A 72,089-nucleotide genomic window follows, 5' to 3' on the forward strand; every position below is an offset into this window, starting at 1 on the left:
TACATTTCTACCGCCGCCTTGCGCGGTACGAATTTGCCTATTTTCAACTTTTTTTAATGTGTGCAGTGCCTCTTAGCAGCTAAAATTTTGACAGTGCATTTCTTTCGTTGTCTTCTTCCTATGTAAAAAAATTCAGGGTAGATTTCGACATGTCTTATTGAACATGTGACCCACTCAGTCTACTGTAAACATAATTCTCCTCCCCCCTTATTATACTGGCGAGTCCACTTCTCGTGATATCCAATGGCCAGTTCTGCATTATACAGGGATGTCCGGATAGTTTTGATCATACAGTGTGAGACAGAAGTAGTTATTGCACCTTATTACCCTATTGTGAGGACATAATAGTTTTTCTGTCTCAATGACGTAAATTGTCATTGTATTTCATTGCATACCATTCCATGAACATCTAGTGAACGGCGAGACATCTATGTGTATCTTTATTATAAATCATATTATGCACTTCCAGTTTTTCTCCCTCTATGTTGCTATGTATTACTAAATGTTGAGTTGAAGTCTGTTAAAGATCGTCTGTCAGGTGATGGAGTACCAAAAATAGACTCCTGGAAAAAAGAACACATTGACACCGGTGTGTCAGACCCACCATACTTGCTCCGGACACTGCGAGAGGGCTGTACAAGCAATGATCACACGCACGGCACAGCGGACACACCAGGAACCGCGGTGTTGGCAGTCGAATGGCGCTAGCTGCGCAGCATTTGTGCACCGCCGCCGTTAGTGTAAGCCAGTTTGCCGTGGCATACGGAGCTCCATCGCAGTCTTTAACACTGGTAGCATGCCGCGACAGCGTGGACGTGAACCGTATGTGCAGTTGACGGACTTTGAGCGAGGGCGTATAGTGGGCATGCGGGAGGCCGGGTGGACGTACCGCCGAATTGCTCAACACGTGGGGCGTGAGGTCTCCACAGTACATCGATGTTGTCGCCAGTGGTCGGCGGAAGGTGCACGTGCCCGTCGACCTGGGACCAGACCGCAGCGACGCACGGATGCATGCCAAGACCGTAGGATCCTACGCAGTGCCATAGGGGACCGCACCGCCACTTCCCAGCAAATTAGGGACACTGTTGCTCCTGGGGTATCGGCGAGGACCATTCGCAACCGTCTCCATGAAGCTGGGCTACGGTCCCGCACACCGTTAGGCCGTCTTCCGCTCAAGCCCCAACATCGTGCAGCCCGCCTCCAGTGGTGTCGCGACAGGCGTGAATGGAGGGACGAATGGAGACGTGTCGTCTTCAGCGATGAGAGTCGCTTCTGCCTTGGTGCCAATGATGGTCGTATGCGTGTTTGGCGCCGTGCAGGTGAGCGCCACAATCAGGACTGCTTACGACCGAGGCACACAGGGCCAACACCCGGCATCATGGTGTGGGGAGCAATCTCCTACACTGGCCGTACACCTCTGGTGATCGTCGAAGGGATACTGAATAGTGCACGGTACATCCAAACCGTCATCGAACCCATCGTTCTACCATTCCTAGACCGGCAAGGGAACTTGCTGTTCCAACAGGACAATGCACGTCCGCATGTATCCCGTGCCACCCAACGTGCTCTACAAGGTGTAAGTCAACTACCCTGGCCAGCAAGATCTCCGGATCTGTCCCCCATTGAGCATGTTTGGGACTGGATGAAGCGTCGTCTCACGCGATCTGCACGTCCAGCACGAACGCTGGTCCAACTGAGGCGCCAGGTGGAAATGGCATGGCAAGCCGTTCCACAGGACTACATCCAGCATCTCTACGACCGTCTCCATGGGAGAATAGCAGCCTGCATTGCTGCGAAAGGTGGATATACACTGTACTAGTGCCGACATTGTGCATGCTCTGTTGCCTGTGTCTATGTGCCTGTGGTTCTGTCAGTGTGATCATGTGATGTATCCGACCCCAGGAATGTGTCAATAAAGTTTCCCCTTCCTGGGACAATGAATTTACGGTGTTCTTATTTCAATTTCCAGGAGTGTAGATTAGCTGCTGAGTTTCTGGTGGCAACCTAAATGCTTGTGTCACTTCAGTGAAAGATGCACCTGTAGCCGTCTAGCCTTCAGGGGCTGGTAGCAGTTCGCCCTCCCCATCAGGGAAAGCAAAGCGACTGTTGGAGGTGGTCGACATCTATTGATCACGTTTCTGGCGCTGCAGAAAGTCAGCATGGAGCCAGTAATGGTCTTCACCATACAAAGATTCGAAGACAATAGGGATGACGTGTTACATCATTTATGTGCCTAATCCATTCTCTTACAGCTGACTGATAGGTAAATTTTCGTTCTGACCACTGTGTAGTAATTCTCAATATTAAACTCAGCAGTCAGGGTATTAGGTTTCAGGTGCAAGCATGGAGGTTTGTGCCATCCATGAAGTCAGTCTTTTCGTACCTTAAGCACAACTGATCTCAGATAAGCTCTAAATTCAATTTATTTTCTTAATACACCAAGCATTTATAGTTTTAAAAATAACTAATAATAATTAATTACAATTAATAATAATTGAACTTTGGAATACTGTAGAGTTTATATAATGACTTCTTGCAGTATACCCATTGAAGTTTGTACAATACCTTATAAATAAAAAAAATTCCTTCTGAAAACAAGAACGATTTTGTTAGTTACAAAAAATCAGAAAAACGAAGCAGGCACTCACCTAACTGTAGATCTTGAAAACAAAAAAAGTGAAAAATCTTTATCTCATGATGATGATTTTCAGTCTTTAGCAGTGAATATGTTCTCCCCACACATGGATGAGTTCTACCAGTATGTGAGGCATGCTCTGATAAGACCATCAAGTTTGTCTTGGAATATGACGTACCACACCTCAATAACAACTGCGGTGATGTCGGGTGGATTTGGACGCTGTGTAATGGCCACCTTTAACAGGTCCCACGCCTGCTCAGTTGCATTCATGTCTGCGGACTGCGCTGGCCCCTGCATTCAGTTGATGTTGGATGTCTGAAGATACTGAGACACTGCTAGAGTGCGGTGCAGTCTTGCATTGTCATCGACGAGTATGAAGTTGTCACTGACTTAAAATGTATAGGGCCTTACAATCATTTGTAGGACCTCTTGGAGGTGTCGGCGACCAGTCAAACTGCCGCAGATGGGAGTTGGAGGGGTCCTCCATCCCATTATTATTGCCCCCAGAACATTACACTTCCACCTCCACATAGATGGACTTCCTGAGCGTATCGGCGTTCCTGTTGTCGTCTAGCACTTCTCCAAACCCTACAAGTCTATTGTCCAGTCGCAAACCAATCCTGGTCTCGACAGCCCAGGACAAGTCAGCGCCTGAGAGCCAACAGTTGGAGGAAACGATCCTGTGTTGGTGTTGTCACACAAAGACGACCACTGCGATTCCATCGTTCACATCAATCTTTACTTTCTGCTCAGCTTAGACACCTTTGACCACCAGCATTATAACTTTAGTAAGCATAGGTAAATTGTGTGAAATTTTGTATTTAATATAGCCCAAGAACGTTCGCTGAGGGTGAATAAAGTATGGAGCATGTGGATTGTTCTTGAGGAATTTCAGTTGAGGCATTTGCAAATGATTATTTTGCTATAGTTCAAGAGGGAGTAATTATACAGAGAGTAATGTTGATAAGAATAACTGCCCTCTACCACAGTGGAGATGGCCGCATAAAACTGCAAGATGTTACACACTGTTGCTGAAATTCAGACAAGCTATTAAAGTTTGCACATGTAAAGCAATCAATGGAAGTATTACTATATAATTTTTCTGTGTTACTGTTAATGTTCATGTCTGCTTGCCCCTTTTGATTTCCATCCCAATAAATTTCATTCTCAATAACGTTACATTGCCAGTCTCGTAGGTTAACGAGAGACTAGATATTGATGCTCGAATTGCACTTTGAAGATTATCTTTGATGAAGATTTCATTGTCTCCTAGTGCAGCAACATATATCACACCAATATCCACATGCATATCGTATCTAGAAGTCCAGTAGTTAGGAAGTAAGCGTCATCAGCGCAAGGATATTGTTAATGCATACATTTCCTTAGTTTCATCTGCATGAAAACTGTTATAAATAATTTTGCCAAAGTGAAAAACCTCCCACATTGCATGTGATGATTTGGACCATAATATCCACCATTTTAACTATCCCTGCATTGAATGTAAACATTATAATGAGCATAGCCCAGGCGACACAAAAGTGTAATGAGATAAAAAAATATGGATCGTGTCAGCCTCAGTTACCAGAGCCCTCCCTTGCGTTATCCACTGTACTAGTATGAAAACCATTAGCTGGAAAAGTATTTCTTCCCTTAATACATAACATCACAGATCGCATTGGGAAATTACTAGCCAAGTTTCAGGTGGAGACTATTTTCAGATCTACTAAGAAAATTAGTAAATGCCTAAGATCAACAAAAGATGCTCGTCACCCCATAGCCACCCCAGGGGCATATAAAATTCCGTGTAGTTGTGGCAGGGTTTACATAGGAACTACAAAAAGAAGCATCAATACACGTTTGACGCAGCACAAAAGAAACTGACGCTTGGGACATATCGACAAATCGGCAGTAGCGGAACATGTTTTAAGGATGGAGATCACGAAATAAAATTTGGTGAGACAAGCATGCTAGCGAGGGCGTCGCATTATTATACATGTATGTATAGAGAGGCAATTGAAATCCACAAACATCAATACAATTTTAATCATAAAGAAGAAGGATTAAAATTGGACAAAATATGGCGGTCGACGTTGCATCAATCACGTGACAATCGATTGCCTGCAATCGAGAGAACAGACGATAGCCTGAGATAGCTACACATCGACGCCACGTGACTTGCAGTGGCGCCCTCTACGATCTCCATATAAGCGGCGGCCCCAGCTCCTAGCAGCCAGTCGTCGACTCACCTCGGAAGATGTTCTCTGTAGTTGAGAACGAAACATCAGGGAGAAGAAGTTCTACAGATCGACCACGGCAATTTAGCCCAGAAGTGTTTACTGATGAAGACGCCGGCTGTGAAAGCCTACATGGGATGAATACAATACTAGTACTTGTTAGCAATTCAAACATATGACAAAGACAAACAATGGTATGTCTAGTGGTACACCAGGTGCACTCAGAGTGTATGCCTGGGGGACACATTCATTATCTTGAGGAGACTATTCCAGCACTGAAACAATGGGGTACAACTAACTGCTAACTGTAGATTGTGGCCCACATTGGAACAAATGATGCCTGGCATATGGGCTCTGTAGTCATACTTGAATCATTCCAGCGACTGGTAGAAATGGTTGAGAAGACGAGTTTTGCTCTTGGAGTTGCAATGCTCAATTTTCAGCATTATCCCCAGAACAGATGGTGGCCCCTGATTCTTAGTCAGCATGAACCACAGGCTTTGAAGGTTTTTTGACAAGGTAGTCTGCAACTTTCTAGACTTGGACCGAAGGTTTGACAGCTGCAAGGTCTCCCTATATTGGCCAGGTGTGCAACACATTAGAGAGTGCTACCCTGGCAGCTGACTGTGTGTGAGGGTGCTTACAAAGGTTTTTTCAATTAGGCGACTCTCCATCCAATTCAGATAACGTTAGCTATCAGAGAGTCAGAAGCGTTAGTATAAGATCGAAAGAAATTACCCATACATGCGAGAGTGCTAAAATCCTAGTGACCAATTGCCGAAGCACTCCCAAAACGCAGTGGAGCTCACACATTGACAGGTACAGAATGTTGTTAAAACCTGAAGCTGATGACAGAGAGTTTTCGGGAAAATGTTAGTGTATATCGAAAGGGCATGTTAACTGTAGCCTGAGATGGTGAATTTGTCTCGGTAAATAAGAAATTCAAATCCACTGAGATAGAAATTGAGCCTGTATGCGACATTGTTTGGCCAAGACTCAGTATCAAAGATCGGTGTACAACTATAGTCAAATCTTTTTATGGACCACCTGACTCACTTCCAGATGTAAACGAAGACTTCACAAAAAACCTAACTTAACTAGTATGTAAGTTCCCCAAGCATACCACCATCATCAGACAAGACTTTATTTGTTGAATAATCAATTGGGTAAATTTTGAATTTTGTGTATGTTTGGTACGACAAGATGGCATGTGAAACATTACTAAATGCCTTCTCTGCGAACTACGTGGGATAGATAGTACGAAAGCCCGCTCCAGATGGAAATATATTGGATTTAATGGCAACAAATTCAATTGATGTCCTTCAGAATGTGCACATTAAATCTGGCGTCAGTGACCTTAAGGCAGTTGTAATAATCTTCAAAGAACAACTAAAACAAGAAGAAGACTTTATATGTTCAGGACACGAGATAAAGAGGCAATAATGTCATAGCTCAACAAGGAATTCGAAACATTTAGCTCTGAAGAGGAGCATGTAGAAGATCTTTGTCTTAGATTTAAAAGAATGGCTAACCATGCACTTGATAGATATGTATCTGATAGAAAAGTTCATAATAGCCTGCGTGGTACACGGTACTGTAAGGAAACGCGTGAAGAAACAGATTACTGTGTAACAGATGTGAAACAAGGCATAGGGCTACAGACAGGAAGATGCTGAATGAAATGCATTTGGCTACCAAGATAGCGATCTATGGAACCTTCAACGTCTATCGTAGCAGAATATTATCGAAAGGTCCCTCACAAAACCGAAAGAAAGTGTGGTCATGAGTACAGGTTGTTAATGATGACAAAGTTAGTGTCCAGGCATTCATATTCGAGACAGCAACTGAAACAAAAGCAGATAATCTGAACTCAGTATTCCAATGCTCCTTTGGGAGAAAATTCCAGGTGTCTTGCCCTAGTTTAACTATCATCCACTCCAAAGATTAATGATTCAGTGTGCTGAGGAACAACTGAAAACAATAAAACGAGTGTTGCACACAATTACTGTCCAATATCTTTGACATCCATTTGTTGCACAATCTTAGAACAATTTCTGAGTTGAAACGTAATGAGATATCTCAGATAAAATTACCTCCTCCATGCCGTCCTGCATGGATTTTGAAAACATTGACAATGTGAAACCCATTGTGCTCTTTTCCTACATGATACCCTGAAAGCCATGGATCAAAGCAACGAAGTAGATGCACTGTTTCTTGACTTTTGAGAAGCTTTCGACTCAGTACCACACCTACCCTTATTATTTGTGACTGTATTGAGGGTTTCTTGGTAGAGTGATGCAGAATGTTATCTTAGAGGAGAGTCACTGTCACATGTGGAAACAACTTCAGCTGTGCCCCAGTGAAGTGATTTGGGACTCTCTCTGTTCTTGACGTGTATTAATGACCCTACAGACAGTATTAATAGTAACCTCAGATTTTTCACAAATGATGTTCTTATCTACACTAAAGTACTGTCTGAAAAGTTACACAAATTGTTATGTTTTCTTTATTTTTCAGCCTCTTTTTCTGCAGGTTGAAGTGTGGTTAGTTCTTTGGGCTTGTCTCTCTTTCACTTAAAATTGAAGATAATTATGGACCCTTATGCAGATTAAGCCACTAGCGTCATGTTAAAGAGGCACAGTCACCATTTCAATGAACAGTATAGAGAACTGACAGTGATTAGGCATGGTGTTGGTTTAATGTAATTTCGCATGTAATATTTTGAGGTACAGGAATTGTACCCATGTTAGAAGTGGGTTTCCTCAGGAACAGCTAAGGCTGCCATTGGAAATAGCAGCTGCCACCAGCATACGTGGCAGAACAGCCACTTCATTCGTGGCAGTTTAGAAAATGCAAAGGACTCAGCTTAGGTAACCAGGGCGATGCGTGAGGAGCCGTGGTCACCACTTCCCACTGCAGTAGGTATGGTAGTGGACACGGGCATGGGGTTTGCCTGTGTCCCACAGGGATGCGTGTTTATTGGAGCTGGGGGCTTTCCTGTGTAAAAGGTTAGCCCTGAGTCTTATGGGCTCCTTCGCTAGATCACATCCACATGGGGTGCTCATTATTGATCCCTGCAGAGGACAGAGTGCACCTCAGCTTTCACAGATAGCCCTAACATTGCTCTTTTTTTCATAGGCTTTCCTGAGAACGCTGTATCGACTTGTGAAAGCAAACATTTCGCCATGGTCACAGTAATGGGTTGGTGTAGGTTGATGTCTACCATATTGGTGTCCCAAGAGGTGCTTCACTTTTTTTAGGGATTTATAGCCTCACACACCAGTGTTCCTGTGTCATTGGTTAGCTGACTGTGCATCAAGGCATGTACCGGCCTGTTTGATGCCGCAGTAGAGAGAGAACTGGTGAGCAAAGATGAATCTGTCTGTTGGAGAGAGGCAGTACTGGGTATTAGAAAATTTTGCATTGGTGGAAAAGTAAGGCTTAGGAGAGTACAAAGGCGTAGACCCAAGAGACGGTAGAAGGTTGTTTGGAGGCAGAGATAGAAGACATCATGTTCAGAGTGCAGGATGGACAATGGTGTAAGTGTCGTGTTGTAGCCATAAGGCCCCGTTGTACATTTGGTGAAAAGTGTAAGATAACTTTGGACAAATTTTGGTCTGTTGCCACGAGGCAGCTCTAAGCGAATTTTCGGACCAAGAGCCGTGGTTTGCGTGGGGCATCATAATTTCGTGTCTATTTTGGAGGCACACTTCCAGGTCTTGTATCCAGCTGTGATGGCTATGGTACTTCAGTCGAGTCGCCGCTGTGGCGTGCAGGTCACCATTTTGCAGACTTCTGAAGGTACATGGTGAGGTATGCATTGCACTGACTTGATAGGAATATTGGAGGTGAATGTCTCATAGAGTACAGTGTTCGCCTCTGCAAACAGCAGTAGTCGTCACTCCACATATACATGGTGCATAAGCATGTAGTTTGCCATTTATAAGCTCTGACAATCAGCGAATTATTATCAGATAGTGTTACATTCTAAGTGGGAACTGTAGTAGGTACTCCACCCATTCACAAATTCGTCAGTACACTACAGCACTTTTTGTACATCTTGCAATTAGAGTTATTTGTGTTTGCTCATCGAATTTCACCCTTGACTTTTTCGACAGTAAATCTGCGTTATCACACTGGGCTCCTTTAACTTCAGTAGAAATCATACCCGACAACCCTTTTAAAATTAATTTTTGTGGGAGAGGCTTAGAGTAGTTAAGAAACTATTACTTACGTCGAGTTTAGTCTCATCATTAGGACCAAAAACATTTATTGGATAGGGTCAGACTCGTTATGCATGGGTTTATAGAGGTATAGCTGCAGGGTGGTTCTGTCACCTGTCAAACAGAAGTAAAGAGTTATATCCCACATTATCAAAACAAACTCGCACCTCAAATGTGTAGAAAAGTTAATTCCATCTTTTCGACTACAATAAAAGTCTTATTTAGACCATAAGCATTTTGATTTATTTCAAGCTATCTTCAGTGTCACTGTAACAGTGCTCTTGATAAAATTTCAAAGTGTTGCAGAAATTGGATCTAGCCATATACACTCCTGGAAATTGAAGTAAGAACACCGTGAATTCATTGTCCCAGGAAGGGGAAACTTTATTGACACATTCCTGGGGACAGATACATCACATGATCACACTGACAGAACCACAGGCACATAGACACAGGCAACAGAGCATGCACAATGTCAGCACTAGTACAGTGTATATCCACCTTTCGCAGCAATGCAGGCTGCTATTCTCCCATGGAGACGATCGTAGAGATGCTGGATGTAGTCCTGTGGAACGGCTTGCCATGCCATTTCCACCTGGCGCCTCAGTTGGACCAGCGTTCGTGCTGGACGTGCAGATCGCGTGAGACGACGCTTCATCCAGTCCCAAACATGCTCAATGGGGGACAGATCCGGAGATCTTGCTGGCCAGGGTAGTTGACTTACACCTTCTAGAGCACGTAGGATGGTACGGGATACATGCGGACGTGCATTGTCCTGTTGGAACAGCAAGTTCCCTTGCCGGTCTGGGAATGGTAGAACGATGGGTTCGATGACGGTTTGGATGTTCCTTGCACTATTCAGTGTCCCCTCGACGATCACCAGAGGTGTACGGCCAGTGTAGGAGATCTCTCCCCACACCATGATGCCGGGTGTTGGCCCTGTGTGCCTCGGTCGTATGCAGTCCTGATTGTGGCGCTCACCTGCACGGCGCCAAACACGCATACGACCATCATTGGCACCAAGGCAGAAGCGACTCTCATCGCTGAAGACGACACGTCTCCATTCGTCCCTCCATTCACTCCTGTCGCGACACCACTGGAGGCGGGCTGCACGATGTTGGGGCGTGAGCGGAAGATGGCCTAACGGTGTGTGGGACCGTAGCCCAGCTTCATGGAGACGGTTGCGAATGGTCCTCGCCGATACCCCAGGAGCAACAGTGTCCCTAATTTGCTGGGAAGTGGCGGTGCGGTCCCCTACGGCACTGCGTAGGATGCTACGGTCTTGGCGTGCATCCGTGCGTCGCTGCGGTCCGGTCCCAGGTCGACGGGCACGTGCACCTTCCGCCGACCACTGGCGACAACATCGATGTACTGTGGAGACCTCACGCCCCACGTGTTGAGCAATTCGGCGGTACGTCCACCTGGCCTCCCGCATGCCCACTATATGCCCTCGCTCAAAGTCCGACAACTGCACATACGGTTCACATCCACGCTGTCGCGGCATGCTACCAGTGTTAAAGACTGCGATGGAGCTCCGTATGCCACGGCAAACTGGCTGACACTGACGGCGGCGGTGCACAAATGCTGCGCAGCTAGCGCCATTCGACGGCCAACACCGCGGTTCCTGGTGTGTCCGCTGTGCCGTGCGTGTGATCATTGCTTGTACAGCCCTCTCGCAGTGTCCGGAGCAAGTATGGTGGGTCTGACACACCGGTGTCAATGTGTTCTTTTTTCCATTTCCAGGAGTGTATGTTTAGAAAAGCATAACTTGCACCTCATAAAAGTAGTATCCTATGTCTATGATCTCAATGCGTTACTACTGTAATCAGTCAATTCATACAAATACCTGTGTGTAATCATCTGAAGGGTATGAAATGGAATGATCACAAAGGCTCACTCATATATACATAGGTTGCAGACTTCAGTTCATTGGCAGAATACTACAGCAGTGCAATGTCTACAAAGGAGAATGTTTGCAAAACAATCTTCTGTATTGGTGACTCCATTACTAGTGAATCCTCCCTGTCTGGTTATACTTTGTCAAATGGAACTTCTACGATGTGTATTGTTTTCCCTGTGTTTCTGTTCAGTCCACTGTTAGGGCACTGTCACATCCAAATACGCCACATTCTTGTATATTGTAATATATAACAATGTTGTCATAAGTTTATTTCATTATTTTGCTACTGATTCCATCATATTCATATGAACATTTATATTTAAGAGAATAGACAAGACTGAAAACATCCTTTGCAGATGATGGATGAAATTGAATTTTGTCAAACTCGTTTTAGAAGTCTTTTCATAGGAACTACCTGCTAAGGAAGTGTTCAGACATAAATTATCTACTACTGACATCAAATAGCTATTGAAAGTATCTACAATTTTAGAGTTACCTTTGACCAGTTCATTTCTAATCTTTAAAGATATTTGTACATTTTATTGATTAGTTTTTCACCAACTTATTTTTTACTGTATCCAAAGCATTTTTTATTTTGTTGCTGGAGAAGCTTATTTTTTTCTTGAACATATATACATTTTGATGTTCTGATGGATTTGCTTAGATTTTTACAATAAAGTTTGTTATGGGATTTAACCCTGTCATCATGTGTCCCTTGTTGTCAAGTAGAGATTTTTCTTAGTTTTTCACGTTATTCTGATCACACTTGTAGTCTGTGGTTTAGGTGCATTTAATCTGCTACTACCATTTGATTTCTTAAGGTACATTTTCCACTGTGTGACTATCCTGACGATTGTTTAACCATTATTATTGAATGCTTAAACGTTGAATGATAATTTTTGGTTACCATCTTGCTCAGAGGATCTGCAATTTGTTGGTTTTTCACTAGTCTCATTTTTCCATTCACAGTCACATTGTTCTAGTGAATGCTGATAAAATGAGGTTAAAGTTCAGTAAAACGGTCTTAAATGCATTTTTATTCATGAGACTACAAAATACTTGTCCAGATGAATGGGACAAAAAGAGCCAAAATACACTGCACATTTGAGTTCAAAAACGAGGAGGGGCTGTACTTAAAATTGATCATCACCTATAACTGTAGGAACAATAAAATTTATCGAAAGATAAGTTCCAGATCTGAAAATTGTGGGAAGCAAAAAAAATTACATCCATTATTGATGTAAGAGCATTATCTCATACAGAAAAACTTTTCAGAAATACAGAAGGAATGTGAGGTTGAGGCAAGGAAATAAGCTCTGTTAGTGTAGAGCTTTGATGTGAGTAATCTGCTTCATAATCTGGCAATGATAGCTCAGGCTCAACAATAGCTGAAAAATTTCTACAAAATCTCTGGCTATTAGGAATACAATAGGAACAATATTGTTCTGACTCCCTTATTTCACTCTCCAGCCCTATTGTTATGGGTAACGTTTGAGTTTTTGTTCTTCACTGTACAGCAGGTGTTAAATTTTTTGGAGATTTGGTCAAACTTTTGAAAAATAGGTCAATGTCATCCTCACTTTTTTCTACAAGCAATGCCCTGGTAATTTCATTTCACTCAGATTACCTCTTTTCTAGACTGTCTGCAATATTTTCTCTATTGTTTGATATTGTTCTTCTGTGTGTTGTGGTATTACAAGAAGAAGCAGTTGGCATTGTTGTTGACATTATTGTTGAGATTTGTATCAGCAAGTTTATAATGTTGGTGTTGAGGTTTGCATCAGTGACATTTGCTCATCACCTGGCGAAGGAGAAGGTGTTTCCTCTTCTTGTGACAGACTGAGACTGGAGAAGCTCCTAAAAGGAAATCATGTCAGTTGTGATAGCTTAATGATTTATTTACGTTGAAAAAATGTTTACATACCAACCGTGTTCTTCAAATTGTCTTAGAAATGATAATGTTTCCATTTTCTTCCCATTATAGGTGTCTTTTATGTTTCTCCAGAGCTTTTTGCATTGATCAGCTACAAACAAATTTATAATTAGTAAACCACAATAAATCGCTAATTTAGAATATTATAACCAATAACAAATTAATAAGTAATAATACTTTACTCATTCTTATTTCCAGATATGTGGCAACTGGCGAATCCCTCCATTCACTGCAATTTTAGTTTTGATTAAGTGTAAGCAAAAGCAATGAAGTCATAGAACATGTTAGGTGCATTGAAGAAAACTGTAATATTATTAATGTTGCCACCACTGAGTCAAGAAGACCTGAAAAGAAAAGCAAAATAATTTGATCTAAAATGGGATTCCCCAACTGTTCAGGAGCCATCAATGAAACATGTATTTGAACTGTATGCCCTAAAAATTCGTTCTCTCTTTTCGTCGATAGTGTTTCTGACTGTTGTCAATGCAGATTGTAAATTCATTTTCATCGACATGGGATCCTACATAAAAGAAGCCAGTCATGGAATTTTCAAACAGTCTGTTCTGGGAAGAACCGCTGCTTCTACCTCTATGCAAGCTACTCAACTCTGACAGGTGTTACCTCAAATGTTTGTCATTGATGATACTATTTTCTTGCATGAAAACGCATTGAAAGCATATTCATAAGGAAGTGCGATCAGAAACAAATCGAAAGCTGTATTTAACTACAGACTGGATTATTATCACAACTTTTTTTGTATTTTCTATATCCAAACAAATTTACTCCCCAAAATTGTCAATGATGCTGTAATAGTTTCCTGTTGCTTACGCATCATACCTATATACCGAAAAGTGGAGCTTCTTATCACGAACCAGATCCTTCGTAAAATTCACCCAGAAACAATTTGAATAATTTGGTAAGAGCTCATGGTTATGCTAATGTTGAAGGATTTGAAGTAAGAGGTTCATTTGCTGAATGTATCAGCAGTGATGAGAGGTTGGGCTGGCTAGATTAACAAGTTAATAGAATTAGTCAAAATTAATTTTACACTGGAAATTATATGAGTGATTGTTAAAAGTAAATACAGGTGTTTAACTAACAAAGAAGAGTTCGCTTGGTTTTAAAACTTTATTGACAATGTCAGCCCTTATATCGTCCTTGAGGCTTTGAGCTTTATAGGACGCATTTGGCAGCTGCTACAGCGACAGATTCGGCATTTCCTCTGCAAAACTTTCATCATTTGCGTCAGAAAACGAAGAAGCCATCATGCACATGGTCTTTCAAACCAGAAATCAATAGCAATGACAATTACAGACACTCCTCTCCCTTATGACTTTTTAGGACATATGATAGTTATTAATGGCTGCATCAGTGGACACTCAAGGCAACAAAACTCCATAAGAAACACAAAGCAACAGTGATGTACGATTATCATTGCACTATCATTGTTGGACAATAACTGCAATAGTCGCAGTCAAGGAAAATTACAGAAACCCAAAACCAGAATGGCTGGACAGAATGAACACCATCCTTCCAAATATGAGCCAGTGTCTTAACAGCAGCAGTGACTGGTTTGGTTGATCCTTATTATACAATGTTCTTTGATTTACTCACGATTTTTTTGATAAAAACTAAATATGCATTTAGCATTTTGGCTGGGAATTCCCTTCTAGGAAGTTCAGCCATTTGGTGCAAGTTTTTTTTATTTATCACTACTTCAGCGACTTTTGCACTGATGAAGTTGCAATTATGACGAGGGCAACACACGAATGTAAAATGTGATTTATTTATCTCCTAATACATAATTTTCACATTATTAGATTTAATGTATAGGAAAAATGTCAAGATTTAAAATGATAAAAATATTTAAAAGAAATACAATAATATACATTAGTTTACCGATATTTCTGAGATACCACTACACAAATGCATACTGCATTTCCAGTATACAAAGATAAAATGTGTAATTACCTTGTTCAATCTGTGAAACTGTCATTAATGAATTCTTCAATAGAATAACAACCCTTTTCAACCAGAAGAGTAAAGAGTAACCTTTTCAATGGTTCAAAATGGCTCTGAACACTATGGGACTTAACATCTGTGGTCATCAGTCCCCTAGAATGTAGAACTACTTAAACCTAACTAACCTAAGGACATCACACACATCCATGCCTGAGGCAGGATTCAAACCTGTGACTGTAGCGGTTGTGTGGGTCCAGACTGATGCACTTAGAATCGCTCGGCCACACTTGCCGGCCTTTTTCAATGAACCAAGCTTCATGTTACATATATTATCGTCACTTATTTAAATGTAAATTTTAAACCCCACATACTCTGGTGTTTTGGTATAGAGTTTTAAGGGGTATGTTGAGAGTTTAAAATTCGCTCTGTGGTGAGTGCTGCAGCTGTAGCCAAAATGGAAAGTGTTTACTGTAGGCTGATTTTTATAAAAGAATAACATCGTCTCATTTATGTAAAGTGAGGGAATAGATAGTATTCTTAAAATTTTAACAGTGGTCTACAGGATGCCCATTGTTTGGCAACACACATGTCCCTAATTGTTTTCTGTTGTAGTACTAGGTGTCTCATGACATTTGTTGAATTTCCTTAGAAGATTATGCCATAATGAATAAATGACTCGAAGTAGCACTAATAAACTAAGGTTTGCTTCTGTGATATCCTGATCATTGCAAATTACCTCTATTTCACTTCATTCTAATGATTTGACTTCAAATTGCACCATATTGGTATATTGCTTTTAGTTGCATTTCGCTTTAGTCCATTCTGATGGAAGATACAAGTTTTTCTAGACTATTCTTGACACTTTCTGGAATTCTTTCAGGTACCTCATTTCCAATTACAACTTATATAACAATTTCAAATAAGACTGAATGAACATCAATAGCAAGTGGTTTATAGTTTAGATAGAAAAAGAACATGTAGGGACCCAATACAAACTTGTGGGACTCCTAAGGAAATTGCTTTCCAGTTTGAGTAATAATTTCTTAAATTTGATGTTACATTATCCTTTGTTTATTGTCTGTTAAGTAAGAGTTGAATTGTTGTAAAACAGTGTCCATGATTCCATACATATGTAATTGGTAGTGAGCAGGTAGTTGTTCACTTAATCGAAGGCTTTTGTTGGAACACAAAATGTTCCTATGATCTTTTTACCAAGTGAGGTATATTTTTTGAGTAAACTCATTAATGGCATTTACAGTGCTTTCTTTCTGTTCAAATCGAAACTGGTTTTTAAAAATTATGTCATTTGCAGTGAGACATTTTTGAACTTGCTTTGCTGTAATCCTATCAAACACTTTACATGATACCAACAGAATAGAGATAGGATGGTAATTCTTGATATCTTCTGTCGATCCCTTTTTGAATAATGGTTTTATCTGGCCATATTTCTGTTCATTTGGAAAATATCCCTGCTCAAAAGATTGATTTATAACAACCAACTGTGGTAGTGCTATGATATTATACACACTCTTGATTACAGAAGTGGCTATTTTATCCCACCCAATGGTGTTTTGTTCTTTAAAGACAATATTTCATTTTCCACATTCCTTTGGGTTATTTTTTCATCCTCTTTAAGATATGTTCTGGTTTTGTCCAAGCTTAAGAAATTTACTTTCTCTTGATAGGTTGCCATATCTATATCTGATATTGTTACAATTAAAAAGAATTTATTAAGTAATTTGACATGTAGATAGGGTTTACCATAATATCATTTTAAAATTTAATTTTCAAAATCTCTTGACTTTTAACTTTGGCTCCTAATTCCGACTTGGAAACTAACTGTACTGATTTTGTTTCATTTCTGTGTTTGACGATAAATGGATTATTTCTAAATATTTTGGCTGTCACTATAAGCTGAATACAGCTTTATAGCATCTGACATGTATAACACTCAGGATTTCTGTGTGATTGTAGCTCATTATCTAGTGCTCTGTTTTTGATACTAGAAATTTTTTTCCTGGTGTAATCGATTTACGTTTGCAGCTTTCTATCTTTCGACGAGATCTGATAGGAAAAGATTAATTAAATATAGTTTTAAAAACTTAAGAATTTGCCATAGTTTATGGTGCTGTAACACCACTCATCTATGGTCAACTTACAGTACTTAGGTCACTGCATAATAAATTCGTATTACATTTGCTGAAATTCTTTTTTTATATATACTTCTAGCGGATTTAATTTATCTGATTTTGGGAGCCCAACAAAGAGAACTGAAGGATTCAAAATATCTAGGTCTATGCCATACTTATTTGTGCTTTCAAACTATGTTATCAATGTAGGTCATAGATCAGCTGTTTGCCTTTAATGCCATCAGGAAATTTTAGGTTTAAATCAGATATTTGAATTAATTTTCAAAATATTGTGAAATCACTGCTTTCACATACCATATTTATGTGGACTGCTGCAGTCCCTTTGTTTTACTTTCTTTCTGAAATTTTTCTGGGATACATTGGAACTTAGCAAAAAAAAACTTTTGTTGTAGAACATTCAGGAATTCTACAAATGCTATAACCACTGTATTCAGATCATTTAACTCTACAGTAAAACTATCAAATACATTCTCTTCATTGAAACACTTAAAATTTTCTCTTACTTTATAAGTTATGAAAAGTCAACAAGAATGCAGGAGCCTCCACTAGGTTTGTTTCCCCTACAAAAGCTGCTAGCTAACTTAAAATGATTAGTACTATTTAAAACCTGTATATAATCTTCTGGTAATCAGTATCATTTAGAAAAATTATTGTGATATTTACTAACACGCAGTCTGAAAACAGAATTTTAAGTTAGTAAATGTTAGAACATTTCAGATTTTGTAGTTATGCTGGTATTCCAGTGCATCAGTAGAGTACTTCTGTTTTTGATTCTAATTTCATGTGCAGCCACTCGCCAGTATCTACACTTTTTATTTTCAGTTTATAACTTTGCTTTGTCATCTCCATCACAATGTATCAGTTTCCCTTGCTTTTTAGGATTTTATACACATTTATGAATATTCCACTGAAGCTTATAGAGCCTAATCTGTTGAGGTGGAATCCATCTTTCCCCAGACAGTTATCCTCTAAAAACCTTTTTGGGTAAATGAACGCTGCTCCAAGCCTGTTGCATTGTTCCCTAATACCATTATTTATTTTGTTGATATAAGAATCTCTTAACGATCTTCTTTGAATACTACTACTAATTGTCAGTCTACAGATTATGTACACAGTTTTCGCTGACCTAATCATATTTCATGTTTCACTCACGATTTCTTCCTCAGTGTCAAGTGGAGAAAATCCTACACACACACACACACACACACACACACACACACACACACACACACACACACGCACTTATTTGCTTCAGGAAATTTGTAATGTAAGTTTGTTGTTCTTGTAGTTGCAGAAACTGCGAAAGTGTACCTACCTTAGCACTATTTTGACTTATTTTTCAGTAAAAAAATAAAAACACGCAGAAATGGAGATTATTATGATAACTACAACAGAATGCCGTTGTTTTAGATCTGTTGACTGATCTAGCTAATCATTGATGGGGGTAGGCTAGTGGTGTCACAAAGTACAACTGACTTGGATATTTTGTGGCATGACAAATGTGGCGTCAGCCTGACCTTTTTCAACTGGCGAATCTTCCAAGAACTTGTCGTTTGCCCATCGTATTTCAGTTTCGAGTCTGTCTAAACGGATGATAGATGTTTGCTGTGAACTCCATAACTTTTTGATGGATAGGTATTTGAAGGTATGTGTTTCCTGAATTACTGAAACAAAAACAAAAGTGAGAACTTTCACTCCACTTCTACTTTCTTACAGGCTCCAATAACTGTAGAGGAATGGCTTAAAATAACCATTGATAAATTGTGTAAGCGAGATAGTGCTTCAAATAATATTTGCCGAAAATATCAGATATTTCACACGTTAACTCGTATGAGACGAACAACCTGCTGTATTACGTTTCACTGAGCAGGAGCGAGGTACATAATTCACATAGAACGTCGCGCCATTTGTCAGCTGTGTTCCCCACTTAGCCGACTGCACTTGCGCGAAGCAGCTACATACACGTGAGAGTAGGATGGATCCTACTAGGATCCTATTCCGCCTGCTAGGCTAGTGATCGTACGGGTGAACCTCGTTCAAGAGGCCCTGTCTACGCCTTAGGCAGCGGTGGAAAATGTGCATCATGGATAATCTTGCAGACTCACTGTAGAACAGGCTAAAATCAGTGATCCGGATCTATCTGAAACTGCTCTTAAAAAATATGTTCTTGTTCTCTCGCACATGGACTCACGTATGACCCGTAATGTGTCTTCTCACGAAAGGAAAAACGTGAGTTAATGTAGCGAATTAATGTTGGCGACAGAAAAGCATCACTTCTCCTAGTCTGTCCATGGTTTCCAGCTTTTATAGTAAAGTAAGTAACTTACTTTCACTAAACACGATGCCACAGTGTCCGTCTAAAATTAAAATAAATATAGTAATGATTACAAAAGGACTTAAATTACTTGATAGTCACGAAAAGTCGATTCAAGCCGTCGGTTCACTTGATACTTGCTAGAAGTTGACAACAAAAACAGTAGATACGTAGCGCAGACGACTAACTGGCACGTTCAGTGTAAACGCTTTCTTGTAATTGGACCGCCTGTCACGTGGAGCAAATACATGACGACTTTCTTATTATTGCCGCACGTCCCGCGTAAAATATAAACGACCCATTTGGAAGTTCTGCGATATACTATCTTTGCCTTTGTAATGTCAAAGAAGTTCATTACGAGCTTAGGACGGTGCACGTTGTGTTGTAGTGCTGTGTGTTGTGTATGTGTAGTTTAGGACAATGGCGAAGTTCGATTTGACGTCGACGTTAGGACAGTATTTGGATAGACATTTAGTTTTTCCATTGTTAGAATTTGTGTCAGCGAAACAGGTAACAAATGTGTGAATGAGTGATACTTGTGCCATATGTAAGCATTGTCTTCAGGTTATGTTGTCCCTTTACAGGTTTACGATGAAACAGAACTTTTGCAAGGGAAGCTGGACATTCTCAGCAAGACAAATATGGTAGATTACGCGATAGACATACGAAGACAGTTGTATCCGGATCAAGATGTGCCAGAGGTAATATGAATTTCCGATGCCTCCCTTGATTGGGAACGCCTCTGTTATGTTTTCACCGTACTTCTGAGTGTTTACATCGCCACTGCAAGATCATCCATCAACTGCTCCGTGCGGCGCCAGTGTTTCTGTTCCTACTTTATCATATTTGCAAACCTAGGCACTCTGTGTTTCACTTAATGTTAATTCGAAAAGTCCTTATGCGACACCAGTTCTTACAACGTGCAGCCGGTGTTATTATCTAGGACAATTAATAATAATTTTGCACATAACTATTCTATCAGCCTTTCCAAAATACTATTCGTAATTTAATGAATTTGGAGGCTGCTCAGCACACCGAGACATGGTAATAAGTTAGCTGTTGGTGTGGTACTTAACACAGGTTCTCCGAAAATTACGAGATTAAATCTGCCATAGTTCACCGTGAAATTGTTTTGTGGCAAATATTCTATATGCATTCCAACCAGTTGGAACACAAAAGTGAAGTGTTTTGTGCAGGAAGTTATAGACAAATAGGCTATGTTGCTTGCGTTGTGCCAGATTTAATCTTAATACATTTGTTGCAAAGTATGTTTGGCAGTTGGCCTACTTGAACATCGTGCGTAAACATCAACATTATGGTTTGGTCTTTGATGGGGATATTAAATGCATTGCAACCTTGTGTTAAGTTTTAATCCTTAGCACTGAGACTCTTTAGAGAAAATCATTCAAATTTTGGGCTGCAGCATGATACGAAACCCCCTGCAATCTTGGTAGAGGTGACACTGATCTGTAGCGTATCCTGAGTGTCAGGTGAGATTGCAAAGTGATAATTAGTTAGAGAGTTGTCAAAGCTAACGAATTTGAATGCTAAATAAAGTTTCTTGTAACAGAGTGGCTGGTAGTGTACCCTAATGTTTACGTTCACATCATATTTAATTCCACCACAAAAAATAAACCTGTAAGATAAATTGAGAAAATGTGTGCTAGGTAATGAACACATCTCCACATATTTTGATGCATGTTGTGTATATGTATTATACATGAAGTTCAAAAAAATGGTGGAATTGCATGGAGGAAGTCAGTGCAATTTACTCTCCAAAACACAGTTCCAAGTCATCTGTAAGTTAACAGATGGTTTTAGCTGAATGAACCAATACCAGATATTGGCTTTGTCTCATTAATATAATGATGATGTGGCACGTGTTGCCATACGTGTGCAAACAGAATGAGAATGAAACACTGAGTCTGTATTAGTTTTTGGAACATAGCTTGTGACAACACACTGATCTGAAGCATGGCCTGAACCATATGTTAGGTTGGAAGATAAGTTTGATTGTGAGCAGTGAAGTGTACCATGTGCTTCATTTACTCCTACTTGACTTTCATTTGGGAGCATGGTGATACAAGTAACTACCTTAACTGGCCATCTAAATTTGCATTTTTCGCCGTTCCCTTTGGAAAGAACATGGTTGATCTTCTTACCTACTCAGTTCTTGATCTCTGTATATAACGATTTCATTATTATGGATTGTTAAACCCTATAATTATTTTTGTTATCCAATGTTCAATAGTGAATGAGGTGACTGATAGGCCATCTATACACATTTGGCTCACTGCTCCTCAGGAAGAATTTACTAATGTGTTCAGTATTATATGTGCTGTTCCACCACCACACACTGACACACCCTGGACTCTCAAATCTTCCAAATGACTGAACACTTGCATGGCTGATATAAAAGATTGCAAGCACAATTAAGTGGCGCTCACCTTCAAAATATCGTGAATAATTTCATTATTTGTCACACCAGCAGCTATCCCAACTATAAAAGGATAAAGTAAATGGTCATGAATTTCAGCAGAATTAATATTCACCCTTGTGAAAAACTTCACTGTGGCATGTTGTGCAGTGACTATGCACTTCTTTTTCACTCTGTAGTAGTTCTTGAACGGTGGGAGACTGCAACATACCCAGGTCGCACATTTCTCTCCAGAATCCTATTCTCGTGTGCAGTGCAGACCTTGAACCCAACATGAATTTAGTAGTTTCTGATAACGAAATAATAATAATAATAATTTTTATTTATACCTTGTTTAGTTGCTGAAACTACTAATATAAATAGATCAGTAGTTTTAAATGTCTGAGAGGTTCAACCTTTTTACAACACATGAGAAAAGATGTGTGGAGGGAAGGGTTGAGCTGGGTTTGCTGCATTTTTTCTGCATCCAGACACTCCAACAGAGAGTGAAAGAGAGGTGCACCCTGCTGTTGCACATTATTTCATAACAAAGTTAGGGCCAACAAAGGTGTCTGATTCCACCCACCTGCATTGACCCGTAACATAATGGCATGGTATGTGTAATGTCATTATGGCACGGAGTTTTGAGTTTGTTGTGTTGGTATTTGATGGTGCCCTCTGGTGGTGAGTGTAGACGTAGGGAGTTTAACTACAAGTTAAACTCCGTACGTATTGGATTCATTTGATTTTTGGTTGTCATCATGCTAACGTGGTTATGAGTGTAGGTAGTTGGTGTGGTAATGTGGATTGTAGAACTGTGTCCAGTGAGTGATTAAGGTTCGTTTTTATTTACATGTTTGGCGTTTTTGTTAGGTCTGATTAGTTTCGTGTTTCTTGTGCAGAAAGAAGTCTAAATTTTTTTATATTATTTTTCTGTTGGGTATGGATATGACTGAAGTTTTTTCAAGTATATCGTATGTTTTGAGATGGGTGACGACATGTCTGTCATACAGTTTCTATAGATGTTTAGCCTTATTGCTGAATATGTTGTGTGTCAGGTTTGCGGGTTAGCGTGGCATTGCTGGTGCGCACACGTGTGTGCGCATGCCTAGATGGTATTGCTGGCTTTTGTTGGTAAGTAATTTTTGTTTGGTGGTAATTGTGATGTTTTATGTGGTGTTTATTTATGGTAGGTCGGTTGTGTTACAATTAGTGTGGTGAATGTGGGGTATTTGAGTTTTTAAGTTGTGAGTATTTTGATTCCACTTTTTGGAGTTGTAGGTGTTTGTTTTTGGCTGCAGTTGAGCTATATAGGTTAAGTGAAATGTAAGATCCCTGTGGTTTTGTAGGTGTAGCAGAATGGTGTAATTTAATTTTTTTTTAAATATATTATTTGTTTTGGATTGGTGCAGCGCTATAAAAATTGGGTTTGTCCATGCCCTAAACCCCAATTTTTTTATAGTGAGATGTTATTGTGTCATTTTTATTTTTGTTCACATTCATTGGTGTATCTGTATAAATGGGAAATAGCCATTCTGCCATATTGATGACACCATGGGTCAAAGCAGATGGGTAGAGTCGGACACTTCTGTAATGCCCAAAGTTTTTCACAAAGAAGAATTTTAATGTTGCTGAAATTCATGACCTAAGATGAAGATCATCCTTCACTGTCAGGAGTGAAGCTTTACACATATAACAGCAATGAAATAGATCAGATTCCTACTAACCACATAGAGGAAGCACTGCCGAGAGGCACATTTAAAGTACATTTAATGGTAAATTGAGCTATCGGACAAAGTGTTTCCTAAGATATAAAAAACACACACACATGAATTCCTACACACACAACTCAAACGCACTGATATATCAAGGTGCTGAGGGCCAAGCATGGAGAGCAGCAGTCTCAGCTGGAGTGATTTGTGGGAGAATGGAAGGGGTGGAGAAGGGGAGACATAGCAGAAGATTCTGTAATGCTGCCTGTGGGAATGTGCACAGGCAAGATGGTGTACTGTGAAGTTCACCTGGGGGGAGGGGGGACAAACTGCATGTGCACTGGGTGCATTGCAGGTGTGTGAGAGTGGGGGGGGGGGCGGCTGAAGTTGGGGGAGAGAAGAGGGTAAAGGCAGATGGCTTGGAGTAGCGAAAGTTGGCAACTCTTCATGTGAGCTTAAATCTCTCCCATTTAAACTTCAATGTACTAGGAAACTTCTGGTAGAATGTAATGAAATTAGAGGTAAAGGAGACCATTCACAGAATAGCAGAAGCACTGAATCGTTGATGGGCGCACACAAAACAAAAAAAAAAAACTTGCTTGCTTGCTTGCTTTCTTGAGCCTGGGTACACACACACACACACACACACACACACACACACACAACCTGCTTAGTGTGGGCTGGATCCGCTATGCCGTGAATGCAGTTCGAGGGGGTGGTGGGGCTTGTGTCAGGTGGAGCTGCTAGAGGGGGGGGAGAGGTGGGAGGTTGGAAGAGGGGTTGGGGGTGAATAGCTAGCGCCTTGGAGGGAGGCAGCTAGTTTACTGGCTGGAAATGCGAGAATGAGTCGTGGCATGTGTACGAGCTGGACATGCAATGCATGGCCTCTTACCCAGTGGGGTGATGTGGAGACATGAGTTAGGAGGCAGTGATAGGATAGAGGAAGGAGAGACTGTTGGTTGGAGTGGGTTAACGGAGGTTGAGGCCAGAAGGGTTATGAGAGCATACAATGTGTTAGAGATAAATCCCATCTGCGTGATTCAGAAAAGCTAGTGGTGTAGGGATGGATACAGATGGCTCAAGTTCTCAAGCAGCTGTTGAAATAGAGCATGTTGTGCCACTGGATGGTCACCATTATTCTTTGCCTTTTTTGACAAGGGCCATTCATTCTGATTGGTAACTGGTTAGTAGTCATACTTACATAAAAAGCTGTGCAGTAATTGCAGCTGAGTTAATATATGACATGGCTGGTTTCATACGTGGCTCTGCCTCTGTTGTTGTAAGATAAACTTGTGAGCAGACTGGCATAGCAAGTGCTGTGCAGATGGATTGGGCAGGTCTTGCAACTGGGTCTTCCACAGGGACCTGATCCCTGTGGCAAGGTTTTAGGAATGGTGTAGGGAAGAGTTGTGGTGGTTTGTAGATCAGATGACAAATCTGTGATCTAGGTTTGAGGGGGGGGGGGGGGGTGTGCCTGCCTGTGAAGGCTCTTATGAAATCCTCAGCATACTGGACAAGGGGGTTCTCATCTACACAAATATGCCATCCAGGGGTGTGTGTGTGTGTGTGTGTGAAGCGTTTGTACATTTATAGAGACAATAACAAACACAAACTTCAAGCTTTCGCAACCCATGGTTGCTTCATCAGGAAAGAGGGAAGGAGAGGGAAAGACGAAAGGATGTGGGTTTTAAGGGAGAGGGTAAGGAGTCATTCCAATCCCGGGAGTGGAAAGACTTACCTTGGGGGGAAATGGGACAGGATCCATCCGCGCATATATGCAGATTGGAATGACTCCTTACCCTCTCCCTTAAAACCCACATCCTTTCATCTTTCCCTCTCCTTCCCTCTTTCCTGATGAAGCAACCATGGGTTGCGAAAGCTTGAAATTTGTGTTTGTGTTTGTTATTCTATCAACATACCAACACTTTTGTTTGGTAAGTTACAGAATCTTTGTTTTTAGATGTATTTTTCCCACGTGGAATGTTTCTCTATTCCAAATAACATGCTATCGTGTGTGACATCCTAGCTCCTATACTAAATCAGATATAGCAAAAAGGTTGGTCTCATTTGAAAGGTAACACCTCTCCCTTGTAGGAGAAAGCCAGGATGTGTTGCAGTGGTTCCTGGCTCAGTAGTAACACCTAAGAAACAGCTACACAAATTAGTACATTTTTGCAAGTTTCCAGTATTTTCTTATCTCATGTGTGAATGATTGTACTGAAACAATATTTGGTGTGTATAGAGAGGTGATAAGGCTGAATTCATAAAATAAAAAACTGTTTGTGTTACTTGATTGCTTACATGGACTTTTGGATTTTGAAAATTCTGAAATTGTCAAGAGTCGCTATTTGGGACCTCCCCAAATGCAATGTGTGCTAGGGCACAGTGTGCTGCAAATTGCTTCATTATGTAGCTTGTATCTAAGTCTAATTTCCCCCAAAAATATCTTTGTATTACTCCAATGCATAACATTTTTATTGTACTCTTTTAACAGTGTGTATCTGTTAAGGGCAATATTGTAAGTGCCACAGAATGTGACATAAGACACTCACTCTGCAATATATTTAACCTGAATTAGAAATAATGATTCATACTCTGAACACATCAATCATTATGTAAATAGAATGTTACATAGCAAGCACATGTATTGAAGATTGGTGCATTTCCTCACTTGGAGTGCAGAAAGTTGTTAAACAACTGCAGTATTTAAATTTCAATTGCCCTGTCCAGTACATAACACATTATTTGGTTTTAGAATGTTCCTGAGTTTCACCCAGCTGACTTCGTTGTTTAAAAAGTAAGCTTTAGCTGGTCCAGTTGGATGCAGATACTTCACCAAAACATCTCGGTTCTTTTCAGAACAGTCCATTACAAATGCAAGGTACCACTTGGAATTGTAGACGCAAATAACGTAAGAAGATGGTGTGATATCCTGCAGTGATATTCTTGGTATTGTATTGGAGACTGTTGTGCCTCTGCATTGTGTGTGAGATAATATCTCACAGAGCATGAAGTTCGATACATCTTAACAACATCCTTTCCAGCAGGTATAAAGTGGTGGTACTGTCCTGCACTGATAAAATCTTTCATTCAGTAGCATTGCACTGTTATTTTCAGTGTCTTATGAGGACTCACAGAATAACCCTTTATCTCTTGTGATCCAAATCCAAAAAGTACTTGTGCAGTGAGGACTGAGTGATGAAGTTCTTGAAGACTCCTCCTGGCAGTCAGTCCTTTGACTGCCCCCCCCCCCTCCCCCCCCAACTCCATCACAGGTACTCTTCCCATGTCTAGTGGCAAAGAAATGCCATTCAACATCAATTCCGAAGTCCTCAGAATGCAGTGTCAGAATTTAAATTTTTCTGGTTTTTATATTGAGATGATGCTCCATCTGAAAAGTAATGAATTTTTCCTAAAGGTGGCATTGCATCTTTTATGTAGGGAATAAATGTTTTCTGATAATAATGTCCTGCAGCATTTGAGTGAATGAGATAAGTCACATATTATGCACATTGTCTTTACAGTTGATGATGCTGATCCTGATTTTGATTGGATGCACCATGGCCTGGGATTGCTGCCAGTGAAATCCTTGTGCTGCATCTTGTACAGTAAATGAGTAATTCTCAGAAAAATCTCCAATCACAGTACACTCTGTTGGGCCAAGTTTCTTTCAGTGAAGTTAGATAACGTGATTGCTGTTTTCTATAAAATGATGACTTTTCAGCAATTCTAGTTTGTTGCAAAAATTGTATAAATCAAGTATTTACACCAATGATATCAATGTACACCAATATGTTGTTATCCACTGCATATACTGGACATCTTCAGCGAAACAAAATGCTTCTGATTCTGCAAGAAGAGCTGAAATACTTTGCACTCCAGGGCACTTATCACACTTGTATAACATACAGTCCTTGCTTTCTGGAGAGCAGACGTAATCTTCTCAAGTAAGTCTGTAGTTATCTTCATAAGCTTGGCAACATTTTAACATCAGCTTCTTGTTCTGGTGGTAAATACACACACACACACACACACACACACACACACACACACACACACACACACGTGCGCAGAGAGAGAGAGAGAGAGAGAGAGAGAGAGAGAGCATGGGTTCCATGAGCACCTGCAAGTACACACCATGGAACTGTGCAGATTTTGAGAAACGAATTTTATAAGTGGAAAATTTCTCTTTGAAGGCGGCATACAGCTCCTTTAAATTCAGTAAAACAAGGTGATTCTGCCTGTGTTCTTTAACACCACATTCCCATCAGACAGATAACAAAGCATTTCATCCCCGGACACAAATAACTGTACTCATCATCTTCGTAAAATGGACAAACAGCATGTTGTACAAAATCACATAAAGACTTACATCCATGATGCGCCACATCAGGCAAGATTCCTTGTTTTACTTTCAGAGCCCTGGCCTTCCAAACCAAATATTATATATATATATATAATCATTCTAATTGATAATTTAGTGTTGGGGCATATGCAGAGGGTATATACTGGCAACTCACAAAATCCTGTTGCAGAGCATGCTCTACAACATGACTTTCTTGCCCTCAGCACCTGTTTCACCACATGCACCATCTGGATTCTTCCCCCAGATACTAGTTTCTCATAACTCTGCAGGTGGGAACTAGCACTATGACATGTCCTTGGTTCTCGCCACCCACTTGGCCGTAATTTACATGAATTTCATCTGTCTCAGCTTCTCTTCACTGTAACAATTCTTTGCTTCACTCCGTTTTAGTTTTCTACATTTCTCATTGTCTTTCCCTTCTATTTTTCACCGCCCCCTGCCACAGCCGTTACATACAATGTACTTAGCTTCTCACTCTTATTAACTCGTGCGTGATATTTTAATAGTAATCTCTGTCTCTCTGTGACTCAGAACATCAGCTGTAACTGCTCCACATTGTTTTAATATCTTGTTAGAGATGTCATCTAATCCAACAGAAGATTTATTTATCAAAGATTTAGTGACTTTCCTTATTTCACAACGTGTTGTGAGACGAAAATTAATTTTTTCACCCACACTTAAGAAATGGTTGTTAAATACATTAGCTACTTGTGTACTCTTGGTTAAGATGGTCTCATTCTCTTTAATAGTAATACTACCTTCTCCAGTGGTTAATTTTCTTGTCTCTTCTGACATCATTCCGTATTGATTTGATTTTATTGACCAAGTTGTTGATTTCATCTCTAATATACATAATTTTTGCTTTTCTGACAACTTTTCTCAGTATGTTGCAATAATTTTTATAGTGTAAAATTACTTCTGGGTCTTTACTAATTTTTGCTCTGCCTTAGTAATCCAATCTTTCTTTGAAAACTGTCGTTACATTTAGTAATTTTTTTGGGGCAACAATTTTCAAAAAGGGGTATAAATTTATCAAGACATATGTTGCATTTATCATTGACATTTGGCTCATTATGTACATCTCCCCATTTAACGTTTAAGTGCTGTATAGATACCAGGTTGACCAGCCTTAAACTTTTACTTCATGGTTTCTGAACTGTACACCATGACAAGTTTTGTAAGTTAATCAGTTGTGCATCATGGTCTGAAAATCCATTTATCGCAGTGAAAAAGCATTTGTTAGTTTTACTTCCTCTTGCTGCACATGTACATTATCTGTTAGAGTGATACCACACGGAGTGGCCGTGCAGTTTGAGGCGTCATGTCACAGAGTGCATAGCCTCTCTCGCCAGTGGTTTGAGTCCTCCCTTGAGCATGGGTGTATGTGTTGTTTTAACATAGGTTAGTTTAAGTTAGTTTAACTAGTGTGTAAGTCTAGGGACTAATGACCTAAGCAGTTTGATCCCTTAGGAATTCACACAAATTTGAAGTTTTTTTGTTAAAGTGCTACTGTCTTGAACCATACGTGTAGGGAAATTGATCACTCATTCTAAGTTATATGTCATAAATAACGCTTCTAGTTTAATTTTCCTATCAGAATTGCTTAGAAAGTTTACATTGAAATCACCACTGATTAATAACTTCTTCTTTTCATCTGACAGGCAGCATAATAGGGAGTCACACTTTTTTATGAATAGCTCCCAATCTACTAATGGGGAGCTGTACAGTGTTGCTAATATAAACACTAGATTATCTAGCTGTAGTTCACATACACAAACTTCAAAGTGCTGATCGACACAAAAGTTGCTTACTTCTACAGTTTTGTACTTACACCCTTGGTTTGTGTAAATGGCAACTCCTCCTTTATCCGCGCTAGAACTGCAAGTATAAGATGCTGTATTATGCCCATTTATACTGACACTTTCCATCTCCATGGTTATGTGGTGTTCAGGCAGCCAAAGTATATCAATCTCATTCTTATTTTTCAGATCATCTTCTACTTTATTTTTTTATTTCTCTGGTATTTTGATGAAGTAAATTGATACTACTCTTAGTTTATCCCTATTTAGTGTAGATGCAGCTTCTTTTATTCTATGTTTTTTAATGTTGTCTGTCTGGACTTTGGCATTAACCTAAAACACCTGTCTGCCTGGTCGCATTAACCACAGGGACCATCCCTTGTGTGACTTTGCCTCCCTTACAGTATCTGCTAATAAAGAAGCTAACATATCTTTCCCCTTTCTATTTGGGTGCAGGCCGTGTGTAGTGTATCCTCACCTACCAATAGCATCAATTGGAACATCACTTATGTGAGATTTTGCTGGTGTCTGGATCATTCTATTCAGCTCATCGTTAACGTGCCTTACGGCAGTGTTTACACAGCGCTGATCATGTTGCTAAGACCTCCACAGACACCTAATTCATGTGCCCAGTTTCTGCTCCTATTTTGTCCAGATCTTGGATACATAGCCAGGCTGTTTCTGCTCACGGCCTTTACACCGCAATTACATTTTTAACCTAAGAAATTGGAGAAAACGTGACATAACATTACATGGCCCAATAAAAATAATCTTTTATTTATTTGTTGACTTCACAATTGTCTATTATTTTCATTGTAATTTATAACAAGCTGATATCCTTTATTACCTTCATGGTTCTTTCAATTATATCACTTAACTGCACTGATTCGCGTGAGAAGAAAGTAACAAGGGAACACATTATGAAATGGAGCATTCATAAACTACCTCACCTGTTTAAGATTGTGAATAAATTAGTCAACTTCCATCTGCAGATCACTTTCACATTGCACTCATTTTGTGTCTATGACACTATGTTTATTGCATGCATTTTCCTTGCGTTTCATACATACTGTTGTGGTTCTGTTGTTTTTATGCCTGCCACATATGTAACAAATTCCAGGTTTTGTTGGCTTTGGTCTTCTCTTCTTCATGTCTATACTTGGTGAAGAAGGTGTGAATATATTTGGGAAGTGTCTCAAGTAATGTTCGTTGATTCAAATGTTCTTCCATTTGGTCCAGAGTTAGATGTTTCGAAAAAAAAATTGTCGTCTTTCTTTATTATCAGGCTTGTTGAATCTGAAAATAATGTTTGCATTTATCCCAGCAATATCTAGATGTCTGTAGAAAAGTGCAAGTGGCCATCCTCGCGTTGTTCTGGAAGTACTGTAGGATGAGCACATCTGATCTACAGTGTATACTCCTCCTTTGGTAGCATTGTAGTCTAAATTCACTCTTGATTTCTTAGTTTCTTGATCTATTTCATTTGTGCTGTGCATTGTCGATAAAAAAATCACAGCTTTGTTCTTTTTAGGAATAGTCAAGGCTGTACAAAAATTGTTGTGAAAACCGAAGAGACATGACTGAACTTCCCAATTTTTATTTGCTTGGAATTCTTGAGGTATTTCTTCTTCTTCTCTTTCAAACCTTTGCCAAGTAGATTTTCCACCATAGGCTGGCCACTGTAGTAATCGTCAGTCGTAAGATCTCTGTTTTCTCAATTGGTGTCACTAATCTTTGTACAATGTCATCAGGCTTGTTAGACTTCAGATAGGGTCCTGACATCTGCTTGCCACAGTAAATTTCGAAGTGCAAGGTGTAAAATCACACAGGTCATAAATCTTGATCCTGTATTTTGCAGGCTTATTAGGGATATACTGTACAAATCCAGCATCTCATCAATAGTGACAAACTCAATGACATTGTAGTGAGCAAGGAAGTTGTTGACAAACTCTTGATGGAAGTCCCAAATAGGTGCTAGTTTGTCACTTTGTTTCCTTTCATTCTGTGTAGCGAGGTCGTCAAACCTAAGAGTTCGAAGCAGAAAGCGAAAGCGTTTATAGCTGAAGGGAGCTTCTAAAATAATAATTCCTGTACCATCTGCATCCCACAGTTCTCAGCAATTCGTGTGTCGTCCTTTCTTTACACCTATTAGATATAATGCACCTAAAATAGCCTTTATCTCTGCTTTTGTGGTATCTCTTCAGTCATTCTCTTCAATATTGAACTTTAGCTCTTTTACTATTCTAGATGTATCAGTTTGTATTTTCCACAGTGTTGTCAATCATCCCATCAGTTATAAATAGGTAAAATGTATTAATTTCTTTTTCGGTTATTTCAGCACTTGTTTTTGGACCTGGCCTGCTCTCAGCCTTGGTTTTAGAAGAAGGAAGCGGTTCAATTATTCAGATAGTTTCTTTATCTTTTCCTACATAAAATCAGAAATCATCTGTTTGTTTTCTCTCCTCTTCAACCAGATGGTCATCTGTTTCCGCTGTTGATTATTCAGAGGCAGTGCTGCTGTTTTCTTCTTCAATAACTTCCTCTTCCGACTCAGATTCACCCGAATCTGACAGTTCTTGTAATTCTACATCTGACAGTTCTCGCTATACTTTCTCATAGTCTTCAGGACATACAAGTAGACAGTGCCTGTCAAATTCCTTCTTTTTCTCCATTTCCACAAGCGACCACGCTGCTGAAAACTTGAATCGCGCAAATGCAGTAAGTGGTGACACCTGTTGAGAATAACAAATACACATCTGGACTTGGGCGCAACTGTAACGCTATCTTTGATACTAACAGAAAACTAAATCTTGCGACCAACTGCCACAGGTGCGCCCACCGAAGGGTTAAACCTACTTCCAACTACATCTGGAGTCATGTCCATTAGTCCTGATTATAATATATGCATCATCGACAGAGAGAGCAATTACCACTTCTAGGACATACAATGATATATCTTTAATTTTTTATCTTTATAATTGTATTACATACAAATAAAATTAAAGCTGTCATTGATTTGGATATGGTTGTGAATAGCACTATTGTTTATTAGGTGTTATTTTATTTGAGTTTGTACAGCTCTAACTTCCAAAGATCTTTAAACCAGCTGTCGCCACCAGAGGGACAAACTTTGTATCATCAAAAGCAGTCTGTGTACCACTTGTGTTGCTTACAAACACAGTGTTGTCAGAGGTGGAAATCATGTAAACTGTTGCAAAGAACTAACCTTGTGCCTGCCAAGAACTGAGCCCCAAATGAATTCACAGTGTGACACCTACTTTCTGAGTTTCCAACTATCTTGTTCATGCAACTCCTATTTTTGATGCACTACTGTAGCATAAAATCTCTCATTATCAGGTATTATTTCCATTATTTCTATGAGTAAAATTGTCATTAAGTGTGGTTGTAATTGAATGTTCTTTCATTGCAGTCCCTGAAACAGAAGAGAGCAGAGGTCGTTACACAGCTAGCAGTGGTTCAGAGAGACGTGGCAGCAGTCCTGGCGATTATATCAAATGATGATGTAATGAACAAGATGGAGAATATTAGAGATCCTGAGGCATTTGTACAGAACCTCATTAAAGAACACAATGTGAGTATTATTACTTGATTGCCAATGGTATTAATTCCTTTTTCTCCCCTCTTTCTCTCTAAGAAACTGAACGACTTGAAACTGTTGGGATTCTTTTGGGTAAATGAGTAATCCTGTAAATATACCATCAGACTGTAACTGTTGGATGACTGGTGATTTGCAGTTCAACCAAGATGCACATCACCACACTTTGTGTTCAAATACCTCTTCAGTTTACTTACCGCCCTTATGCAACTTTCCATGAATTATTAAATACCAATTAATAGTTTTCTCCAACCAATTAGTTCCTAGGAGAAAGCAACAATGGGTGGTTTGCGGGGAACATATATCCTTTGTTCTTAGCATCCATTCACTGAAAAGCATGCAGCACTCAACTTTCTTCCCTCACTTCGTTTATTCCATATTTCCCCTAGGTCTGGACAGCAGTGGCGCACAGGTGCACCCCAAGACCATTGCATCCTATGAAGTGCTGTACTAGACTGCGCCGTCACTTCACAGCAACTTAGGGACACCATTGCTCCAGGGATGAAAGTGAGAAGTATTCAGAACTGTCTCCATGAAGCAGGGCTATGGTCCTGCATGCATTTAGGGGTGTCTTTCACTTGCGCTGCAATGTCGTTCAGCCCCACTCCACTTGTCATGATAGGCATTTATGGAAGGACGAATGGAGACTTGACACCTTCAGTGATGAGGGTTGCTTCTACCTTGGTGCCAATGTTGGTTGTACATGTTTGTGGTGTTGTACAGGTGAGCACCAAAATCAGGATTGTATACGACTGAGGTGCAAAGGGCCAACACCCGGCATCACGGTGTGGGGACCAGTATCCTACACTGGCCATTCTCCCCTGGTGATTGAAAGTGCACTGTACATTCAAACCATCATCCAACCCATCACATTACTGTTACTGGACCAGCGAGGTGATACGCTTCCGCAACAGGACAGTGCACGTTCACATGTATCCTGTGCCACCCAACATTCTCTTGAAGGTGTATGTCGACTACCCTGGCCAGCACGGCCCCCAGATACGCCCCCCATTGAGCATGTTTGGGACAGGATGAAACGTCAGCTTGTGTGATCTGCACATCTGGCACGAACTCTGGCCCAACTGAGACACTAGGTGGAAATTGTATGGCAGGCCATTCCACAAGACTATATTCAGCACCTCTATGATTGTCTCCATGGGAGAATTGCAGCCTGCATTGCTGCAAAAGGAGGGTATACGTGGTACTAGCGCTGACATTGTGCACACTGTGTTGACTGTACTCACGTACATATGGCTTTGTCTGAGTGATTTTGTGTTGTACATGTCCTGAAGAATGTGTCAATCAAATTTCCCGCTGCTGGGGTGACACATTGTGTTCATTTTCTTGAAGTGTCTGCTGTTTGAATGTAAAATAATTTTGAAGACCTGATCACTTTCAAATGTGCCATTTCATGGTACATACAGATATTGAGAAATGTGTGCCATAGACTGTTCCTGTTGTAATTATGACATCGGACACCTCTTCATCCAGCTGCAGCAACAGTACGAGAAACTTGTGTTTGCAACTAGGAGGGTTCTCTGTGGATGTGCCGCACTCTCCACTTTGAAGAGAACATCCTTTGTTGCATAGAAGAGAACCTGACGATGAGTAATCAAAACATTAGTCATGCCATGGACTCCTGTAGATCAGGCATATGGGAACTTATTGGCTCCGTTGCGTGCATACTGTGAAGTGGGAGATTTGAAAGTTCTCTCTTCTTCAAAATTAATGTACATCCAAATGGTTCATTTCCAGATGTGGGTTTCTATCAAAACTTTATCCACTGATTCCCTTTAAAACCCGTAGAAACCTGTTAATAGGAATTGTGAAACACTTTGTATTTTGTGGTATGGACCTTGGAAGAGAGGTATTCCATTACTTTCTTCCAACCTTAGAACTGACTTACCTATAGCTTAATGTGAGCTCTGATCCATGGTGCGACTTTCCACTTTTCATGCTAGCAAAGCTTTACCAGAGGTGAAAGATGTAAAAATGCTAGAAAACATCATTGTCTCAAACCCCTGGTATTTGGGTTTCTAATCTGGCACTTGCCTCTCAAGCGACACTCTTAGTGTCTCATCTAGTCTTGTTACTTGCTTAGTGTTGTGCACTTTAGTTTACCATGTTGTTCTTTTTTCATCATTCAAAGTAAAATTCCCTATTCTGTACCTCTGTTGCTGTCTACTAAGCAAGTAATCTAATTTAATTGCTATGTTCACTTTGTTGGTTATTATGGTTTTTGTGAGTTTTATTGATAGAGAATGGCTTTTGTCAAGGTGTCGAGCACATTTACAACTTTCCAGTAATAGCAATAATTATTTACATGGAAAGGCATAAACACATGAGACACAAAGTACATATAATACAATACACTAGTGGTCGGCACAGCCTTGTGCTCCATCCTCTATAGTCATTAGTTCTAGCAGGGTGTGCACACAACTGCTGTCATACTAGCAGACCTGGTGGCCAAATCAAGCACAAACTTCATGCCCCAACTGTGAAGCAATGTACACACGAATTTTGTGGTTACAACACTCCTCTTCCTGTGTAAAGAAGTGAGCACTGTGCTCACATCTATTTCGTTTGTCTTGGACATTGGTTGTTGTACCGTGCGACGTGCTGCCACTGGTGCATCGGGGTGGAAAAGGTGCGAGCAGGCACAGGTGACACTGGCGCACCTTCCATTTCCACATCCAAGTCCAGCCCTAGTGAAGAAGGTTGCGGTGAAGGCAGCTGAACAGGCAGTGCCAGCTGCAATGGAGGCTTCATCTGCAACAGCACAGGAGCTGGGTTCCCACCAGAACCTATTTTGGTCGGCAGCAAAGACTGCAAACCCAGGCAGCTGTGGCAGGCTGGAAGTGTTACAGCACTGGTGTCACCAGATGTCCTGGCATCAGTTGAAGCAGATGTAGCAAGTCCGGGGCTGACAGCTGTGCAACAACTCTGCCAGACTCTTATCTCCAGCAGGGGTAACTGAAGAGCCAGTCGAGAGTCCCTTCCGGTGACACACCCAATAAGTATTTCTTCATCTGAGTCTTAATGTTCATAATAATCATTCTTCTTCCCCCATATGATTGAGGGTGGAAAAGAGGAGCCGTGACATGGCGAAAACCACTTTAAAACAAAGATAATGTAACTTACCAAACAAAAGTGTTGGTATGTTGACACACACACACACACACACACACACACACACACACACACACACACACACACAATTCAAGCTTTCGCAACCCACTGTTGCTTCATCAGGAAAGAGGGAAAGACAAAAGAATGTGGGTTTTAAGGGAGAAGGTAAGAAGTTATTCCAATCCCTGGAGCAGAAAGACTTACCTTGGGGGGGGGGGGGGGGGGGGGAAGGACAGGTATACACTCGCGCCCCCCCCCCATATATATATATATATATATATATATATATATATATATATATATATATATATATATATAATCCCGGGACTGGATCAGACCTTGAATGTGGCTCTCCAGCAGGGATACGACTTCCTAAAATCCTGCCCCGAAATGAGATCCATCCTTCATGAAATCCTTCCCACTCCACCAAGAGTGTCTTTCCGCCGTCCACCTAACCTTCGTAACCTCTTGGTTCATCCCTATGAAATCCCCAAACCACCTCCCCTACCCTCTGGCTCCTACCCTTGCAACCGCCCACGGTGTAAAACCTGTCCTATGCACCCTCCCACCACCACCTACTCCAGTCCTGTAACCCGGAAGGTGTACACGATCAAAGGGAGAGCCACATGTGAAAGCACCCACGTGATTTACCAACTGACCTGCCTGCACTGTGATGCTTTCTATGTGGGAATGACCAGCAACAAACTGTCCATTCGCATGAATAGACACAGGCAGACAGTGTTTGTTGGTAATGAGGATCACCCTGTGGCTAAACATGCCTTGATGCACGGCCAGCACATCTTGGCACAGTGTTACACCGTCAGAGTTATCTGGATACTTCCCACCAACACCAACCTATCCGAACTCCGGAGATGGGAACTCGCCCTTCAGTATATCCTCTCTTCTCGATATCCGCCAGGCCTCAACCTCCGCTAATTTCAAGTTGCCGCCACTCATACCTCACCTGTCTTTCAACAACTTCTTTGCCTCCGTACTTCCGCCTCGACTGACATCTCTGCCCTTACTCTTTGCCTTTAAATATGTCTGCTTGTGTCTGTGTATGTGCGGATGGATATGTGTGTGTGTGTGCGCGAGTGTACACCTGTCCTTTTTTTCCCCTAAGGGAAGTCTTTCCGCTCCCGGGATTGGAATGACTCCTTACCCTCTCCCTTAAAACCCACATCCTTTCGTCTTTCCCTCTCCTTCCCTCTTTCCTCATGAAGCAACTGTGGATTGCGAAAGCTTGAATTTTGTGTGTGTGTGTGTGTGTGTGTGTGTGTGTGTGTGTGTGTGTGTGTGTGTGGTGTGTGTGTGTGTGTGTGTGTGTGTGTGTGTGTGTGTGTGTATCAACATACCATTGCTTTCGTTTGATAAATTACATCATCTTTGTTTTTAGATATATTTTTCCCAAGTGGAATGTTAAGACTTCCATTTCAAATATTTTGGACAGAGCTTAAATTGTTGTCGCTGCAGAAGCAGACAAAAAATGCACCACATATGGAAACTTACAATATGCATTAATCACTACATTCTAGTAGAAATTCGAAAAAGTTCCTGCAAAATCTACATGAATTAATTCCCAAATATCTGTAGAACTGGCCATGGTGACAAAGATGCACAGGGGCCACCAGTGTGCCACACTGTGGGCAGGCTGCAACAACTTGCACTATTTACCCATCAATGGCTGGCACAAAAACTGTGCTAATGATTTTGTACAAGGCATGCCGCAATGGTCCGCATCTAAGAAATGCATAACCTGATGCTGTAATGCGGACAAGGCTACAACCTGGAGTGCGGTATCCTCTATAACTCACAGCAGAATTCTATCCCAAACAGAAAGATGATTTTGTAATACAAAATTATTTCGTAAAGGATCAGAAGCATGGCCCAGAGGTTGGTCCAACCAGCCATATTGCACAAAAGAAATAACTGCACTTGAAACAGGATCAGCAGCTACTGTGGCTGCAATTTTAGTGCTAGTAATAGGAAAACCGTCAACAACATTGTGAGCTTCCATGTCTAAATGAAAACAAAATAATACCTCTTTATCAAACTCCGTATTCAGGCCAGTCATTTAACACGATACGGCCTCAGCATTTGCATGTTGCTCCATAGGTGTAAAATGTATCTTGTAATTATATTGTGACAGGAAAAGAGCCCACTGCTGAAAGCAATGTGCGGCTTTTTTCAGCAAGGATGCCGAAGGGTTTAAAAACACACACCAGCAGTTTGTGATCGGCGATCAGATGAAACTTAGACCAGTGTAGAATAACCTGAAACTTTTTTAGAGCATACATGATTGCCAAAGCTTCTGTCTTTATCTGAAAATAACATTTTTATGCTGAAATAAGGGTTTTAGAGACATATGCAATAGGGCATTCTGATGCCTGTGCATATTTATGAGCAAGGATGGTGCCAAGGCTAAACTGAGATGTGTCCATGGATAACACAATATTGTGGCCTGGCTAAAAGTTGATCAAATGAGGGACTAACTGTAGCTTAGATTTCAATTACTTGAATGCCCAGTTACAGGCCAGGGACCATTGGAAAGGAACATCTTTACATAATAATGCATGGAAGTTGGAGTGCAGCAGTAGCAGCATCTGCTGTGAATTTGTGGTAGTATGCAATTTTGCCTAAAAATACCTGCAATTCCTTGGGTAGATGTGGGGTGTGGCAACATAGCAATAGCATCAGTATGCAGGTGCAGTGATTTAATACGAGCACACGATGCATTAGAACGAAAATAAATAATAAGGTTGAAGAAAACTTGCAGAAACCTTGCAGATTGTAAAATAGAAAATGAGTACAAAGGTCCTGCAAATGTTCCTGTGTAGAGACATCAGGCACTATTATGTCATCTAAATAGTTGATGCACCGGGAACTGGTGCAATAAGTTGCTCTAAAAAGTGTTGAAACATAGCTGGTGTGCTTATAAAGCCCAAATGGTGTATTGATAACTTGGAGGCATTCAGATTCTTCGTCAAGCAGCAGCTGTAAACATGTGTCTGCTAAGTCAGTCTTTGAAAAATAATGCCCCCCACCCAAAGTAATTTTGCTAAAGCTGATCAGGACACTGTAATTTGTTGTTGTTGGCATGTGACGAGGGCCTCCCATCGGGTAGACCGCCCACCTGGTGCAAGTCTTTCGATTGGACGCCACTTTGGCGACCTGTGCGTCGATTGGGATGAAATGATGATTGGGACAACACAACACCCAGTCCCTGAGTGGAGAAAATCTTCGACCCAGCCGGGAATCGAACCCGGGCCCTTAGGATTGACTGTGCGCTGACGACTCAGCTACCGGGGGCGGACAGGGCACTGTAATGATTGTGCATTAATTGATTTTTAAAAGTCACCACAGAGATGTAGTTTACCTGTAGGTTTGTTTTACTATCACCAGTGGAAGAAATAAGTAGATTAACATCAAGGAATTGAATATGATTTACTTCTACGTTTACTTGATACAATAAAGTTACCGGTACTGTATGGTCCCGAAATAAATAGGGGTGGTGGGCAGACTGTTTCATCATGATATGAGGCTGAAATTCTGCTGCACGACTCAGTCCTAGAGAAAAAAGGGAGACAAGAATTCAAAAAGTTTAAAAGCATCCAAACCAACCAAATTTTCAGTGTGAGCATTGTCCACAATTAGGAATGATAATGAACGAACCACAGCCTTTTAATCTGTCACGTGTTTTAACTCACCAGCCTTCATGACACTGGAGCCAGAGGTTGAGAGCCCAAACCCACAAAAGTTTGAGAATTCACCAATGTTGCTGATGCACCCAAGCCACCCACATTCTCAGTGATTGCCAAACACAAGCACTTCAGTATATAAATTGCTCAGAGACACCGTCACTTCTGACACACTGTTAACATCTACGTGTGTTTCATCCTCATTCAGGTCTGGAAGAGTTATGGGAACAATGTATCCCTTTTTAAGGCACCTATTGCACATTTTCCAGTGCCTGGGGCACGCGGTCAATCCGTGTTGACTGGGACAGTATGGGCATGAAGGCAGTGGAGCATGAGGCTGTTGCTGTTGTGATGCGGACTGTTGTCGCGAACAACAATTACCTATATGATGCTGCAATAGCTTCTCTCTTTCCTTGTGAACTGACTGAAGGCTGAAAGGGGTGAGAGGGACTGATTTCTGAAACTTCAGACCAGGCTTGTATCTGATTAGCTGCAGCCCCTGAATCTTCGAATGACTGAGCTATGTCTAATACTTCCATAAGCATGGGATTTTCCCACTGTGGAGCTCACTCTCGAACTTCCCTGTCAGGAGCAAGACATATGATTGCATCTCGAACCATTTTATCTGCACAGACTTCCTTATGAACATTTGTCACAAATATGATGATAACTAAGTCCATATAGTTTTGCTGCCCATGCCCTGTATGAGTGTTTTGGCTACTTTAGGTAACAAATAAACACCACACGAGCAGCAATAACAATAGTACTTTTGCAATCATAGGTAGCAACTAACTCAGACATTTGATTGAAAGAAAGACTTGAAGGTTCTGTAAGGGGGCAGCTGACACAACAACTGATACCTGTGACAAAAAAAAGAGCCTTGCACAAGTTTGTGTCTGTTACCCCAAATGCTTAGAAATGTTGTTGCAGGCATTTTTTGTAAGTGTCGCAGTCTTCTCCTGCATCATTGTACACAGGGAAAAGTGGCAGATATGTTGTTGGTGGGGGTGCAAATTGTGCCAATGTATTCATTAAGCTGGAAATAGCAACTGGCAGTGCCCGCTGTTGTTTGAGAAGAGATTTGAGCACTAACCCAAGAACACTGTAACTCTATTACATGGAAAAAGTAGAAATATGTACGAGCAAAGTACATAAAACAGACAAGCGGCTGGCAGAGCCTTGTGCTCCAGCCCATATAGTCATTAAAGAGCATGCACAGATGGCAGGCTGCAGATGCAACTGCTGTCATACCAGGAGGCCTCTGGTGGCCAAATCGAGCAAAAACTTCACGCACAAACATTGAACCAGCACAGACACAAATTCGGTAGTTACAACTATTTTTATGGCCACTTAATCATAGTTGCCTTTTAATTATTGAAAGTATTTTAAATCCAAACGCTATATAAAATAATTGGAAAAAATCACATAATGAAAAAAAATCCTTTCCCATCACTCACTCTCTCCTAAACTCTGCTACCGGCCCCCTCCCCCACAATCAAGCTCCCACTACACCTGTTGCTTGTCATCCCTTTTCCTCTAACTCATTCTCCATTCCACTACTGCACACTCACTGTTCACTCATCTTTGGACCCCCACCCCAACTAGTCAACATTTAGATCTAAGACTCCTTCACGATTCCCTAATTTCTCTTACACATTAAATACAAAACAACGTAAGTAGATGGCATAACACAGACATGTCAAATCATAGAGGAAAATAAGTTTTAGGTTAAAGGAAAAACTAGCAATAAAATTGGTAACACTACACAAGAGACACACAAGATGTATGTAGCCAGAAGGATACAAACAAAAGTAGTGGTGCAACATTGAGCTGTTTCACATTAACAAATGCCTAGTTCTGCAAAGCAATTTCCAGAATCAATAGTGCCAAACAAAGGATTACCCCCAAAAACATGCGAGCAGAGGGCACTTCATGACATGAGTGAAAACCAGGCATAAAATAGCATAATTGAAACCAACCTCTTTTGTAACAAACTGTTTTTCGATCTAGAAACCAAGTCATATTGTAAATATCTTTCGTAACGGACCACTAGTGAAATAAAACAAAACAAAAACATACATCCACTAGTGAATGTAAAGTTGGGTTTAACATACCTTCAATAGTAATAAATATATTTGCTATTTAATTCCACTTGAGATATACCTAAATTATAATCTAAACCTCCATATAATATGCTATTTTTTTCATTTCATGTTGTACAATTTCAACTTAGGGGGTGTTGTTTGTACATTAAACCATTAATTTAATAGACAGCTTAAAAGTGTCTCAGATTAATGATCTATGTTGTCGTTGGTATTTCTGTTTAACTGCAATACCAATGGTTTTCTTCTTTTTATTTTTGCAGTTCAATTTGAATATGATGGACAGTATGTACAAGTTAGCAAAGTATAGATATGAATGTGGTAATTATGCAGTGTCTTCCAGTTATTTGTACTTCTACATGCTTGTCATGCCACCGTCTGACAAGGTGAGCGTAAACTAGTTAAAGTAACTGATAACTGTTTTCGTTTGAATTTTCCTGTATTTGTTATTATTGTATAATTGTCTAATTTCAAATCAGTTTTGTTAACATTTATCATTTATACACTGTTGTAAATTAAGAAGACTTAAACTGGTAGACAACTAATGATAACAACTGATTTTTTTTTTTTTTTTTTTTTTTTTTTTTTTTTTTTTTTTCTCCAGAACTATTTAAGTGCCCTTTGGGGTAAACTTGCATCAGAAATTTTGCTCCAGCACTGGCAGTCTGCCTTAGAGGACTTGAATAAGTTACGTGAATATATTGATACTACTGCATTTGCATCAGCCCTGCATCACTTGCAACAGCGAACGTGGCTGATTCATTGGAGTTTATTTGTGTACTATACACACCCAAAAGGAAAAGAATTGCTGATTGAAATGTTTTTACACAGACCACAGTAAGTAGTAATTATGTGTTTGTAGTCCTTACCTAATTACTGTTAATGAAAATTTTCACACAATAATATAATGAAAAAGATAGATTGCTATTCACTGTAAAGATGACATGGTGTGTTGCAGTCTGCGCAAGGAAAAAACTGTTACACATGTAACTTTCGGCCAAAACCTTCTTCAGAAAAGGAAAAACACACACACATATATTCATTTGCACAAGCAAGTATGTCTCATGCACAAGTGACTGGCATGTTCAGCAGCTCAGACTGGAAGTAATAGAGAAATTTATAAAAAAATAAAGCCAATATCAGACACAATGAGTAATGGAAGAGTTATATTCTATGGACATCTAAAAAGCCTACATGAAAGAAGATAAAAAAGAATTTTTAACTTTTTGACAGACATTATTGGTGTGGTTCAAAGAAGTTAAATCAGACATGAGGGAAATGGGAATAATGGAGGGAAAAAGAGGATAAGGAGAAAATTTTAGAGCAAAAGTAAAAAAGTAGAAACCAAAGAAAAAGATAGGTGGAATGTGTGCAGAAGAAAGAAGAGCAAAATGTAGGGAAAGGTTGAGAAATCAGCGGAAAGAAAGAAAGGAAGGAAGAAGAACAAGGCTACATAAGGGAAAGTTATGAAGTGCAAGACCTCGGGGCAACAAATTCATAGCTTAGCACCGTACGCAACTAAATATGTCTGTGCATGCACCACTTAACAACTCAAACTACTACTATCTGTTATGCCATAGTGGTTGATTGCTTACTGCCAAAACATGTCACAGTGTTGTAAATGCATTAATTGAAACTTGTATGACCTACAAGCAGCTGTGCCCAACTACTATTTTAGTAATTCCAGAACACAGTGGTATATGAAATTTCAGTTTAATTGAACTAAATGTAATGTTAAGTAGTGTTGAATGCAATCATTTGACTTGAATCAAACAGTAGAATCGCAAAAGCAAGATTTCATACATAAATTGACATAATTTAGTTTGTGTTAATTTTAAAAATTTCAATCGGTAAATTTAGTCATGCGTATGCTGATCACTGCTAGCAACACTTCCATCAAATAATTATAGTGACATAATCTCCAATGATAAGTCTCATATAACCTGACAACAGAAACAGAGACTGGATTATATGCATATGCTTTTGCATATATGGCTCCTTCTGCACCGGCACCCCTGGTTAATCACCTCTGCTGTCATACTGTATAAGTTGCCAACAATTAAATTAAGCTGTGCAAGCTTTTAGTTGCAGGTCCATTGTTTCAAGTTTAGTTTTCTGTTTACTTGTACACAGTTGAATGTGTTCACAATGTGTGATGTGTAACTGTTGTGTGCCACACCGCATGAAAAAAGAAACGTTTCATGGATAGCCGACCATCCTGGAACATTTACATACGATGGAATTGTTTTTAATAGTCATGTTTGCGAGAAAAAAGTTTCATGCAAACAAGTTGCAAATAGACCTGCATGTCAATACAAGTCTTCATATTGCAGGAATGCAGAAGAAAGGACCACAACAGCAACTTCTGACAACAGCAAGTTGCAGTAGCAGGCATTTGCCGAAAGGTAACCAAAAAAGTCAGTTTAACATGGATCTATGTGGAACCCTCATTGCAAGCAATATTCCTCTTCACAAATTTACAAACCCTATCCTCAAAGGCTTTCTGCGCAAATATTGCTTAAATCAAAATATACTAGATGAATCAGCATTGCGTAGAAGTTAAACATCATCAATTTATGTAAATGTTCTGGAGGAAATACGCAATGAACTCAAGGACAGCATTATCTGGGTTTCAGTTGACGAAACTATAGACACTTGTGGTTGTTACAATTACACATTTAATTGTTGGTGCTTTAAAAGAGCCACTGTCTTATTTAGTGGCCTGCAAAGAACTTGAAAAAGTAAATCATTCTACAACCACCACATTTGTGAATGAGGGTATTAGAAAAATATTTCTCGGGTCTTCTGCAGATGAAAATGTGTTTGTGTTTATTTCAGATGCTGCCCCCTATATGATCAAAGCAGGCAAACCGCTCCAAGTATTGTTCCCCAATTTGTTCATGTTATGTGCTTTGTTCATGGAGTACATTGACTTGCTGAAGAAGTATGTTCCACACTTGTGAATGTAAATAAACTGATTTCATCCACAAAAAAAAGTGTTTCTAAATGCTCCTGCTTGCACCAAGACCTACAAAGAAAAACTACCAAGCGTGCCTTTACCTCACGAACCGATGGTAACTTGTTGGGGTACGTGGGTTGAAGCTGTGTTATTTTACAATGAACATTTCGAGTCCATTAGAGGGGTGATAAACGACTTCGATGATGCAGAAGCTTGCAGTTTACCAGTGCAAGGATGCTTTTAATGATTCTGGTATTAAAAAAGACATTGCTGTGATTCACACTCATTTTTCCCCTATACCTGCAAGTATTAAAAAGCTTGAAACTCAAGGTTTGGCATTGAATGAATCTACTCAGTTAATGAATAAAATTATTCCAGTGAACTCCTTATTGCTAGAGGTATTCCCAAGAAAACTTAAAGAAAAATTTGAAAATGTTTTAAACAATAACCCAGGCTTTTTGAACCCTTATGCCAAATTGATAGTTTTATTAATGGAATGTGTGAACTCTTACCAGAAACAATAAGTGCCAATGTAGCGCCCGAATTCAAATAGTGTCCAGTTACCTCAGTTGATGTAGAACAGTCATTTTCTACTTGTAAAAATGTTACTACCGAACATTTGGAACATTACTTGGTCGTTTATTTTTACAATAGTAAGAAAATTTAAAATTAATTGTAAATGATGCTTTGGTCGAATAGTATTAATTAAAAGTTAATGCTGTTCAAAAAAATTCATGATTGTATGTTTGTAAATTTTTAGAAAATAATCACAGAAAGGCCTCCTTCGTAACTTCTACCAGAAAGTATTCAGAAAATGATATCAGCATTCTAAATGTACAGGCTTTTTGCCTGGCCAGTACTCTTCCTTATAATTGATATGCACTGGTTCGACTTTGAAATGTAATGCAAGCTGTAACTACTGTGTTTTTTTGTTATTTGGTCTTGCGTATTTTGACACTTTCCATGCATTTTTAACCATTTTTCATGCATATTTCAAGATTTTTTATGATGCATATAATCTGGTCTCTAGGCTTCTGCTGATTACTACTAGCAACAGTTCCATCAAATAATCATAATGACATACTGTCCAGTGATCAGTCTCATATAACCTGGCAACAGAAACAGGCCCAAAAGGTTATGACACATTCATATTTGCATTCATGTCAGCACATTCACATGGCTTGATAAGAAATAACATCAGCATTGGGATAAAGTTGTAATTAAAATATGAAAAGTCATTCAAAATATTTAAATGAATTTTGTGTTTTGCAACATTCAGGTATTAAAGAAGCATAAAAGAAGTTAGCTGTGGTTATACTGTAAAAATGGGGTTTAGTAAGTTGCAGGCCCTACAGCCTAACCAGTGTTGTGTTGGAACAGTTTTAAGAGTTCTGTGCCGCAATAGTAGGTCAGAAAACATAAGTGATACAAGCCACCAGCAGGAAGTATCTTTAGCTTCAGTCTACTAGACACAATTTTATTGCAGGCTAGAGTGGAGTGTCATTGTCTGTGGAAACTTTAATGTTCATTTTCTGTCAGATAGTACTGACAAGGGCCACCTAGAGTTGGCAGTGCCTAGCTTTGAATTATTTTCCACAGTAAAATTCCTTTTGTAGATTGTAGGAGATAGTGCATTAGCTACTAACATTTTGTTTTTAGACACTTCAGTCTGTAGTAACTCGACTGTAAATCCAATAGGCAATGGTTTACTAAGCATGATGGACAAACGTTAACAATAAAATGTATTGGCGAGTTACATATAGATCATAGAATAAAAGTGTTGTATCGCAGAATCGTAAACAGTGATTCAGTCACTATGTTAGGAGAGAAATTACTGGAAGAACACTGGGGAGAAATTTATAAAGCAGTGTTTGTAGAAAATTTTCTTGAAATATTCCTACGGCATTTTTTAATCTTGTTTTCCCATAAAATAAATAGGGAAAATAGAACATAAGTATGGATAAGGTGTGGATAACTTCTGAGGTTAAAGAATATTGTACTCGGAAGACAGAGGACAAGCATTAGTCAAGAGTCATTACCACCAGTATTGTAGAATGTACCAGTCTATCATTAAAAGAGCAAAACTCACATACTGTACTAAAAAATTAACCACTCCAAGAATAAGGAAAAAACTATTTGGAATGTTATTAAGCGGGGGGGGGGGGGCAACAAAAATAGTGATCCAAATTAAACAGAGCCCCAGCAAATAGCTCTGGGCAAAATGGTGACTCTATTTAATGATTGGCCACCAAACTGAATCATTACTTCCTCACAGTGGCAGCAAACACAGCATCCAGTAATAAACAACCAAATGCAGATGCATTAGATTTACTTGTACAGACTTTTCATGGACCACCCTCAGACATTAGTTTTAAAAATGCATCCACGAAGGTGACTGCAGAATTCATCAGGTCACTAAAAAGCAGCCACTTTGCAGGATATGTTGGTATTCCTAGCAGAATACTAAACTCTTGTGATGACTTACTATAATTACCCTTAAGTTATCTTTGGAATCAATCAATGATCGTGGTAGATGTCCCGACTACAGTTAAATGTGCTGTAGTAACACCTGCCTGCAATGCTAGAGATACGTAAACCACGTACAATTGCAGTCCTATGTAACTCCTTCCAGTCTTTACAAAAGCATTTGACAAAGTTCCTATAATAGAATAATGACTCATTTAATTGAGCAGTACTTGTTAAATGCCTCTGAGTACAACTTTTGTGAAGGATTCTCGAAAGAGCAAGCAATTCTGTACTTCACAAATGTAGTACTGGCTGAGACAGACAAGAAAAGTCATCCTGGTAGTATATTCTGTAACTCTGTTACAGCTTTAGATTCTCTAGATCAAAATATTCTACTGGGCATAAGAGAAAGCAAGTGGTCTCATTAACATATGGTCTCAGCTATGAAACTAATCTCAGAGGGACATATAACATGTGGAGTGCCACCCACAATAATTGATTTTTGGCCCATTCTTGTTTCTAACATATATTTAAATGGTCTCCCAATGACTTTAACACCTTAACATAAAACTCTGCAGTATCTTGTTTTTATTATTTTGACAGAAACTTAAAATCCCGAGTATACTTAGGCAACTTAAAAAAAGACCTTTGAAAAATTAAAACCCCACTTATATCAATTTCAGCACTGGTGTTAAGTGCTTGACCACTAGAGAGCATATGAAAAAAGTGATTTCACGTTTCAGGATATTTTAGTCAGGCTAGTGTATGAATACTCAGGATTTTATTATTGGTGATCTTCAGACTTTTGTAACTCACTAGTTGGAGCTTTAGAAGCTGTCTTCATATGTTTGTATGTAATGTCTTTCATTATAGGATGTTTTCCATTTTAAAAAATATTATTCTTGGAATGTAATTTGAAAATAAATTGTTCACTTAAGATTGTCACCCTGTATGTACAGCACCAGGAAAGCTCTTTCTTTTAAATTGTCTACTGAAAATTAATTCGTTGAGAGGAGGGCAAGTAATTTGTAAATCTGTTCCTTATAAACAATACTGCTTTCCATTTGCATGTAGACTGGGTCAATTCTCATTGTTTATGCTGAGGAAACATTGTCTTTGCACCTTCTCTCCAGCATTCAAAGCAATTACATTGCATTTAGATTGCATGTTCAAGCATAGTTGTTAACCTCACAGCCAACAAGTGAATTGAGCCTGGTAGTCTATTGGTAAAGTGTGTACCTGGAAACTGGAAGGTTGCGGCATCGAATTCTGATTGGACTTGGGATTTTTCAGTCTGCATTTGAACCTATCCATCACCTCTCAATGATGTGAAGAATCGTCAGAAATAACACTTGATTCAGGTTCCACACTTAAGTGTACCCTTCCAGGGTTGGATAGGTTAGAGAAGTTTATTATAGTTGTTGTTGTTGTTGTGGCTTAATTAAGTGATGGCAAGTATGAATAACTGCAGTGGCTGACAACTAGGCCTACATTCTTGTCTCTGTACTGGTACTGCTCTACATGCTTCGTACTTTTTAACAGTGGAGTTGCACAAATTGCAGTTATCCTTACCCTAGTACTGAATTTTCACTGGTTATCAGAGTATCTCTCTTTAATTTTGTGTGTGTGGTAGGGGATGGAGGGGGAGGGGGGGGAGGTACGTGTGTGTGTGTGTGTGTGTGTGTGTGTGTGTGCGCGCGCACACATGTTCATACATTCAAAATTTAGCTGGTAAATTTCATACACATGTCAATGCTTATATGAAATAGTTACAAAGTACAACACTAGATGCCAGCTTTTGTTTTTGTGCACTAGAAGATTCATCTTGTGAAGGAGGAATAATTATATAAACTACTCCATGAAAAAGTTTTGCATCTTGCATTGCGCTGTTTCATTTCTAGTGGCACAATTTTTTTTTTAGAAATCTTATATTTGCTCTACATAATCAAAGTAATGGGTGCAGGGTGAGGAGAAGACTGCCGACATTGCTTAAAAGCTTTATTCTGCTACTGCAACCACATTGGCACCTCATTTCAGGGTGATAGATTTTCTCCATCAACACAGAGAATGTTTATAGTACCAAGATTATTGAATAAAAGTGGTTTGTATTATTCCTCCAGCTAGAATAATCATTTAGTTTCCACTGTTAAAAATGCCCTCTCCTAGTCTAGAATACCCAGGATTGAATGAAAGGAAGATGTGAATCAAATATTAGGAAAGTATAGATGGAAAAATGTCTGCAGATACATTCAGAATGCTCATCAGACATAAGGGTCCAATGCTTTGTTTTGATCTAATATGACGAGACTGAAGCACATTATTCAGAAGTGATAACTGTCTACTTAGGTGCAGTAGTTGTGGGATTTCAACATAGTGCAGCTGTAGGCATGTGTTTGTGATCATAAGACACAACCACCTCCTGCTTGCCTGTTCTGAAACTTAAAATCACTGCCTCATGCAGATTGTTGTCAGCAGAATGATAAAGCCCCACTCCCTCCCCCACTGAAGAAATGAACATAAAACTGTGACATCATCAGTCATGGATTAGGTATCAGCCTTGTTCTACCAAAATAGTCTTGGTTCTCCTCCTTTTTGTCCTTTCTGTAGTTAATTTGCTATAATGGTAGTCAGTCATTTTTCATCTGTCTCATATGTGCCACTCATTTTCTATGGAAATTATTATTGCCATTAACTACAGTTGTATGAAATTTTCTTCTGATATGTTCATTTCTGTTAGCCTTGTCTTGTTGCATGTTTAACTCTGTAGGAATCTCAATTCGGATTTTTGTATACATTGTTTCTTAGTTTTTCATGATTGTGCAGGTTTAGGTATTGTTTGTAGAATTTCATAATTGTTTTAGTGCTTGTTTAATTTTTATGTTTCTATGACACGTTTGTTTGTTATGTGCTGACCTTTTCTCTGTGTCTGTGCTTGAGAAAAGTCAAGAAGGTAAAATGTGAGATTTGTTGTAAGATTTATATATAATAATGTCTAGAGAGTTCATCTTTGGTTTCTCCTGGAGGACTAATCATCAGCAAATAGAGTTATAGTAAAACAGTGGGTGTTAATCTCTTACCCACAGGTGCTTTGCCTTTCCATTGTCCAGTCAGTCAATATATAAATTAAGAAGTGTCAGTAATAAACTGAACCCTTGCCTAAATTGTTTTTATGTTTTACTGCAAGCTGTTTCGCCTTGCTCCCAAAGAGTTAAGGCCTATAACAAAAGTATTTATTTTTCAGATATTTAAATGCTATCCAGACCATGTGCCCTCACATATTAAGATATTTAGCAGCTGCCATTATAATTACAAAGAACGAAAGGAGCCTCAAGGAGTTAGTGAGGGTGATTCAACAGGTAATTTCATGTAATTTCCTGCAGCTCCTAATATCAGAACCCTGTGTGCATAAATATTTGCTAAAACAGAAGGCGTAGAGTAGTAACAGGTATCACAAGGTACCACTCTGAAACTTCAGAGATTGTGCAGATATTTACTTCAGTATTGTGAAATACTGGCTTAGTATCATTTTAGTCTTGGACAGTAATTTTTTTTTTCTTAAGACCTGTGTGCATTGTGAGCTCACAAACCTCTTCATGATTGTGTGATTTCTGGTGCTCTGCAGAACATGTGCAGAACATCCTATTGCTTTTTGTAGTGGTGTGCAAGTAAGGAAGTGTGCGAGTGATCTGTTTTGCACAAAGACAAACAGAAAATACATTGTGGTAGCACTAGCTTGCTCTCTTCTTCGTCCCAAACCCCAACTGTTGCTGCTCTGGTCAGTGGCAATGCTGGGTTAAGCACAGGATGGGGCTAGGTTTTCTGCTTTGACTCCCTTCAGAGAAGTTTTGTGCCTGGAAAACTATCAGTCACTGGTTGGTGTAATGCTTGACTTGCTTGTTGTCAGCGACTCATAGTAATGATTATAGTGGCTTTGTGCCTTCATCATACCTATACTTCGTGAAAATCAATGTTAAATGTTCTGTGTGCACTGCAAAGGAAACACTACAAAAGCACCAGAGTGATGCTATTGACTGGAGTGTCGCTTGGTAAACTGCCCCTTCCTGCTGTGCATTGCCACACCACCTACCTTCTTGCACTACTATACTGGTGCTTTTCTTTTGCTGTTTGAATCCTCTTGACTGAACTAGAACTTATGCACATTGTGTATAGCTCTCCACTGACATCTTTCAGTAATTGCTTGAGTATTTAACATTAGCAGCTGTACTACTAGCAGGCAGATTACTGCTCTCGCCATGTATTCCTGCAAGACTTATTCAGTAGAATGCTATTTACATTATAATTTTCAAGTCTGGAAAAATGTATCACAAAAAATTATGAAAGCACTTTCATCAAAATAGACCTCTTCACTATCACAATTCTTAAGAAATGAATGCTCTTTTTAAGGTCACCATGCAACTGATTATATGACAAACATGCTTCCTTCATTTGTTTTCTGATATACAGGGTGCATCTTGACCACCCCAAATAACTTCTCGCCCAAAAGCAAAATAAACACTGTTTCAAATGAATCCTGCACTAGGGGGCATAAACCAGCATGATTGCCTTTCTTTGTTATGAAGGTATGAACAGCAGTAACCTATTTCCTAAACTCAAGATCTGTTCAACAATGTGTCACTGTACCATTCATGTAAGCATTATGTTATTAAAAATGTAATACAAAATTGACTTTGATTGCCCTTCATTAGCGTACAGAGCAGTTAATCAAGATGACATAATCCATCCACTTTGTGAAGTTTACAGGAAACAAATGTATACATAAGGAACTCCCATAATTGAATAGTGTTTCTATGTTCTCTTCATTGGTGTACATTATATTCACACATGTCTTCAATTGAAGACAGTTAACTAAATGACCTATGTTTGTTTCCATTGTGTGTCAGTTGTAGCAAGTGAATGAGTTACACTACCTGGTACATGGACTTTTATGTTAGTACACAGAAGTCAGTCACTTTTGTTTTGTTTTTGAACAGGTCTTGGGAAGACGTGGATTACTGAATAAAATAGGGTGAAAATAGATACACTACCATTCTTATTTTCGTAACAAACAATGCTGTAAGAAAGGCAGCCACGCTGGTTAATATCCCTCTGGTAGCTAAACTACTTCGCCCCTCCCCCTGGACAAAAACTTGAGGTTGATTAGATATGCCATTAAAATACATGTGTTCATTGTAATCAGTTTTGCAGAACTGTCCCAGTCTTGGGAGCACAGTGACAATTGTAAATGCCAAACTCTGATTAGTAAAAACTAAAGCTCTTCTTGCTGATTGGATATGACTATTTTTTATTGTGTATGTGTATTAATTTTTCTAGGGTTTGTAGCTTATGCCATTGTGTAAGCTGAATAACCATGAATTACTTATTTGTTTGGAAGGGTGGTGGTGGGGGACATTCACACTTAAAAATAGAGAAGTAATGGTCAGTGAAGGATATTGAAGGAAAATATAGATGTAGAAGTAAGTTTGTGTGAATACAATACATAATATTGTTTGAAATTTTTCTGTTTCAGGAATCTTATACTTATCGTGATCCAGTTACAGAATTTCTGGAGCATTTGTATGTGAACTTCGATTTTGAAGGTGCACGTCAGAAACTGCACGAGTGTCAAACAGTGCTTTTCAATGACTTCTTCTTGACAGCATGCCTTACCGACTTCGTGGAGAATGCTCGACTTATGATATTCGAAACTTTTTGCCGAATTCATCGGTGTATCAGCATTGGGTAAATACGTTTCTTTAACTGCAGTGGTAGCACTAACAGCTCAGAAAAACAATGACTAGCTAACAGATAAAGTTATGTGAATCAGTTGTCATGTTTCAGTGTTCTTATTAACATTTGTCAATCTCTGAGCAAGCTCCTAAAGTATGTTACTAACTTTGAGATTTTGCACTGCCATTATCCTCCAATTCATTCCCTTCTTCACGCAGGCGCATTGCCATCTGTCTGACACTGGATTCTGCTTTTTGTGGCCATACATATTTTCTACTATGTTTCTCTCTAATGCATGTGGAGGATACCTCTGTTCCAAGCTCCATTTTCTCATACTTCTTGACATATTTCAGTAAGCCAGTATTACTTTTGTCTTCTACAAAGTATTAATTCAAAAGCTAAGCTAAACAGACTGTTGATGATTTGATTCTATCACCTTTTACTGTGATTGGACTCAAATTGAATAATATATTTTACTCTGGATTCCTTACAAATATTTGTAAATGCCACCCAAAGTGATACTTACATTTTTCAGTGCAGAATGACATAGTTCCCATACTCTTCATGGCCATGTTTGCAGCAGGATGTTACACCCAAGCCAAAAAGAAAATTGTTCCCACACTCACTATTCTTATTGGACATATTATGTTTTTCAGTGTTAGTCTTAGAGAAGCGTGTACCATACATGTTGAGTGTCACAAAGCAGTTAGTGATGACCTGTGCTTGTTTTTATTATAAATAAAAATTTGTGAAACTCTTTTGTATGAGACTTCATTTTTTTCTCGCAGGATGTTAGCTGAAAAGTTAAATATGAATCCTGAAGAGGCAGAATGCTGGATCGTTAATCTCATTAGGAGTGCAGACCTGGATGCTAAGATCGACTCAAAACTAGGTCATGTTGTAATGGGGACACCTCCTTTATCTCCTTACCAACAACTTATTGAAAAGATTGACACTCTTTCTGTTAAATCAGAAACCCTGCAAAATCTTGTTGAAAGAAAACTAAATGCCAGCAACCAAGATGTAAGTTCTTTGTGACATTTGTATTGCAATCTGTGATATTCTTTTAAGATGAAATTAGGTCATTTCATTATTTCATATAAAATATTCATATGCAAACAGTACTAAAGGACATATTTTATTTTTGTTTCAGTATCGGTGGGGAGCCCCAGAGTATTGATCTCAATCTTGTAAAATAGTGTAAGGACTGTATTTTACTGCACACAAACTGAACATTAATAAACTTTACAGAAATTGTTTCCTATTACTTCATCTTATCATCATCCTACATGTGAGAGAGCATCCGCCTACAAACATAAGTTCATGTAAACTTTGTAGAAAAAGTCACATCTGTAACAAGAAATTTTTATTATTAGAATCCCCTGCATGATAAAAAAGTAAAACTGTTAATGTAATGGCCCCTCAGTGCTCAGGAATCAGGTTTTGGGTAATTTGAAATTAATGTTTGCTGAATAACCATGACTTAATTTGTAACAATACCTTAAATTATTTGTGGGGTTGTTATCAAAGCCATCTCATTCCAGAGGTGTTAATTTTCCTCAAAGTGTGTTAACACTACATGGAATATGTTTAGGAGTAACTAATAATATTAATGGCCAACAGCCTTGCTGCACTGGTAACACCAGTCCCATCAGATCACCAAAGTTGAGTTCTGTTGGGCTTGGCTAGCACTTGGATGGGTCACTATCCGGGTCAGCTGAGTGGTGTTGGCAAATGAGGTGCAGTCAGCCCTTACGAGACCTATTGAGGAGCTACTTGATTGAGAAGTAGTGGCACAGTCGTGAAAACCGAAAACGGCCACTAGAGCTGTGTGCTGACTACTTGCCCCTCCATATCCACATCCAGGGACGCCTAAGGGCTGAGGATGACATGGCAGCCAGACGGTATCATTGGGCCTTCAAAGCTTATTCAGACTGTGTTTGTTTGTTAATAATAATAATAATAATAATAATAATAATGGAAGAAAGCACACAGATAAAATCTATGTAAATCACTTCACGCCTTCTACTCTCTTCGAGGGGAAACTGATTCATAGTCATCCTGTACAGCAGGTTCAGCATTCTTCCTGGAAAGGCAACTTGCCTCGCCATGGGCGCTGCTCACTTTTCAGTTTAGAAACACATAATGTCTCCTCAGTATTTCCTGTCTCATTCTTTTATTTGAGTAAACAAAATAATTTTACTGAGCTCATATTTATATAGTAGTTATTTCCAGTTTATTAATTCAGATCTCTGTGTGAAATTTGATATGTGTGGAAGAGAGTGTTACAGTTATCAACTATTCAAATCAAAGCACTGAAAAACGGGAGACTACCAACGTATTTACAGCATCAGCAATGAAATGGGCGAATGTATAGTCAACCAGAAGAAAGCAGGGGAACTCTGATGAAACCATTTTGTGACAGTTTTGACAAAGAAATTTCTCCATCAACCACCAATCATATCAGTTGTTAGAGGACCAGTCAAGTAAATTAACGTTGCCAAAGCAGAGGCTGCTCTGGAGGAGATGAAGAAAGGAAAAGCTACTGGTTCCAAAGGTCTTCCAGTATAGTTATGTTGCTGTTACTCATAGTAACCCTTCTTCATCAATGCTGATGGTCTCAGCTTGTCGTGGATCTGATGTCATGTGCTTAGTTTTCTTTTTATTGAGCTGCAGGCCATTTGGTGCAAGTCTGTTGTTCCACTCTTGTGTTTGGCGGTAGCAATCAGGCTTGTTCTCCACAGCGAACTTGACATTTTCAGCATAGCGAAGTGTCCATGGAAGGAGCTAGTGCAAGTCTCATGTGACAGTGTCAGTTATCCAGATGTCACCATAACAGGCACAAACCAGCAAGGTCATATTAACAATTGTCTGGCATCATAGCTGAGTGGTCAGCATGTCTTGGCTGTCGTGTGGAGCATCCAGGTTTAATTCCAAATATTGCCAGAGATTTTTGCTTTCTGGGAGAAGTGGAACAAAGTCTTCTCAGTTTCATGGAGTCAATTGAGGAGCCACCTGTGCCTACAACGGCCACAAGGGCAGTGTGCCGACTGCATCTGCATAACATCATATGGCAGGGGATGACACAGCAGCCAGTCGTCATGACGCAGTCCTGTAGCCTTGACTGCAGACTTTCTTTCGAAAAGTTCTCACAGAGTTGTATGCAGTAGATTTAAAGTGTAACCCTAGTACATGTACTTCCCCCACTGCCCAAGAGAATGTGTTGGACCATGGGCACTTCCTCAGTTCACAGAACTGCATTGTGTCCATCATGTATTGAGACCTTAAGCCAGCTTATTCGTCGTTGCATTGCAGTCCCTCTCGCTCTCCATCTCTTTGGAGCGATTTCCGCCATGCACTCTGCAGTGTCGCATTCTGTGCTGATGACGACCATGGACCACTTGCCACCTATTATCCAGCACGGTAGCTAGTCTGTTGTGGTGGGGCCGCCATGTACCCTGTTGGTTGTAGCCCCCCTGACAACACAGGGATCGCTCTACTGATATGTGTGCCATTAACTCCCCACGTATGCCAACGAGTAGATGCCTATCTCTCTGGGGCACCTGGAATCCCAACAATGGCTGTTCTGCCAGGTGGCCCTTGCTGTGGCTGGGTGGCACCCGTGGGGAGGCCCCTTGGTCAGAGTAGTTGGCATCAGGGTGGATGACATGCAATGTAGCATGGTACATCTCTTGTTGGTGGCCAACCATCAGCAGTCTCTAAGTGTTTGAGGGCTCACTTTAATGCAAATGTGTATGACCCCCAAATCTTTCCCCTCCCTGGCCACACCATGGGGGAACGAAAGGCTATGAATGACGGCAAGACGTATTCGCCCCAGTATCTAGTCTGTACGAGAGCTGATGGGGAATCCTTTGTGTCCATGAAGCCTCAATTCTTTGTAGAGCATTCAGACGACAAGTTCGGGGAGGTGGAGGGCTTGTCAAAAATGTGGTCCAGGTCAGTCTTGATAAAAACAGCATCCCCTGCCGTCATAGGCATTACTTGCTGGTAAGAAGCTGGGAACGTTTCTGTTACTATCACGCCCCATAAAAGCTTAAATATATACCAGGTCATTATCTTCCACAGGGACCTTCTTTTACAGTCCGATGACGAGCTGCGCACCAACTTAGAGCGACGAGGTGTCCATTTCATCCGGCGCGTCCACTGGGGTCCAAGGGATAATCAGGTTGCCACCAGCGCCTTTGTATTGGCCTTAAAGGGTGACACATTACCTGAGAAGGTGAAGGTGATGTTCTACCGCTGTAATGTTACGCCATATATCCCTCCCCCAATACGGTGCTTCGTTGGAAGTTCTGCCATATGTCTTCCCGCTGTGCTTCCAGCCTCATATGTCGCAATTGTGGTTGTCCATCCCATCCCGATACTCCATGTGCCCCACCTCTCATCTGTGTCAACTACAGAGAGCAACTGACCTACACTGAGGCTAAACGGAAATTTGAACGTGCGCATGACATCTTATGCCACAACTGTCAGTCCTGTTACAACTCCATCCGTTGCACCACATACAGTCAGATCTCAAAGCCAAAGGACCACACTTGCTGCGTTGATGGTGGGGGGCACTTCCCTCCTTGTTGCTCCCTCACCACCTACCTCGGGAGCAGCACCTCCTCAACCATGGGAGAGACCAGTCCCCACTTCTAAGCCGGAGAAGCGTAAGTCTTCTTCAGCTTCTCTCGCTAAGAAGGGATCCCTTTGGTCACTCCCTTCCCAGGTTCCTAGTAGTGGCAAACCAGACACCCGCCAGGGGCTGAAGAAGCCCCAAGTAGCTGGTCGTAGGGCTTCACGGTCCTCTTCAGTCCCTTAGACTGAATCAAAGAAGCCCTCTCAGCAAGGGCAACCAAGGGAACAGCGTAAGAAATAGAAGTCAAAGACCCCTAAGACCAAGGAAATTGTGGTGGTACCAATTCCACCGCTACCTACAAGCTCAGCATCTGAGGATGCGGTGGAGATTCTGGCGTCTGCTGAGGACCTGGATCTCGCCGGTCCCTCAGACATTATGGATGTCCTGTCGGTACTCAATCGGTGGCAGCAGGTGACCCAGCGTCGTATTCTGCTTCCTCGGTCCCTTCACACCTTTCTCGGCCATGGACAATGTCATCCTCCAGTGGAACTGCAGCAGTTTTTTCCACCATCTTGCTGAGCTCCGACAACTTCTCAGCCTGCACCCTTTTTTCTGCATTGCTCTTCAGGAAACTTGGTTTCTGATGATGTGAACCCCCATCCTCCATGGCTATTGGGGTTATTATAAGAATCGGGCAGCTTATGGGAGGGTATCTGGTGGCATCTGCATCTGCGTCCTTCACTCTCTTTACAGTGAGTCTGTCCCTCTACAAACACCTTTAGAGACTGTTGCTGTTTGGGTGTGGACGCCTCAGGCTGTAACTGTATGCAGTCTCTATCTTCGGCCATATGGTGATGTCCCGCAGCATGTCCTGACTGTGCTGATAGAGCAATTGCCGCCACCTTTTTTGTTACTGGGCGACTTCAGCGCCCATAACCCTCTGTGGGGTGGATCAATGGCAACAGGCCGAGGCAGCAAGGTTGAACAAGTATTGTCACAGCTCGACCTTTCTCTTTTAAATACTGGTGCCTTCACACTTTTCAGTGTGGATTATGACACATACTCAGCCATCGATCTGCAGCCGTAGCCTATTACCATCTGTCCAATGGAGTGTGCATGATGACTTGTGCGTTGGTGACCACTTTCCGGCCATTGACACTATTGATGTGGTGGTTCACTCTGTCACCACGAGTGTCGTTACTGCTGCAGAATCTGCCATTCCCTGTTCTTCTGGGTCCCCTCGGTGGAGGACTGTGCCTTGGTGGTCGCCCAAGATCGCAGAAGCGATTAAAGATCGCAGGCGGGCACTCCAGCATCACAAGCAGCATGCCTCATTGGACCACCTCATCGCCTTTAAAAGGCTCCGTGCGCGAGCCCGCCGCCTCATTCGGCAACGTAAGCAGGAGTGCTGGGGAAGGTGTCTCCACCTCTCCATCGCAGGTTTGGGCCAAGATCAGTTGACTCTGTGGCTATCAGACCCCCGTCAGCGTACCTGCGCTTTCACTGAATGGAGCAGTATGTACCGACTAGACACAATTGCAAACCACTTAGCAGAGCATGTTGCTCAGAGTTCCGCTTATGCGAATTACTCACTGGCCTTCCGCTTCCTGAAAGAGCGGTAGGAACGTCGGAGCGTTTCATTCCACACGCGCCACCCCGAATCGTAGACTGCTTCGTTCAGTGAGTGGGAATTCCAAAGTTCCCTAGCCGCTTCCACTGATATGGCTCCCAGGCCAGATCACATCCACTGTCAGATGCTCAAACACCTCTCGGTGGACTGCCAGCGGTGCGTCCTAGACCATTTCAACCGTATCTGGCTTGAGGATGAGTTCCCGTTGCAATGGCAGGAAAGCATTGCAATCCCCGTGTTGAAACCTGGCATGAACCCACAGGAGGTGGACAGCTACCACCCCATTAGCCTCACCAACGTTCTTTGCAAGTTGCTCGAATGCATGGTGAGCCGGAGGTTGAGTTGGCTACTTGAGTCTTGGGCCCTTCTGGCTCCATCTCAGGTTGGGTTCCGTAAGGGCCGCTCTGCCACAGATGATCCGGTGTGCCTGGAGTCTGCCATCCATACGGCCTTCACCCATCATCAGCATCTGGTCGTCGTCCTTTTTGACATGCAGAAGGCATATGATACGACATCTGATATCACATCCTCTCAATGCTTCATGGTTGGGGTCTTCGGGGTCCGCTCCCAATTTTCATACAAAATTTTCTGTCGCTTCGTTCCTTCCACGTGCAAGTTGCGGCCTCCCAAAGTTCCTCCCGAGTTCAGGAGAATGGGGTACCACAAGGATCTGTCTTAAGTATCTGCCTCTTTTTAATTGCAATTAATGAGCTTGCTGTGGCAGTGGGAAAGTCTGTCTCAAACTTCCTTGTATGCTGACGACTTGTGCCTATACTTTAACTCCATTGTCATTGCAGTTGCTGAAGGGCAACTGCAGGGCACTATCCGCAAGGCGTAGTCTTGGACTGTGGCGCATGGCTTCCAGTTTCTGGCTGCCAAGACCTGGGTTATGCATTTCTGCCGGTGATGCACTGTTCATCCTGAGCCACGGCTTTATCTTGACGGCGATCCTCTTGCTGTGGTGGAGGCGCATCAGTTTTTGGGATTGGTTTTTGATACCCGGTTGACTTGGCTCCCTCATATTTGGCAGCTTTAGCAGACGTGCTGGAGGCATCTTAACGCTCTCCATTGCTTGTGTCACACCAGCTGGGGTACCGATAGGTCTACCCTTCTACTGCTGTACCAGACGTTAATTCAGTCCCATCTAGATTAAGGGAGCCGGGCTTACAGTTTCGACATCCCCTTCAGCATTGCAGTTGCTGGACCCCATCCTTCATAGTGGGATCCGACTCACCACTAGAGCTTTCTGAACAAGCTCTGTCAACAGCACATTTGTGGAGGCAGGTGTCCCTCCATTGCGGTTCCGGCACCAACAATTACTGGCTGCTTATGCTTATGTTTGTATCTTGCCCAGGCATCCCAATTATCGTCTCCTGTTCCCTCAGTCTGTCGTCCATCTTCTGGAACGGTGGCCACGGTCAGGGTGTATGATTGCGGTTCGTGTCAGAGTGCTTCTATCTGGGCTTGAGGTTTTCCCTCTCCCATCTCTTTTCTGGGCCCCTCTGCATATACCCCGTGGTGTGTGCCCCGCCCGTGCCTTTGGCTTGATTTGGCACAGGGCCCAAAGGACTTAGTCCCTCCTGAGGCCCTGCGCCTCCGCTTTCTTTCAGTTCTTGCCGCATTTCAAGACTGTGACATTGTCTATACTGGCGGTTCAATGGTCGCTGGTCGTGTCGGTTATGCTCTTACTCTAGGGGATCATTATGAACAACACTCATTGCCGGCTGGCTGCAGTGTTTTCACTGCCGAGCTGGTCGCCATCTCTCGCACCCTAGAGTATATCCGCTCCTGCTCAGGTGAGACCTTTATCTGTAGTGACTCCCTGAGCAGTTTGAGCTATTGACCAGTGTTTCCCTCGCTCTCGTCTGGTGATGGCTATCCACGAGTCCCTCCATACTCTTGCCCGTTACAGCCGCTCTGCGGTCTTTGTGTGGACCCGGGTCATGTTGGCATCCCGGGAAATGAACGTGTTGACACACTGGCCAAACAGGCTGTCGTCGCACCAGCCTTTGAGATTGGCCTTTCGAAGAGTGACCTCAGGTCAGTTTTGCGGCAGGAGGTACTTAGCAACTGGAGCGAAGATTGGCGCACCCTTCCTTCACCCAACAAACTTCGGGCCATCAAGGAGGTTACCGGTGCGTGGCACTCCTCCTTGCGGGTCTCTCGCAAGGACTCTGTTGTCCTCTGACAGCTGACACAGCTATTTGTTGTGCCGCGAGGACCCACCTTTATATCGCTGCGGGTCAGCTTTGACGGTGTTCCACATCTCGTTGGACTGCCCACTTTTAACTCCGCTCAGGCAGCCGTTTGTGCTGCTTGATACGTTTCATGCACTTTTATCAGATGACGTTACGATGGCAGTTTTGGTTTTCAGTTTTATTTGTGCAGGGGGTTTTTATCACTTGATGTAAGTGTTTGTCCTTTTTTTGTGTTGAGTCTAGCCTTTGACCTATGATTTTAGACTGTGGTTTTTAGTGCGTTACTTGGTGGTTGTCTTTTCCTTTTTTGTTTCTATGGTGAGCCAACACTCGGTGTGATTTTTAATTCATTTTTTCTGGTCTCTGTCTGTCTTTCTTGTCCTGTGTCGTCTCTTGTCATCTCCATTGTTTGTTCTTATTCTTTGTGGGTGTGTAAAGTTCATGGAAAAAGGGACCAATGGCCCTAGTATGGTCCCTTCAATCCCACAAACCAACCAATCAGTTGACAGAACTGTAGTCTTCCTTCTCCCGCTCCTCATCTAGTGCTCAATACAAGGATTGGTTGATAGCAGATCTCCAGTCTTCATGTCTTTATGCTTTTGTTTTAATTTCTGTGTAGAAGTTACAACCAAGACCAAGAATATTTTGCCCTCTGATTGGTGTCCTGGCAGTGAGTACACTTATGGACACTGACTGTAGCACCCAAAATTGACTGGGCCAGTCATTGAAAAATCATGCAGAAAGATTTAATCAAGAACCTGGCTGAACACATGAAAGCACACCATTAATTAGTTGCATTGAGAAAACATGAGATTAGGATTGTACTGAGGGAGCAGCAAAATAGGCTCCCGTTGAGGATGCAGGCACGCAGTTGACGCAGAAACTGCCAAAAAACAAAGTGCAATTTAAGAATTGACTGAGGGAGGTTGAAGAGTTCCTCCTGCCACCTCTTGTATTGTACCTTCTTCATACAAGAAGAAGCCTTTCCATCGCCCTGTGAGTGTAAACACATACTTTTGTTTCAATGTCGTTTTGTGCGAGTAGCATCATAAAGAAGTTACTTGTGTGAAAGAGACATATATCGCTAACATGGTTTATGTGACGACAGTATGCTTAGTTCACACATCTGCCACCTGTGCAGCTCATGGTCAGTCACATTCAACAATGGAGTTCCCATTGCTATTTCACAACATCCTGTAGGATCTCTTAGGTCGACGAGCGGGTGCTTAAAGCTATTATGTAATACGTTTTCAATTTCTGCTGGCTGGAAACAGACAAAAAGGTGGACAGGATATGTGATTCAGGTTATAGCCATATGAGGGTGTTCTCCTCAATGCTCGCACACTTTATGCTGTTTAAAAATTTTTGATCTTGTTGGAGCTCTTGTTCCTGATGTATGTTTGCATTTTTTGTTGTTTTGAATATTTTGTTTATTATTGGCAGTCGAAAATGTTATACATGTTCTCCAGTCCTCAGTGAATCTATATCATTGAAAGAATTTACTTTAATTTTTGCTTGAAAAATGTAATAAAGTGCAACACTGCATTCGAAATGTTGAATTTACAAGTGGTATAAACATTTCAAAGAGGGTCAGGATGGTGGTGGTGGTGATAACAATGACTGCCCTGGATTCCCTATCACCGATTACTGATGACAGTGCGCAAGAGAGAAAGAGAGTGGTTGTGGGAAATTAGCAGCAGAGAGGTTGCTGAGACTTGTGCCAAGAATTTTTTTTGCTTGTTTTGGACACAAAGTATGTAGCAGCAAAATTTATTCAAAAATTTTTGAATTTAGACCTAAAACGATGTCGCATTGCCATCGCTCAGGAATTGTTGATTGAAGTCGACAGTGATCCAGAAGTAGTTTATATGCGAAGGTTCTTCTCATTGTGTTCTTAGATTACAGCAGGCTAGTGCATCATGAGTTCCTGCCTTATTGTTACACTGTCAATAAGAAATATTACCCGGAAGGTATGTGCCATTTACATGAAGCAAACCAAAGAAAATGACCAGAATCGTGGCAAAACCACTTGTGGAAACTGCATCTTGATAATACTCCCACTCGTACCTCAGTGCTTTTTCATCATTTTTGGCAGAAAACAAAATTGCTATAATGTCACAGCCACTGTATTCATCGGACATGTGTCTCTGCAACTTTTTTCTATTTCTGAGGCTGAAGAGAACCAAGAAAAGATGTCATTTTGTCACCATTGATGAGATAAAAACAAAATCGCTGAAGGAGCTGAACACCATAAAGAAAAGTTGAGTTCCCAAGGCGCATCCAAGGCTGGAAAATAGTGTCACAAGGGTATTATATCTGAAAGGGATTACTCTGGAGGGGACAAAGCTAATGTTGATGAATAAATGAAAGTTCTTTAGGAAAAACAAATATTCCCATTACTTTTTAATCAAAGCTTGTATATGCTGTGATAGTTGCCTGTAAGCATGGAAACCACAGCGTGTGTAAAAAATACTGGATTCAGCCAATATTGTGAGAGATAAACAAAGTGAAAGTTGGTGCTTGTACACAGCAAAGTGAAGGCAAATCCAGGTAAGATTATTGAGTACTGCAGGACGTTTGTTAATTTATTTGAAACAAAAAGTCCACCACCATGAGGATATGTAAATGTGCAAAAGAAAAGTTCACAGTAACTTCAAGGTATGTTTTAGTTGTCTTTATTCTGCCAGTTTGCCAAAAACTGTTTTAATTTATATTTTTGCACAGTGCTAAATTTTTTCACTCAAATAATTTACAAAATATGACAAAAGTTTCATCACGAGCTGTTTCACTTTGTTCGTTGCACTACTATACACTGCTTTCATAGTGTTTTACAGAAGACTGATTAATGTGAAAGTGCTGCCACTTGGAGAAGATGGTGAGTGAAGGGGAAGATAATGGATACTACATATGATTGTGAAACTTTGAATGAACTTTAACCGAAAATCAAGTTTCTTGTACCTGCAGTTTCAATTTCCTTATCACTTGCTGTTGCAAACATGAGAAATGTCTTGTCTGCATCAGGCATGTGAGAAATAGATTGTGCCAAATGTCCTGTACTGTTCCATCATCATCATCTGTTTCCTCCTCTTAGAATTTGGTCTCAACGTACTTTTTGTGTATTGAGGCTCAGGTGCAAGTATGCTGCTGTAATCTGAACACTTTCAGTGGTGTTCATATTCCCATCATTTTTGAAAAAAATAGCATTCATGTATAATTTGACAAAATATCCTTTCATATTAAACCAGTTGAAACAGCTTCTACAGGTGCACCAGTGGACTTGTACTTGCAGAGGCAGTAATTGTTTTAACCCTCCTTCAAATAAAAACATTTCCTTGTATGTATATGGTCTCTTTTTCCTTGTTGGTTTTGCACTTATTTCATATACAAATCATTCATGCTCTCCCATCTGTTCTGTACTTCTGTCCCTAAAGGATCATGAATAAAAGTATTACAGATTTGGTAATTACTGCTGCTTATTTAATGGATGCTATTTTAAAATAATTATACTTACATGACTTACAAGATTATGACAAGTAAAATTATTCATATAGGTGTCGCACAGCATTAGTTGAAGACCTTATAGTGACACTGACGAAGAAAAAAACGACTTGTAGATGTTGGCTATGGAAATGCGCATCTCGTGGTAATTGTTTGGGAACATCCAATACACTACTAAGGGAGTTCTATGACGAGAACAATGTTTCATTCAAAAATCAATTAGTAGAATCAATTTTGAAATCTTTTTGAGCTATATTTTTGGCTCTGTACAAAATTATGATACACAAGTGTAAGATGCCATGCCATATTTCATTAAAAGACTGAAATGTCTGGTACCTGGACACACTGCAATGTACATACTGCATTGCAAAGAGCACTATTTCTACATTTTTGTTTTATCTAATCACAGATGCTATAAATATCGTTTCTTTGACAATGTGTTACTTAATTTTACAACAAAACTTTGTAATACTGTGCAGAACAATCATTACTCAGTGGTAATATGAATACCATACAAACACAGTTCTGCAGTATTTCCGTAGGATTTTACTGAGGGTGAAAAATAGTAGTAGCCACAAGTAAACATCCATTTCACAATGATACTCTCACTCAAGATGAAAACAAAAAATTATAACCATTATATTTAAATTGAAAAAATACCTTTACAGTATTCACTGTTCTGCAGTGATATGAGATCTGTTCAAAAAATTCTGGAACTTTGTCCACAAGATATTTCTGTGCTTGCCTTTTACTTATTGTGCAGGACCTCCTCCGAAATACTCTCCTCCACAATTGATATGCTTCTCCTAATGTCATTTCCACTTCCGGAATGGTATGCCCAGCGTGGCTTTGACATTGGACCCAAAGTGACAACCTTTCTTTTGTCTTGGAAAACTTTTCCTGGCCCATTGTGAACACTGAACTTAAGGAATATCTCATTCTCATTTGCAAGATCCAAAAGGTCTTCGGATGGCAAGGCAAAAGTTTCAGATGGCAAGGCAAAAGTGGCTCATGAACTTGGCAGCAACACAATGCATTCCAAGAAACTGTTCAGGATATCATGACATGATCCAACTGAAATGTTATTCTTCTGCAGTCTCTCAGACTGTCAGTCTTCGCTTGGTACACACAATTTTGTTGACATGTGCCTTGTCGTTGGACGTCAAAGGGTGTCCTGAACAATAACATCAGTCCGGCCATTTTTAAATCAGGTGAACTATTTGTAATACCGAGTATGGCTTAAGCACTCATCACCGTAGGCTTCCTGCATCATTTGAAGCGTCTCTGTAAAGGTTTTCTTTAGTTCCACACAAAATTTAGCGCATATTTGTTGCTCCTCTAACTCTGCCGTATCAAAATTCCCAAGCCGTGTGACACAACATTCTACTCAATATAGCAATGAACAATACCCAACAGACATACAGCAATAAAACTTCCAGCGGTTATACATTAAACACAGATGTGTGCGGGGATGCCAACCGCATTTCGCTCCAACACAATATTGGTGCAAAATTGCGAATGTTCCAGAATTCTTTAGGGCACGCCTTGTATGTACCTCAGCAAGTCCACACACTGATCGATACTCTTTAATCCATGTCGTCATTTCAATAGTGGTGCTTTACTCTATTACAAGTAAGCAGTTATAAAGATTTGCTGAATGCTAGAATCATATTTCTCCCACAGTGATTAAAAACATTTTGCCACTTTCAAAAGTATTTATTTACTTAATTGAAGACTAGGTCCATTATTTCAGTGTGCGCTAGCCTTCCACTTGCATACACAACGAACCAGATCAGAATGAGAGCAGATCCACCTATTGGCAGTTGCTGAAGCTCGTAGGTGGTGGTGGGGAAAGCAGCTTCAAGAAGAAAGTTAGAATACCTTTCATAACTGTGCTTAAGTTGGCATGACAGTGTTCAAGTAGGGTGTTTCCACATATAAACTGGCTTAAGCGGGTGCTGATGGGGGATGCACGAGTATGAAATTCATGTCTGGAAACCCAGCTATATAGTTAAAGCACACATCGATACTGTGAGAAGTCTTGACATGCAATAGAGTGTTTGTTTTTGACTTGAGAATGGGAGTGTGGTTGTTTTGTATATATTTCTCATGCAGTGCAATGTCAGTAAAGTCTTTTGTGTTGTTACTCTTTACCCATATTTGCTAATAGGGCAAAGTGTATGGTGACATTAGTCTGAAGAGTTGACAGAAGTCAAATGCAAACATTAAAGTAGTAGTTCACCAGTGATATGCAGAACTTTCTTTGTATTATCAGCTTATTTGGTACTTGTGTGTGATGTTCCAGTTTTGTTGTCATAAAAGTGTTGAACTTTGTGCAAAGTGTATGTAATACAAATAAAGTGTTAATCACTTATAAAACGTGTGTGTATTTGAAGTGGAATCATCAATATCCATGGTGGTGATCTCACATTGAACGTTTAAAACTGATACTCTGTACATGCACAAAGGAGCAATAGCCTCCACCAATAACACTGCAGTGAAAAAGCAGTGCCAGTATTTGCCAACTGCTAGCAGTGTTGTGTCCTCACCAGCTACATCTGTGGTGCTGATGTGATGGACACCAGTATCGATCTTAGTATCATCTTTGGACTAAGCAAAACATTATCTTTGTGTAGTTCCGCCATCCAGTTCTGTGTAAGACTTACTTGTGTGAAGAGGTGAATAAATGAACTCATGATTATAAGGCAGTGTTTGGTGTATCTCACCCGAGCATCTACCTCACTGGTGACCCCGAGTTGTAATGTCTTCCATTTTTGCCGTTTTACTGTGTCCGTGGCCTCCACATCGTTTATTTTCACATGTATTACATCAACACAGCATTCGAACAATGGCTTCGGCCCAATGCCTAACACCGGATTTTGTGATCGACATGCATCGTGTTGCGGGCGATGTACAGTCGCCAGGATTGCTACACAATGTGTCTCACTCGTCGATTTCGTTGGACGTTTTTGTGCCTGCAACAATAAATGAGGTTAGGAGTGTGCATGACTCCGGCTATCAGATGCCTTTGTTCCCGGCACAAGTGCCCTCCCTCATCGACGGTGCAGCTACCTCTTACGGATCTCCATACAGTGCGGAATCAATGCCAATTTCTGCAAATGCTTCGCTGGATAACCTACCACCGCCAGGACAACGGTTTGCCTGGTCGCAATCCGTGCAGCACCATGCGGATTCCTGCCACGTGGCCGGAACTGCTTTGTTCACAGGTCACCTCCTTAGCATCTGCCTGCGCCTGCCTTGGTTCAGTATCAGCACATGCCTTCGTGCTTCAATACCTCGGCCTGCAACCGGAACACTGGCTTGTTATCTGTGCATGACCTCCATCTCCGTCCTACTGCTACGCCTCAGTGTTTTGTGCCACAACATTCAACTTATCTGCAATCCATTTTGAGTGAAGTGACTATGAACACTGAACATTCACACATTCCGCCCGACGTTCGACATCATTTTCCTCATTGTGCTTCTGGACAGCCCGCAGCCTCCCTGCAACACAGGTGGCTCCGACTCTGATTGCACGTCAAGGTTTCCGCAGACCGGCACGCGTTTTCAAACTTTGAACTTTCTCTCACCTGTCGCCTCCGCGCCGGCTCCAGTCGAATTTACGCAACCGCAATTGACACATCACAGTGTCTCACCCACGTCGGCCTTCCACGTCGCGATGGATCGCGCTCAACCACACCGCGTCACCTTCATGCTGCCACCTGACCAGCCGTCATTGCCACATACCCTGGAGACACATTCTCCTGGAATACTGCAGCAACAACAGCTCGTTTCAGGCAGTGCCCTGACGAATTCAACTCAACCTGTCCTTCCGAACGTTCTACAATGCTTACGGACGCTGCTGCCATTCAATCCTTACAGGGCAACAACCTTGTTCAAAATTGTGGATGAAGTGTTCGACCATTACAAACTCAACGAGTCAACCAGGTTTCTGTGCCTCATCACCCACCTGCACGACCAGGAGGACTTGATTGCTGACCTGTTTGATGCCCGGACTCTGCTACCCGGTACACTCTAGCCAAAAAGACAATTCTACATCGGCTTGCGTGCTCAACTGAGACAGCAAGTGCACCATGTCGAGCAACTAGGCAATGACAAACCTTCACAACTCTGGAGATGGCTACAGGCCCTGATCAGCGATGATCTTCTCTCTGACAGCTCTCCTCACCATCTGGTCAGATAAACTACCTCCTCACATCTGCTTTGCTCTAGCTCAGAGGTCTCCCAAATCTGTTGAGCAACGAATGACAATTGCTGACAAACTACATGATGCTTCACTGCTCTATTTCGCCAGCCACTGCCTTCCTGGAAATTCTCAGGTTCAGGCTCCTTGTCCCATGGCCGGATGTGGCCAGGGCCGCACTGTACCTACTGTTCGGTTCGCTCCGGGACTCGGTAAACAAGCAACTGGGATGTCACCGGCTCTGCCCTCGGTCACGCCCCCTCCTGCAACCGAACCGGCTGTGGCCACCAGATCTCAACCACTGCCTCTGGCAACAAACTTTCTGCAGGAATTCTAACTGCACTACCTATACTGTTAATTCCACACGCGGTTTGGTGTGGCGGAATGGAACTGCAGACCACCCTGCTGCTTCCCAAACGCCAATAGCAGGTAGGTCCAGGTGCTGCCTCCTGCGCACAACATGACAGTCACCTCATAGTGCTCCATTCTGTCTGGGAACAATTGGATGATTACGGACGACTTTATATTAAAGACGTTTTGTGGGGACACTTTTTCCTACTGGACACAGGTGCCGATGTTTCGCTGCTACCTACGTCCTTAGTGTCATCAAACATCCGCCCTCATCATACTTAGCTGCAAGCTGTGAATTCTACTAAACTACAATGCTAGAGTTCTACCTCCCACGTCGTCTCACTCTCCGCAAACTGCAAACTTGAGTGGACTTTCTTAGCATGCAATATTGATGAACCTATACTAGGCATTGACTTCTTGCGACACCACAAACTTTCTCCAGACCTAATGCAAAACACTGTGTTTCATCACCCATCCAAAACTCACTTCCCCTGTGCCCCATCGAGCAAACCATCCTGTGACACGTCGGTCCGGGCTCATCTCATCCGTACATGCTCGGCTCTGTTGATGACGTTACAAGAAACAATGCACAAGTGGCTTGTCGAGCTTGCAACTTTGGCTCCTGCACGCCCCTGTGCGACCGCCACTGACAACATAAACATTGCACTAGCACTTTGCCCGCAACTGTGCTGCCACAGGCCGTGCCCTCGGACAATGGACTCACTAACGCTTCATGAGCTCACCTGACGATGGTGCCACTGCTTCAGGCCGCCGGCGATATTGTCACGTTGCTTCCTGGGACACTTTGCTGCCTCGGCTCCCGTTGGATCCACTGAGTGGCTCCGAACACCACATCCTCGCCTCGCCTGCCCCACCCGCTGCACATGTAAACGAACTGCCTCCGGTACCACCGGTAACATTTGTGTTGTCACCAACGGCATGGTTCACAAGCTTCGACTCACGCCAGGCCCCCCAATCTCCAGTAAACCATGTCGACTTTGTCCCGAGCGCCTCACCGACCTTAAGAAGCAGATTTATGAACTACTAAGCTCCGGCATCATTGAACCCTCTGCCAGTAGCTGGTCTACGCCCATACATATGACACCCAATAAAGACTGGTCCTGGTGCATGCGCGGAGACTACCGTCGACTAAATGCACAAACAATCATGGATACCTACACCATACCCAACATTGCCGACTATACCAGTTCCCTCGTAGGTGTGACCGCGTTCACTGTCATTGATTGCAAACAGGCCTACCACCAGATCCCAATGGCTCCTGAAAGTGTCGAGAAGACAGCAATCACCACCCCAGTCGGATTATTTCAGTTTCAATTCATGCCCTTCGGTCTGAAAAACGCAACCCAGACCTGGTAACACTTCATCAGTGAAGTGCTGTTCGAACTAAAATTCTGCTTTGCATATCTTGATGACATTCTTGTGTTCAGCTCCTCCATTGAGGACAACATTTGACATTTGCAAACTGTTGTGAACTCTCTCGCGGCAGCAGGCATTGAGACCAACCAGGACAAATTGCACCTACATCAACCCGCTGTCACTTTTCTTGGTTTTCAGGTCGCTGTCGATGGCATTTCAGTGCCCCCTGACAAAGTACAAAAATACTAAACCTACCCAGACCTTCGTCATTCAAAGAGCTCCGGCGCTTTCTGGGGGTGGTAATTATTATCGCCGTCATCTACCTCGGGCTGCGGAGATTCAGGCTCTACTGACAGACTTCTGGGTCTCAGCCTGTTCCATGGACCCCTGCTGTGACTGATCTTTCACTGCCCTCAAAAACTTTCTTGCCGAGGCCTGCACCATCGCGCATCCTCATCCCAATGCGCAACTTTCCATCACCACAGACGCGAGCGATACTGCCATCGGCGCTGTCCTTAGCCGGACAGTCGACGGCCAAACTTCGCCTCTGCAGTTCTTCTCGCGCAAGCTCACCAATGCACAACGGAAATATTTCGCGTTTGACAGGGACTTGCTTGCGGTCTATGAAGCGATCAAGCATTTTAAGACCGATGTTGAGGGACACCCTTTCTATGTTTTAACAGACCACAAACCCCTGGCTGTGGCCATTTCAAACCCACCAGCTGACCCACCTCCTCGCCACTTCAGATACATGGACTTCATATCTCAATTCACTACCGATGTCACACACATAAAGGTTGCCAACAATGTAGTTGCTGATTTCCTTTCACGAGTCGACGCCTTTCATTCACTGTTAGACCTCTCTGAACTGCCTAACCTCCAACCCACTGATGAGGATACACAAA

General features: G+C 41.1%; 1 protein-coding gene across 1 annotated transcript; it reads left to right on the forward strand.

The window, feature by feature from the left end:
• Nucleotides 1-19,677: 19,677 nt before the first annotated feature.
• LOC126354853 (eukaryotic translation initiation factor 3 subunit E) lies at nucleotides 19,678-54,611 on the forward strand. The gene is made up of 9 exons (XM_050004841.1): nucleotides 19,678-19,864; nucleotides 19,939-20,055; nucleotides 33,078-33,239; nucleotides 42,456-42,578; nucleotides 42,797-43,029; nucleotides 50,859-50,973; nucleotides 53,145-53,356; nucleotides 54,133-54,367; nucleotides 54,498-54,611. Exons 1-9 carry the CDS (start codon nucleotides 19,775-19,777, stop codon nucleotides 54,522-54,524), a joined length of 1,314 nt encoding a protein of 437 aa, XP_049860798.1. The 5' UTR covers nucleotides 19,678-19,774; the 3' UTR covers nucleotides 54,525-54,611.
• Nucleotides 54,612-72,089: the final 17,478 nt, after the last annotated feature.

The sequence above is a fragment of the Schistocerca gregaria genome, chromosome 3, assembly GCF_023897955.1.
Source record: "Schistocerca gregaria isolate iqSchGreg1 chromosome 3, iqSchGreg1.2, whole genome shotgun sequence".
NCBI lineage: Eukaryota > Metazoa > Arthropoda > Insecta > Orthoptera > Acrididae > Schistocerca > Schistocerca gregaria.

What these genes read in the sequence shown, in the direction of transcription:
- LOC126354853 (XM_050004841.1), top strand. Translation starts at nt 19,775, where the DNA reads ATGGCGAAGTTCGATTTGACGTCGACGTTAGGACAGTATTTGGATAGA. An exon ending in CGGATCAAGATGTGCCAGAG is followed by an intron (nt 20,056 to 33,077) that starts GTAATATGAATT and finishes CTTTCATTGCAG; the next exon opens with TCCCTGAAACAGAAGAGAGC. An exon ending in ACCTCATTAAAGAACACAAT is followed by an intron (nt 33,240 to 42,455) that starts GTGAGTATTATT and finishes TTATTTTTGCAG; the next exon opens with TTCAATTTGAATATGATGGA.